This window comes from Wyeomyia smithii, chromosome 1, assembly GCF_029784165.1.
Source record: "Wyeomyia smithii strain HCP4-BCI-WySm-NY-G18 chromosome 1, ASM2978416v1, whole genome shotgun sequence".
In the NCBI taxonomy this organism is placed as follows: domain Eukaryota; kingdom Metazoa; phylum Arthropoda; class Insecta; order Diptera; family Culicidae; genus Wyeomyia; species Wyeomyia smithii.
Window position 1 is genome coordinate 59,921,088 of NC_073694.1, and position 72,089 is coordinate 59,993,176.

Genomic DNA, 72,089 nt, shown 5'->3' on the forward strand with positions numbered 1-72,089 from the left:
GCTTATGTATCATGTATCTAGGATCACTGGTGACCGCCGACAATAACACCAGTAAAAGGATCCAGTAAATTTCGATGAAAATATTATAATGATTATTGCCTATTTGACATACGGCTCAGGGGAAACTTCTAAAGTTAGATTGTCCGTAAACAGAATGAACATATGGTCGGCGTTAAGTCAGACCGGACCAAGTGATAGTTTATTCATTTCAAGAAAAACGAATTTGAAGTTTGTCACTCTGTGAATTTTTAAATATTCTGCGCAATATTAATGTTATTAGTTACAATTACTCTTTAACTGTATTATGTGATGTGACATTTAAAAAAGTTCAACAAAGACAGGTTTGTAATTGACTAAATGTACTTGGTCTATTCTAAATGGAATCGAGAGAAGAATCTTCAGTGATTTTGTCCATTCCCAGCATAACATTGCACGGGTAAGTCCCATGCCAGACATGCAATGTGGCTTGGAGCCATTTGTGTGTCATTTCAGGAGCCAATTCTAAAGTATTCCACATTAAACCCTCGGTTACCCAAGAAGCGGTTAAGTCTCAGAAGGATGACTTCCATTTTCCTTTTCGAGATAACAGCAGATCTCAACGTTTTCTGCAATTTTAAGTTATTTGGCATCGTAGCAAATGTTCTATTTGCCCTATTTCGTGTACTTATCCGTGGTAGATTTTCGAGGGTCAAAATATCATAACTTTGAGTGCTTCATATCAAAAATCATATCAACAAGACTGGCAACTCTGATCCCATATACTACTAGCGTCAAATCAAATAGCACACTTCATTTGTTGGAAGGTGGAAGCTTATTGACGGATTTCATCCCAAATCGTCTCAAGGATTGGCAGCACCCTCTCCGATTGGTTGAAACTTTCTGGGTGTGAAGACATCACCTAATTAAGCATCTCTGCATACTTACTTTTTCCAAAATTAGTCTAGACTGTCTTCTGAAAAGGGCGAAACTTTTTCTGCCGATTATTTGTAAATCAATATAATTCAAAAACGGTAAATTCTACAAAAAAGTGTTCTATGAGTAACTTTTAGGAAATTGTCTGAATTTTTATAAAAAAATATGGAAAAAATTATATATCAAGTCCTACACTGAAAAAATGCAATTTAAACATAAAATATCGATTTTAAATAAATGGTCATCTCCGAATTGGCTAAAATTTTTTTTGATGACAGACAAGACAACATTGTTGGCTACATTTCATTCATACATCGCAACTTGAGCACATTAAAGGAAAAAAGTTATTCTCAAAAATAAAAAAATATAATGCAAACTAAAACTAAGCTATATTATTTTTTCAGTGTAAAACAGTCTGATAGAATTAAATACTTGTTATGTTTTGATTATTTTAGTTTTAAACTATTTAAAGCAAGTAAAACTCAATTAAATTTCTTTTTGAGCGTCTTAGCAGAATGGAATTGAATATTGAGAATGGGTTATGTTTCCATTTAATTATACTACAAAAAAATCGAATACCCTCTAATCGAATACCGTCCGCAGATACGTATTTCGGCTGCTACATGCAACCATCATCAGTGCTTATGTGGACTGTTCACATAAGCACTAGGACAGTCCACATAAGCACTGATGATGGTTGCATGTAGCAGCCGAAATACGTATCTGCGGACGATATTCGATTAGAGGGTATTCGATTTTTTGTATTAGAATTAAATGGAAACATAACCTATTCTCAATATTTAAAACTCAATGCCTAATTTCAATATATTATGTTTATGCATGTACCTAAAGTTCATTGTATTATAGATGTGAATGCTTCTCACATCTTATGAACCTACCTGATAAATTTACCTATGAAAATGGTGTTAATGTGGAAGGAAAAATCGTTTTTTTTACTTTATAATTCAAATGTTTTATTTTCTAACATAATCACTTAGCATCTATTTCTTACCGCTACTAAAGACAGTAAATATTTTTGGGTAACCTTCTGAAGTAGAATATATTTTAACTGCTATTTGATTATTGCTTAAAGGTACAAAACTATGAAATTTCTGTGTTCTAGGTATAGGTTTTACTTGACTGAATAGTTCTTCTAGTTCCTCTGACATTTTTGTGTACTGTTCTTTGCATATGTAGCTGAAATTTAATTTAGTTATACATTTGTCTGTTTGTTGAACTGCCCAGTCGTAAAGTTTTCTTGGAGTTTTAATAGTATTGTTGATTCTTGCGGACCTTCACTTGTTGATGGTTGTGGTTCTTCGAAATCTTGCGTTGCTTCGTATTCATCTTTTCGGTTTTTTTTTGTGGAACACTTCTGCTATGCGATATTACAGCTTGACAAGAAACACAAATGAGCATCGATTCATCCAGTTGGTGGTCATAACCCATGGACCGTATTTTTTGACGTAGGACTTCGTCTTTGTTTTCTATACTAGATTACATTTTGTGAAATTGAAAATGAAACTGGCAAATGTTGCGTCAGATTTCAAACGGTTATAGCAAGCGAACGACTTAATGCACTTAGTCATTTATATGTCGGTGGATAGATAAAATGTGTAACAATTGTTTGATATAATGTTTAACATTGTTGCTTCACTACTTAGTGGTGTAAATAGGTGAAAAGTTTCAAGGTCAAGCTTTCCCATACATTACCCTCGCTATTGCCCTGCTGCCGAGCACAGATAACAATAACATGGACGGAATAAATTCCACTGCCTACATATTCTGACTCAACGATGTGTTTTGTTTCGCCTTCCACGCAAAAATCTACGCTTAACTCGACTCAAAAGAATGCGTGTAGAAAATTCAACTTCATTCTTATTCGTCACAAGGTAGCGAGCGGAGTATGGCTGTTAGAGGTTCGTGACATTAGGAAACGAAAGCTGCGTACAAGTCAACTTTCAGGCATTGCGGAATACCTTACCTGCACGATATTTTGCTGGCACAGCTTATGGAGGGCACAGCGGAGTGCAAATTTATTGTGTGCGACCAAACAAAATATTCGATGCTACCGGTGGTCTGATCATCAGCGTTCTGTAGCATACATTTCTAGTTGTGAAATATGGAATCAGTTCCTCCCAGAACTATGAATGCTTGAAAATAAGAGTTATGAGCCTATGAACAGTTCATCACAGCAAGATATAACCCTCATTTTAAGAAATTTCACTGCTAAATTTGGTGATTTTCCGGTTCAATTCTTTATACCCAGTCGAACACCGTTATCGGTCCACTATCGATAACGCAGATTAGTTAATCAATCAGAAACACAAATTTTCTTTTGGTGCTCATGACAATAATTCAGTAGTATGGAAGGTGTTCTGTTTCGTTTCTCTATCTCGAATCTGCGTCGCTCCGCCTTCATTGCGAAAATCTACGATCAACTCGATACAAAAGACTGCGTGTAGAATATTTATCATTCATTTTATTCACTTCATTCTTGTTCTCAACACGATAGCAAGTGGAGCCGTTATACCTGTATGAGATATACGGTGTATAACAGGCGTAGTGAAATATGTTAAACAAGAGTTGAAATCAATATTTATTTTTGTCCCACGTCACCATTTCATACAACCCGTAGGGCTGTATACCTTGTAGTATTCTATTGTCGTTGAAGATAAAATGCTTGAACCCTTACGGCTGCACTTCTTATTGCCAACAGCTGCACAGCATTTTTAATATTTCAGCCGTGATATATCCTTTTGATCCATGACAACAAAACTTATTCGAACTTCTTTTCACAATTGCTATAAGTTGATTGAGTAGCGTTGTTATTTTATCAACTTTCAAACAGGTTCGTAACGTGCATACATATCACAACAGATACAATAGGTAAAAGGTAGGTACGTAGAATGAACATATATTCTGCAGGTAGAATTAACATGTATTGTAGCAGTCAAAACACCAGCAGCAGCACTCCTCTAGGGAGAAAATTACCTACCGCGTTTGGGTTACCTATGTTATACAGCGGCCACGTGCTTCACGCAGGATTTTGCTTCCAGAGTCAAAAACAACACTCAAACACTGGTTCTACTATTACCTAATTTTTTGACATTACACATTTACACAACATAACAAGTATTTCATTCTATCAAGGTGTTTTACACTGAAAAAATAATATACCTTGGTTTTAATTTGCATTTTCATTTTTTATTTTAGAGAATAACTTTTTTTCCTTAAATATGCTCAAGTTGCAATGTATGAACGAAATGTAGCCAACAATGTTTAGCCAATTCGGAGATGACCATTTTCTTTAAATCGATGTTTAGTGTTTAAATTGCATTTTTTTTCAGTGTAGGACTTGATATATAATTTTTTCCATATTTTTTTATGAAAATTCAGACAATTTCCTAAAAGTTACTTATAGAACACCTTTCAGAAGACAGTCTAGACTAATTTTGGAAAAAGTAAGTATGCAGCGATGCTTAATAAGGTGATGTCTTCACACCCAAAAAGTTTCAACCAATTCGGAGAGGGTGCTGCCAACCACGGGTTCATTTGGCGCGAAATCCGTCTATTATGAAAGTGGTGGTAATTACATCGCACAGTGGGGCGACTCCATACAAAGGCTGGCTAAACAAAAAAAAGTGTCGATAAATCCGACAAAAACTTGGTATTTACATATTTTGGGGCGCGAACACGAATTTGGCATCCATCTTTAATTTGGGGCCGTCCATAAAGCACGAAATCCAATTTTTAATATTTTTTTAGCAGTTTTTTCCTTTTTTATAAAATTATATGATCTTTGACCACAAGTAGTGCCACCGGGCGTCCTCTCCATTGAAAAAAAAAAACAAATACGTAATTTATGGCCGACCCCTGGAACTAAACAAATTTTGCCCTAATATATATATATTTTTAATAAACTAAAACAACATAAGTAATACAAACTAATTACAAATTGAAAAAAAAACATCATCAGCATCATCATCTTACGCAGTGATCGCTTAAATCTCGTGTTGAATTGTTTCCAGAAAATTTGAAGTTCATCAATCAGTTTAGCGAATTTCATGATCATAAATTGAAAAGGGCTGAATGTTTTTAATATTGTTTCAAATTTGCAGAAAGTGATTAAGCTTGACATAATTCAAATTTCATAAAGATTTGTTTACTGTATCCTTGTTTAACACTTATTTTATAACTTTTCATTGATAAATTTTGTGGTTTTTGGCCAAATTTTGTTAGCCTTGCTGCTCAGGGGTTGGGAGGAAATATGACGGATGGGGGGGGGGGGGGGTGAATGTAAGCCTCAAGCTGCTTCTATACCAACCACGCAACTCTTATTCTTGCGAGCAGGAACTAAGGGAAATTGAACCACCTAGCGGACCTCGACCATGGTGGAAAGCTTTGCCAAACATGTACTTGGTAACTATTACTTGCTCAAAAGCTTCTGTTCAGAGCACCTTCTCGTTAAATCAGTAGCGACGAGGGGTGGAAACTTCTTTCGAGTAACGAATACCGGACTAAGTGGCGGGTGTAAATTGGTGTGGATTATAAAACTTGCGTACATACATTTAACTTATAATTTATTCATCACGATTGATACAATATTGTTCTTAACCTAGGTTTACTTGCGCTTTTCTGCCTGTGTAACTCTCATTGTACTTCCCAATTTTCCGCGGGTCGACCTCAACTTTTACATACAATAAATTTTTACTGAAATGACCTTTTCTTTAGGTTTTCACACAATTAACTTTTAAATTGTGCCTTTTGTTGTTTCACACAATTAGCTTTTATATCCTGACTTTTCCTTTTTTACTTTTCTTCTTAATTTACACGGATTCACACCCTTCCTTTTCGTTTCGTCTTTTAGAATAAAACTGATTTCGCGCGCACTTCTAACTTCGCTACGGTTTAACGTAAAAAGAGCGTTCACAGCTTTAGCTGAGCCTTATAAACCCTCTCAGGTTTCCCGCATTTTGACGTATTTATCTCTCTTGGGAACACTTCCCGGTCGTTACTTAGGATGGCCCGAAACCCTTGTGGCAAAATCTGCCAAAGTGCATCTGCTCGCAGACCGGCATGAGCGACCCCTCCGTCCCAGACGCGAAGCGTCAGACTTGAAGGGATATCACCCATACAGAGTGGAGTAGTCGTGGTTGTAAAGAAAAGCTTACCTCCGTGAGTGACCCCTCCGTCCAAGACCCAAATCGCCAGACTTGGAGTGATATCACTCACTTAGGGGGCTTTTTTGCAGAGTCGTACTAAGGGGGTGAAAGGTATATCTCAGCAGCGTTAGCTTTTATTATTGTTGGCAGAGTCAACACTTTGGATTTGGAACCAAGGGTTACAATTTATATTTTATCCTTACGGATTGAGTACGATATCATAAATTTTCATCAATGGGGTATCATGGTTATGAATTAAATTAATCCTGGATGAAATTTCAACTTCAAAAATAAAACTAAAAAAATCTGCTATAGCTTTCTTCACTAAAGTGACAATTTGCGCAGTTTTGCGCTACAGCGGACAGTATACATTTGAAAGCTTGAAAACGAACGCTAAAATAACAAGGCTTTTTTCATGAATTTTTCTAAAGGACATTTGATATGTAAGGTATATAAATAATATGTATATCGTTGGATTAAGCAACTCTTGGAGAAAAAAAACTTGTAGAAAAAAAAAATTATTGCTACTTTTTTTACAAAATGGCGCAGAAATGGTGCAGAAATTGCGGTAAACCGCTTTTTTCTAAAGTTCTTCCGCGGCGAGCAGTATAAGTCGTGCCCAACTCCACCTATAACCAAAACAATTTTTTTTTTTATTATCTACATAAGTATCACTAGTGAAGTACACATGATTATATTTTTGATATTTTTGTTGTTGTTATGATTGATTATGATTGATTGAAAATCGTGTGTACTTCACTAGCTAATCTAATGAAAAAACTAAGTTAAAATTTCAAGTCAATCGGATGAAAACTTTTTCAGTTTCGCCGATTTTGAAAACATGGTTTTGAGAAAAAACGCTTTTAAAGTTTCAAAATGCTATATTTCTGAAGAATCGCAATAATAAAAGCTCCTAATAATTTTTAACCTTCAGTCAGCTATCCCTGTGCCGTAAAGTTGTCTTTCCTGGGCTTTATCTTACTCTTCTTCCTTTTTTATCTGATCTAAGGCTGCACCTACCCTCTTTCGCGGTATCAGACAAGCGATGCTCAGTGACTTTGACGCGGTTGGCGTCCGATCCCACGCAAAACTCAAATTTGTCACTCATATTTAAGTACTTTTGAGTTTAACCAAAAACATCATATCAAGAAGACTGGGAACTCTGCCTGAAATTGAACGACAGTTTTGAATGCGCAGTCTTTCGAGTGAAAGTGGAACTGACGCATGCTAGTGTGTGTGCTGGCGATGCGAATGCAAGCCGAACGCACAGGTTGGACCACCACATACGCCCACTCTGTCGTCGCAGCGATGCAAACTTCCACTTTTAACAGATGGAGTGCGCTGTTTGATTTGACGCTTGTCATTTGTATGGGATCGATTCAGAGATGCCAGTCTTCTTGATATGATGTTTTTGGTTTAACTCACAGTTCAAAGTATCAGAAAACTCAAATAAAGAATGTACACAACGAGAACGGCTGATCGACTAAACAAATGGAAATTGTGAGTAAACACGTGTTGTAGAGACGCTGTAACGGTTCAAACTTGATGCAGCGACCTCTATACTTCAAATTTGAAACACGATACCGATCATAGGTAACTTCTACTAGTTTACAAAGACTCGAAATTAAAAACAAAAACGAGCATCGTCAAAATAAACGAAAAATATAGATGATTTAAACGAATTTTGAGTTTAGATCAGTATTTGGGCGATGTAGATTATGATTCTAGGATAGTTTTAGCATGATTTAGGCCAATAAAAAAAATGACAACAAACCATTTTTCTGGTGGAGCAGAAGTAGTGGTGCCTATTTTAATCAGTCGAAGATAACAGGCCTTAAACTCCTAAATTTTGATCAATATCGACAATTTCAATGATGGAAACGAAAACTCTGATTAACTAACTGTCTTACGAATATAAGAAATACCATTAATCACAAAGAAATCTGTGAACAAACATCATTCGGAACAAATCGACCTTTATTGCAGCCATTCAGGAGCCATTTCGGGTGCTGAAAAAAAAATGCCTGCAAAACAGATGGAAACTAGTTAAAATAGGATCGGGGTGATTGGAATAGTGTCCCTCGATTGGTAACTTTAATTGATTATTGTTGAAGTTTGCTAACTTAGTTTTACAATCTAAAAACAAGTTCTGACAGAGAAAAAGATATAGAACAGATTGATACACTTCTGTTTGAATTTCGCCCAACACATTTCGAGTATTTCGTCTCAATACACAAGCGGTTCATAAAGATGCTTAGGGCTTGCACACTTTGACCAAGCGTCAAATATTTGTCACTTTTTGACAGATAAAAATTTGGTCAAAGATAATTGTTTGTCACTCTCCAATTTTTACATGTGGCAAACACGGGCAAACAACCAAATAAATTTGACCATTATATCAGATGTTCAAATATTTGACTATTGGTCAAAGAGTGTAATACAGGCTTTATAATATATTACCTACCCTATTTCATCGTTTATGGTGTTGTTTTGCGAACTTCTTGTAATGGATGTAACACACTTGCACAGCAATGCAGTAGTTTTAAAATGCTGCATTCCGTCAGCAACGCAGTGAACTGTCTTCAATTACACAAACAAGAAAAAAACAAGCAACGTTACAAAGATACAAAATAAAGTTTTTACTCGCAAACAATGTTTCGAAAAAATGGCAATGCAACTTCGAGGCGCACAGTGTTGAAGCTGAACAAAGCTTCTCTCTCGTACACCACTGTGTTCTTCCTTCGCGCAGCTGGCTGAATAGTAGTCTCTTTTCTCTCTTTCGTCGTTCTGTTCGTCGCTCTTTCGCTCGCCTGATAACGCTGCGCTTGGTCTCCCGTTCGTATCTTCTTAGCTGCGAGTGTGTTCACATCTCCACAGAAAATAAAAACCACTTGATTACATGATAATTTTGTTATTAAATTACAAATCTAGGATGAACTTAATAGAGAGTGTAAAAGAAATATTTTAGTCTTCGCAGGGTCACCGCTCTTGCTCATGTTCAACATTTTACAAATGAGGTTCGTCGTCCATAGTGTGTTGTTCCATTCATCTCCTTTCGGTTGGGCTTGCATACTTCCAGGCTGGGGTGTGGAGGGCGACTTTTTTTGTCTGTCAACTGTTTGACGGATAGACAGGCTTGTTCTGTAAACTTTGATTTACGATGAAAACCTTATGTTAACAGTTCGGGAGTGGTCGTTTTACCTACATAGAATGGCTTAGCCATGTGATCTAAGAAGGCGTCTTGGTGGTGATTCGGATGATTTCCACGGCCCTTCATTTAAGCGGCAGCTTCTTCTTCCTGTAAAGTAAATCGCGTCGTTCCAAGCCGCCGGAATGTATGAAAAAGTAAACTGAGATGGTTATTCCCCCCAGGGGGCTTTCGGAGAGCTACATTCACACAGAACACAACATTCAGGTATTTTTTTAGTTCACAGAATGATTTTTACTCTTTTTTTCTTGCTTTCCAAAATACACGTTTTGAAAAAGTAGTTAAAATACGTAAAAATAGAAGACTTGTTGAGTGACAACAAAGTGTTAACACTAGCTTTTGTTTGTTTCTCTAGTGACACCTGAAAGGAGAGGCTTCGATTTTTTTTTCTTGGGGTCAAGGAGATGATCAATAGGGATAAATGGAACCTTAAAGGTAAAACATAAACTTTAGCGCTTCATTTCACTGGTTTGATTACGTTGTTGGCAAATATATATATTTAGTTTTTTTAATGATGAAAATAATAAGAAACAGACAGAGACAGTTGGATGGGGTGTACAACACGGTTGAAATTTTATGCCTCGGCATCAACCGCTTCGGCCGTCTCTTCTTTTACCTTGGCGTCGCCCTTCTTGGACCAATCGGGTTTCTTCTGCTCGCGTGAGTCATGGTGCGGGTTGCGTGGCAATAGAAAATTGGGAGAAAAATAGTTGTGCATTAGAACTCGACCGTACTATTTTTAAGCATTGTGGAGGCATGAAAGTGCTAACTTGGGTACGACAGAATAAGCTGCGAAGGTAAGTTGGAAATGGGTGTTGGACTAGAAGCGGTGCTTAACTCGCATACACTACCTGTGGCTGTGCACGGTTTGAGTACATTTTTTGCGACACACAGTTGGAACTTTTTGCGTGGATTTGCAATGGCAATGGTTTAATTGGAAATATTTGGAAAAAGGGGGTTACGAGGAATTCACCTCAACGTACAACTCGATCAAATGAATACCATCATTACCTATGCATTGCTTTCGATATTCTATTATATTTTAGGGAATTTTTAACTGCTGGACAACAAAACTCGCTTTCTTTTATTGTTTTTACGTTTAAATAATTTTCATAAAACGATTCTTTTTATTCGCAGTGAGTTTCTGGCTTTGCACAGTTGATAAATTACTGATTATGGTTTTGCAGCAAATCGTGAGCTTGCGCTTATACGGCTGGATATTAACAGTAAAAATGGTCAAAACTGATAAATAGACGTAGAGGTTTCTAGTTAATTTTAAATATACACAAAGATAACTAAAAAAAAAGTGAGTTTGTTTCCTCTCGCTCTACTTCTTCTGCCAGTCAGCCTTCTCCGATTTTTTAGCCTGCGGAGTAAGAAGAAAACACAGTGTCGGAAGACATGAGGTTAATGCTAGTTGCTGACCATCAAGCTTCGGTCATGCCCCCCGTCATAACAAGGACACTGTCGTGTATCGTCAAAAATCATCACGTTGATAACACAGGCCCCTTTGCGCTGACTGCGGGTGCAAAAACCTAACCTCACTGCTTCAAAACTGGTGTTGCAGTAGGCGTTTAAAATAGCTGACGTAAAAAAGTCGAACGTCAAACCTACGACACTGATCAAAGTTTGCAGTTCGTTTTCGTACTTAAAAATCAAACCCAAAACAAAAATCTGGGATACATTGCATCGTTCCTGCGTTTCAAAAAATAAAAGCGAATGTTTGCGAAATCCTAATAATACACGTACCTCCTTGTCTTCCTCTTCCAGGGTGAATTCCTTCTTTTTGACAACCTTGAGCTGGTTGCGGAAGTTGAATTCTGCAGCCTTCTTCTGCAGCTTGGCGAATTTGTTCTCGTATTTGGAGACCTTCTTTAGCGTTGGCTTGACGCTGGTTAGGTGATTAGAAGAAGAAAATAGGTAGTGTAAATGTATTAGATAAATATGAGCTAGGGAGATCTAATGGAGGGAAATAGAAACACTTACAATTTACCGCGAAGGTCGTTGACTTGGGCGTTGAGGTCGGAAATCTAGGAGCCACCGAAGTTTGTTTGAGTACGAGGCAAAAAGAGGGGGCGAAAGAAAAACTCGGATTAGTTCGATACGATCGAGCGAAGGGGGCGCTGTCTTAAAATCAAGTAATACAGGGAAAATAGTTCGAAATTTACAGTTAGTGCTAGAAAATACAGGGTCGGAAATGTACAAAGTTAACAGGTGAGATTTTACTATGCATTCAGAACAAAAAATTAAAGTAGTTTTCGTAAAGTACAGTCAACCATTGCTTGTTGTGAGAGCATTAGAAGATAGTGAACAATCTAAACAAAACTTTGGTTAGCGGTGGTGTTAATTGTGTTGACGTGTCCAGTGAGAGCGTGTGGGTGAAAGCTGGCAGTTTGCCGGTCAAACTCATGCCGGAGAAGAGAATCGGCTCTTGCGATTGAAGCTATGGGTTTGTTTCGAGCGATTCCTCTTTCCGGGGGAAATAACATTTAACGAGTGTTGTTGAATTGCAGAGCGTTCACTCTCTGTGTGTGTATGTTGCTGTGACTGATCAAACTAACGTGAGGATAAACGAAAAAATACAAAACATCTACTACAGTCGGTTGATTTCTGTTGGACATTGAATTATTTTGCTTATTAGATCACAGATGAACATGACAGTACACGGCCCGCGCGAGTACAGGATACAGAGTACACATAGTAACTGATTAAGCATTCAGGTAGTCAGAATTGTTGATTCCGTAACACGACACAAGACTTACGACAATCAGGCTTCTTTCCGCGACAGACATGTTTGACAGATTCTACTTGATTAGCACGAGTCCTAGGGTATGTCTAATGAAAACAGTACATTGTTTTTTCGCTTTTGAATGGATTTAGAATTTCTGTTGTTTCACTCTAGGTTTCGCAAATCCCGGAAAGATGCGAAGGATATTTTGGTTTTGGTGGTTTAGTGAAATTAAAAAAAATCATCAAACAATTGTGACAGAACAGAATGAGAGACAATCTTGTGAAGGTACTGCACAGTATGGCACATAAAGTATACCTAATTTTTGATTTTATATTGAATTCAATTCATGTAATACTAAGAAAGAGAGAGAAGGAGGGTGGCTGAAACTTTGTTTTAGACCAAGCATAATATTTAATTGATGTCAAATAACACATAATAACATTTGGTATGACGGCACCAAAACACTGGTTAGTACACTGTAAAATAAACTAAAAAGAGAAACCACAAAACAACGTGCAATACTGGACTATTAAATAGTAGTAGTTGTTGTTCTGGCACATGATTTTTTCGATCAAAGGATTTGTTCCAGTTGATAAGCAAAATTAAAACAAAAACAAAATAAAAGAAACAGGAGTTAGCTGATACCCATAAAAACAGAGGGATTCTATCGAAAAACTTAAAATTTCTCTGGCAACATTGCGGTAACAGAATTTCATATGTTTGACAACTGCTGAGAGACGGTTCGTTATATACGTACACATCGGTTTAGACAGGTAAGACGAGAAACAAACAAATACACATCGAACGAAAATGAACAATAAACAGAGCAATTCCAACATTGTGCCATACTGTATCTACTGATTCCAATTCTTCTGTCAGTTTTTCCTTCCTCCAAATAGCAATTAATCGAACACATGTTTCTTGGCTCGGGTATGAATATCAAAACACCACCAACAGGACACACGCGCGGGCAAGTGTTCATAAAATGATTTTTGACAGTTGTAGTATTGTATTTTTACGTTTCTCCTGACGTCACTCGGAAGGAGTGCTGGTTGCATTTTGCGGCGAAAAGTACAGGAAAAAAGGTTGCACAGAAACACACACACGAAAAGTTGGGTGTGTTGTTACGGCAATGTTGCCGGATGTACTTAGCGGAGAGCTTGCTACAGTTTTTAGCTTTAGTTTTTTTCCAGTGTGTGAAGAGTTATCGCTGTATGGAAACTATTTTTCTGAGTGTATGATATTTTACGATCGAACTGATGCGAGACGTGGCTAGTTGCCATCGCGAGTGCAAATCTCATGGATTATGTGGTTTATTTGTTATAAAGGGATAGAATAGTATACCATGCGGTTAGTGACGAGTGCAAAATATAGGCCAAAATTTGGTTGAAGCAGAGGTAGAACTTGCATACATGGCTGAGCCATGCAAGACATGGCTTGCTATATAGCATTTTTGGAGAAGATTGCGCTTAGTTGCCAACACCAGAAGTACTATTTGCTACTATCACTGCTAACACTAATCCTACTAGCAATATTTTTTTACGGCCAGTTAGATGCTATCATTCACACACTTTGTCTGTTTGAATGATTGTTGTTTCTGAAGCATGCTTCATATCATTCCATGGTCTAAGGCAATTAGGACAATTGCAAACTGAGTTCTGGTAGCCATGAAATGATAAGTTCCAGTTTTGAGAGAAGCCGGTATTCATCGCAGAATGAAACACTATCTACACTGAGAAAATTAAAACGGCAGTGGTGTGTTAGTAACCAAATGATATGTTGCAATCATGTGTTTTTATTTGACATTATTTATAAACGATTTCTGCTTAGTTTCGAACGAAGAATGTCAAAAAGGGTAGTTTTGTTGTTTTTTTTTTATTGGTGGAATGGTTGCTGACAGCAAAACAAAGGTGACCAATACTCAATTGGAAACGCGAGACAAACTTGACAGTTAGTTCTGGGATCAGTCCTGAACATCGCCACTTTTTTCGAACCTTACTCAGGCCCGATACTTATTTATCTTACATCGTTTAAGCAATGCCTGCGAAGGAACGAAGGACAAAGCTGCCATTTCAGGACGATCCACGGGCAGGACTAGTGTGTATGTGTATATATGTATACAAACACCAAACCAAAAACCGATTGGTCAGTAATTAGTGATCAATCGAGAGCGATATATATATAGAGAGAGCGAGAGAGAGACAAAAGGGACCGTTCGAATGAAAAGTGACCCTTTCCGGGTTGCTCTGAATTCTAGAGCGAAGGAAAACATCATTATAACCCGGTCATTTCGATCCAAATAGGCGGCCCTGAGGCGGAGTCCTAGACATGATCGACCCAGCTGGACCGGAATGAGCTATGCGAAACGAGTCAACCGGGCGTCATTTATCAAATTGAGCGTGCCACAAATGTGACACAAACGAAAAAGGGCTATTCCGAGTTTCGCTCTCGATCTTGCAGGTTTTAGTGAAACGTAAACAAAACAAGTAAAAATTTATTATTTTGCTGTCTGGATTTTGCTAGCAGCGGCTTTCCAAACCCTCTAGGTAGGTATGTTGCTGTTTTTTTATTGTTTTAAATTTGGTTTGGTTTGAAATGGAACTTTTTTTGGTTTCGAAAACGAACAAATATTAAACGAAAAGAAAAATAAAACGAACAAGAAAATATGATCGGAAAACAACTTCAAAATAAATAATTATTTATATGTTCGGCAGTACCTCCCAATCTCTTTTCCGGACTTCGAATTCCAGATCCCATTTTTGGCCTTCACATGTATACATACGGTTGTAATATTCTTTAACTATGTCTTTCAACACGTCTGCGAATGGGAAAACGAATGTGCAACACGGTCATTTATTAGGAGCAACGAAACAGATTAGACGATGTGATACAGTAAAAAAAATAGAAAGAGAGGACTTAAAGAACGATGGAAGAAGTTGCGCTAATCTAAGTGCTCGGAAGGTTTCGTTTGTTGCTGCTGAATATTGTTGATCAAGAGAGATAGTATTTTGTACACTTTTAGTAGAAAAATGACGATTTTTGCGGTAGTTTTTTTTTTTTGCTATATTCTGAATCTGAGAGTATGAGCCATGAGTCTGCGATACGAAATGACGATTCTTAGGTAGTTGGATGCCTTTTTTTTCTCTGATAAACTTACTTTAACCGATTCTGTTGGTTTTTCGTCAATTATTTATGCTTTTTCAACGCTGCGCGAATCGCGAACTTTAGCGATCAAAATCTAAGACTAAAGGTGTAGTTGAGCTGTATTTTGTATTTTTTTGTTCTCGTTTAGCTATGTTTTAGAGTGGTTAATACCAAAAACAAGGGATGGGGGCATAGCAAAACAAAATCTGCTTGTTTCTGGATGGGTTTATTTTTCAGTGTAAATGCCGATTATGCGCTGTAAGTTTTGTTGGTTTGTAACTAATGGGTTCAAGAAAAAAATCACTATAAAAAACTCGGGTTTATTGTAGCGGTAAGATTCAAATCAGTGTATGTTTTTTTTTCTGTGTATGTTGATTTGCAAACTCGTAAATTTTGACATTTTCCATGAAATCCATTTTACCTCAAACTGTTTCATTTTTTCCGTTCTTTCTAAATCATACTTGTCACCTTCCAAACCAGATATTCTTTTCCAATATTCGCGACAAAGAGTCTGTAGCTCAGCTATTAAATATAAATACATTGATTTGCGATATTATTCGGTATATTGCAGGCAAAAATCGTCGAATTTTTGGTGACATTGGTTAGATCAATTGATTGGCGATGATATTTTGTTCAGGAATGTAGTCGTCTATCGAGGGTCTAGTTTTTTTCTACTACTCTACAAAAGATGGCGCGACAACTGGTTAGTAAAATCGAACTAACAGCTATTGGGTCGTGGTTCATCTCGGGCGGATTGCTTCTAAATTGTGTGTTCATGTGTGTGGTGTATGTATGATACTTTGAACATATGTTTATACAATAAATTACGACGGGTCTTCTCAGTGTAAAAAGTGTGCTTAATGTGTTTAGACACAAACGAAGCTGGTTCAGTTCAATTCTGCTCATAAATTGGCATTGCTAAAGACTAAAAAAACTCGTAGCGAGGTCTGGAGTGTGATTAAAGAAGCTGTAACTTGGTCAATTTAGTTCCAGCAACACAGAGACAGAGACTAAAGAAGTCAGCAAATCGACAGGAGGCGGGAGAGAAAAAACATAGAGGAGAAAACTGCGTTAAACGCGTGGAAAAGCGGCGACGCTGCGGCAAGCGCGGCGGAAGTAGTCAATTTGTAATACACGTTTTTTTTTGTTTTTAAAGGCTTCGTAACACTCTTCTCTAACGGCGGTGGTGGCGGCGGCGTTGGCGTGAAAGCGTGTTGCTACAGGCGTCACGCTTTTTGTTTGTTCTTAGCAAAACGATCGCTTTCAAAAGGCGTTACACAAAAACAAAAATTTGATCCTTGCCTCGAGATCCTTTCGAGCAACTTCATACTCATAATCAATCTTTTCACCTTCCAGGGTACAAATTCTTTTGTGGTATTCTTTGCATATGTGCTTCAAACTTGCTACAAAAACAAATTAGAAATTTTGACAGCAGCTTTAGACAGATCCGAATTTCGGCAGTTTGATACACTTCTAGAAGCCTTACGCTGCAGGCATGATTGTGGGGAGGAGGGGAAGCGGCTCTGTTTAGGCCCTGCCTAAGATCCAAACTTGCATTCGAACAGACAAAACAAAACGTCCCAAAATTATCACTTCCTGTTGCTCTATCTTATCGGCAAAACTGGAGTTTAGTAACAACAATAAAAACACAACATCAAAAAACAAAATAAAAACAATAGTGCGCATTCAAACAGTCATCGGTTCCAATTTTTGACGTTCAATCCTTTGTGCACACCTAGCGAATCGACGAGCCTGGCAATAGTAATGGTCAAAAATGTATTTTGAACAACAAAATTATTGCGTCTCAAAAAAACAAATTCGATAGAACATTTATCACATCAAGTAACGTTAAAGAGAGAGTAAAAAAACATGAATAGTTTATTTGGTGCTGGCTGATTTTTTTGGTAAACAAACAAAAACAAAACGATCGAAAACATTGTCTTGTTGGTTGGGTGAGAGGATTAAAGAAATCAAGCTCAAAAAAGTATCACAGTGATAAAGAGATTAACTGGAGAATTAACAAAAATCAATAGAGAGTGGTGAAAGGGAGAGAAATAGAACAGAGTACGAGGGGTTGGTTCGTAGCACTAGTACAGACAGAGAATTGGTTCCGGTAGGTTCGAGTTGTGTAGTATTTTTTTTTTGTTTCGATTTGTTTGTTTATATTGTACCTCGAAATCTTTCCTCTTCACTACATATTCAAGATCAAACTTCTCCTCTTCCAGGGCATTAATTCTTGCGTGATAGTCGCGGAGAACTCTTCTGATTTGCTCTGAGTGGTGGTGGTTGGCGGTGGGGGGAATGACGCGGAGGGTAATGTAGAAAGTGTCAGTTTTTATTTGATGTGTGCATTTTTTTTCTGTGGCATGAATGGATGGAAATGGTGATTCGATGGGCATGAGCTTGAGGTGGTGTACAATGACAGGTGGTTGGCTGATATGGTGGTGAGTTTTTTTTTCGTTTCTGGTGAAGGTGAAATAGACACGATGTTGTTGGTTCGGATCCCGTCTGACCGCTTGTGTGGTGACGGAAACCGGAACCGGAAAAGTGGTTCAGCGAGAGCAGTCTAGTGAATCGTCTCAAAATGGGCAACATAACAGACAATACCTTCGTTGGCATCTTCGATGTTCTTTGCCTTGCCGCATCGTTCCTCAATGATGCGCCTACGTTCCGCTGCTTTACGCTCCTGTTCCTTCTTCAGTTCTTCGGCGGCTTTCTTACGCAACAACAGCTGTCGGAGAAGGGGGAGAGGTGTCAATCAGTGGTTCGAATGGAAGAGTCAATTGTAGTGCAAAACTTACCCTCAGTTTCTTCTTTCTTTCTGGAGTCATGAAACCTTTCTTGGCTTTCTTTGCTTTCGAGGCCTCCTCCATACGCTTGCGCACCTCAGCACGCTTGCGCTCGATTTCGGCCTGTTTGGCCTTCTTTGCTTCATCATCAGCCATGGTTGTTTTTGGTGGTGGCGGTGTTGGTTAGGAGCTAAGTCTGGGAAGAATTTGAGAAGCTGTTTAGTGGGTTAAAAATAAATTGTTGGTAATATAACAAACTCGCTGCTGCTGTGCCTGCTTCTGCATAGAACCATTGAACTTTTAGAATCAAATATATTTTTTATGAGCGTATGTATATGTATTTCGGAAGGTGCTGAATTGCCGTCAGTGTTCTAGCTTCCGAAAATTAGAAACATTTGGCTAGGAGGATGTGTTTCATTTGAACCTTGTGCAATTTTCAGTTTTTGTTTCCAATAATTCTTTTTATTTCATTATGTGCAATTTCTATAACCACCAGCTGAAATGAACATGACATGATGTTTGACTTATTCAACAGAATTCATCATCAAATAAAGCATAAATCATCATACTATTTTTCTGGCGAACTTGAAAAAGAATAAAAAACAACTATAATTTTTGAGGCCATCCACATTGGACAGATTTTTAACGATGTTGACCCCCCTCCTCCGTGGACAACTGCCAACATAAATTCTAAAAATTTTGTATGGACCGTGGACACTACGCAGACCCCCCCCCCCCTTCCAAAGCTGTCCACGTGGATTGTGGATAGCCCCTTTTTATAATATTTTACCACAGATAACAAACATCCAAGCTAGAACAAGAAACTCCATAAATCGCGTGTAAGATATCAAATTCCTTCTTTGGAATACTAACGACATCTTTCTGCAACTTGCGACTTTGACCACTTTAGTGATGGCAGCGTCAAAGCTGCCACACGCATGAAAATTCTCACAGATTATAGAATCGCTGTTTTGCAACGATATAACACTGATTTTGTGAGGTTAGCGTATTTTTTTTTTTCAAATCAACACTAGAACAATCAAATTTATCGTAAATATAAACTGGGATTGAATGAAATTGTCGATTATATACAAATCAAGACTGCTCAAAATTTCTACTTCATAAAACGGGTACCCTAATTGCGATAATATCGATAAGAGCTGGAAAACTATCGATTTTATTAAATCATTTACTACTAAGTGTTCTTAGCGCCACCACACTGCGTATTGCGACATGCTAGAAAACCGTTGCATCTTTTCACACATGAAGCGAAATTAGGGATCATTCAAATAATACATAACGCTCTAGGGGGTGGGGGGGTATTCGGCGGAGCGTTATATTGCATGTGGCAAACATGTAAAATTGCGTTACATGGGGGTGGGTGGGTATTGAAAATTGCCAAATTCCGCGTTATGTAATATTTGAATGGTTCCTTAGCATGGATGTTTTCTGTGGATTTATTTTACAAGTGCATAACCTCACACCATGGAGCGCTCCATTAGATAAGAAGATCAACAACTGACAGATATCTTATGAACATTATATTCAAGAAGCTTGATCTTGACTGGGAACGCAAGAAATCCTTGAAACGTCAATTGGAACAAGCTTAAGGGACATCTAGTTCACTCACAGATTTCATCCAAAAGAATATGTATAGTATATTGTCAAAGTGAATAGCGTTGCGGGAAGAATGAACTACTAGATGACATAGAACAGACCCCAGTGTCATCCAAAGCATATTGCCAGCAACTTCTATCCTCACCCCCATGTGGTACCGCTTGGGGTACGGGCGACTAACAGAAGATCGGTAAACCTATGAGAACTTGGTCTTATGCTGTCAGGTAAGGATGACTTGTTTTCCTTGGAGTACAGTTTATCTGAGCGTCTGTTACTCATGTTAGGTGTGGCTTAAACAGTGAATGATTCTGAACGTACGACGGAACTAAGAAGTGTTGTTATAGCCAGCTATACCCAAAACGGTGGCCTCGTCGAGAAACTTGGCACTGGCAGCCCTAGAAACGCTGCATGCTTTCCCTAAAGAACCCTAAAGAAATGGATACGAGCTGAAAAAATCGGCAACGACCAAGGCGACGAAACAAGGGCGACGATTGAAACTTCGGTACATTAAACTGTAGATCGCTGAACGCTCCGGGTGGTGACCAGATTCTACTGGTACCTCGCCTTTTCGACATCGTTGCGTTCTAGGAACTTTGTTGATGCAGTTCACAGTTCTAACAGAGCGGTGGCACTACCAACGAGCTGAATACCGGCTTTATAGAGATGGTAGGATGCACAGTCAAGTGACAGGCGATCAGCGACAGGTTGTCGAGAAAGTAGAGTTTGACGCGCAGCTGGAGAAACTTTTCGACAGCTACTCGCGCCATTTGATTGTGATGCTACCGCACAATCTGGACACCGATGCGAACGACAACGACCAGCATTGCGTTCAGCTTCACGAGCACTGGTAGCCCGAAGTGCGTTGTTTCCTCGCAAAGACATCCACAAAACTACTTGAAGATTTTCTGACCAACGTACAGCAAACCAAACTGACCATGTTCTTATCGATGGCCGTTTCTTTTCCCAGATATTACTAACGTACGCATCAATTGCAGTGCGGATATCGACTTGGACCACTTTGTATCACGCACGGCGGCTCAACATAAAGCAGCTCCGTAACTCCAAAACTGAGAAGGAATACGCGTATCAGCTCTAAGTGGAGCTACCCACGCATCGCCTTTCGAGGACCAGCTGGTGCTGAGGGACTCTAACAACGACACTAGGAGTGAAGGCATCGATCGGCAGCAACGACTGGTATGACGGATAATGCAAAGCAGCGGCGAATGAGAAGCACCAGACCTAGGCAATGTATATGGGCAACTCAACAAGGGAGAACAGAGCCAAGTACAAAACAGCACGGAACGACATGACCACGATTCTCATGGATCGTAGAGCTCTAGCAGCTCTTTCGTGCCAACGGAACGTGAAAATTCTATGAGAAGGTGAACCAGTCTTGCAGAACCTGCAAGCTGACTTTCTCGCGAATTCCAGTGAGGTGATCAACAGGTGAAAGCAGCACTTCAGTGGATACCTAAATGGCGATACAGCAAGCAGAAGCGGAGCAAAAAGTGACCTTGTACCAGCCCCCAATGTACATACAGGATGTTGTGAGTTCAAGAAGCTAAAGAACAACAAAGTCGCCGACAAAACAGACTGCCGAGCGAGGTCTTCGCGTGTGGTAGGGAAGTGATAGCCACCATTCCAAGCAGCTCGTTTGCCAAATTTAGGAGGAGGAAAAACTATCAGATTAGTGGAGATGGAGGAAGTAGTCTGCGCCATCTACAAAAAGGTCGACAAGCTGGAGTGTCGCAACGAACCCCGACATGTCGCTTATCAATGCCGCCTACTAAATACATTTCCAGGTCTTATCCCATCGTCCATCACCTTCAACCAGGAGGTTTGTAGATTGTAGGTGTAGGTATGTAGCTGGCTTAATAGAAGCAGGCGCAACCGCGGGTTAAATCTTTTCAATCCGACAGATCTTACAGAAATGTCACAGATACAATGGGCCCACTCATCACATCTTCATGAACATCATCACATCATCAAGGCGATACAGTCTATATAGAACAGCTATGGCAGTCAATGCACGATAACAGCTACCATGGCGCAAGTGATGTGCTTCGTTCGTGACTTTCTTGTTTACTGTTCAACATGGATCCGAAGGCCAGGTATCGGCAAGAGGGGCACAATTTCCACATAGTCGTTTCAGCTTCTGGGGCCTACGCCCAACTGAAAACCGAAGCCAGATGAATCGGACTGCGGAAAAATGTGTCGAAACCTGAATACATGCGAGCGAGAGGCTCCGAGGAGAATAGCACAGCATAACCTTAAGGTAGGCGACGAGTGTATTTGGGGTCACTGGTGACCACCGACAACACCTCCAGCAACACGATCAAGAGACCAGAGACGCATCCAGGCTGGAAATAGGGCCTACTAGAATCCCTGATCAGTGCGATATTCTTCTACGAAATAAAAAGAACAACGCTTCTCGCGGATGGCCTGAACGCCCTAGAAGTTTTAAAATGGAAGCCATTGCGGTCTATTTAAGTACAAGAGAACCCGATTAATAAGCTACATTCCAGCACACCGGAAGTTGAGGAGCACATCTTGCACGAGCTGAGACGCCAGAAATCCTGGCGACAAACAGCTTAAAACCGAGTCCAATAACGACTACTTCTTGACATAGCTCTTTGGGTCGGATCTCAATTTGAAAGCTATGTATCTTGTATGTCGTTCGTCTTTGTTGAATCCAGTCATTCTGGTATCACCGGAAGCAACCGCGCAAGCTGGTTGAACGACTGTATAATGCGTACCATCGGTGCCGAGTGTACCTATAGGAATAGACTCCACACGGAGTACTTAGCCTCTTATCCAGCCACTGTTATTCCGATCTCCACACTGTGCCAGCTGGGATACGAGTAACCATGGGAAGATCGAGTAACCAACCTCGGTGGGAACTTTATCGTATGCTGACAGGGAAGGAGGACTCTTTTGAGTTCCCGAGAGCCTGTCCTTCATGTTAGGAGCGGCTCAAAACGGCGTCTGTATTCCAGGTTAGGGGCGGCTGATTACCGACTCACAAGCCGCCATCGTAAAACACTCACAAGTACATGAGCTGGAAGCAGCTTTCATAGTGATGGGTGAGATGCGGAAACAGGTGATTGGGTAGCCCTCGAATGTTCCGGTTGAGAATAATTACGTAACGCAAAAAATCCAATTTTTGGGCCCCCACCCCCCATTTGTAAGGAAACGTAACGCCAACGCCTACCCTCCCATAAAAATCACGCAACACTGTAGAAGAGTTTGTTTAATTAAAAAGCTAGTTTTTGGAAAGTCTCTCCAGAGATTTTTTGTTACATGACGTTGATCTTAAATCCCCACCTCCCCTATGTAACAAATCGTAACGCTAAAGAATACCCCCTCCCTCCTATGAGCATTACGTAATTTATGGATGTCGCCTAAGGCTTATCGACTCTGCCGCCTCCAAAAACATGGCCGTGTGTAGTACCTGCTTTCAGCACAACCTCCAACACAAGTACACCTGGAGGTCACCGCACAGACAGAAACACAGATCGACCACGTTCTGATTGACTGTCCACAATAGATCAAAGATGGTCGCAGTGTTTCAGTCTTCTACAAGGGATTGACTGTCGGCACTTCTTAGACATCATCGACGCCAGATTCTATAGGAGCGCTAACGTCGACTCTGACCACTACCTGGTGATGGTTAAGATGCGCACAAAACACCCCGTTGTTAGCAACATTCGGTACCGACGCCCGCCCCGGTTAGATTACGCACGACTGAAGCAGCCTAGCGTCGCCGAAAACTACGAGCATACGCTCGAAGCTGCGCTGCAAGAAGAAGCTGGAGCTGAAGTAAGCTCCTCTCGAGGTCTGTTGGGACACCATCAAAACAGTCATCGACAGTAGTGCAGAACGCCATCGGGCATGTGAGACAAACCCATTATAATGAGCAGTTCGACGACGAATGTAGGAGGGTGAAGGATGAGGAGAACGACGTGCAGGTGGCTAAGGTGCGCAGTGCCACTCATCAGAATGTAGAGAGACACAGAGAGAAGAAGATGCAGGAAAATTTAAATCTTCCGGGAGAAAAAACACCCTGGAGGAAAAGAAGTATGCAGAGCTGGAACAGCTGCATCATTCTCAGGAAACCCTAAAGTTCTACCAGAAGATCCAAGATAGTAGTATTCTGACGCACGATCGTGAGGTGACCGAAAGGTGGAGGCAGCATTTCGACGAACACCTGAATGGCGCCCAGACAGATGACCATGGCGGCGGAGAAAGCGATCCCGTCGGTGCGACAAACGTAGAAGAAGTGTCAGCCCCAACGTTAGGCGAAGTTAAGAATGCCATCAAGCAGCTGAAAAACATAAAATCGGCTGGGAAGGATGGCCTAGGAGCGGAGCTTTTGAAGATGGACCCGGAAAAGCTGGCCACCTGTTTGCACCGGCTGATTGCAAGAGATTGGGATATATAAGAGCTACAGGTAAGGCGGAAGGGTAGGGTTATCTGCCCTATCTATGAGAAAGGCGACAAATTGAACTGTGGGAACTATCGTACGATAACCATCGTGAATGCCGCCTACAAAGTGCTATTTCAAATCATTTTTAGCCGACTCTCACCGCTAGTCAACAGATTTATGGGAAGTTATCAGGCCGGCTCCTTGGGAGGACGGTCTATGACGGACCAAATCTTCACCATATGGCAGAGACTAAAGAAATGCCATGAACATCGAACCCCCACGCACCATCGACTTCAAAGACGCGTATGACACTATCGACCGACAGGAGCCATGGAAGGTCATGGATTAGACTGATGAAGGCTACGGTGAATGGGACGCAGTGATGTGTGCGGATTGCGGGTGGATTGTCAGGTCCATTTGAATCTCTCAGGGGGCTTCGACAGGGTCATGGTCTTTCCTGCCTGCTATTCAACATTGCGCTACGGAGTGTAATGAATCGAGCGGACATCAACACGCGGGGTACAAAATTCAACAAATCCAGTCAATTTGTTTGCGCTGTTGATGACACGGACATTGTCGGCAGAACAGCTGCGACGGTGGCAGAACAGTACGCCAGACTAAGACGGGAACCAATAAGAATTGGGTTGCATGTAGATACGTCTAAAACCAAGTATATGCTAGCCGGTGGAACCTTAGCCGACCTACAACGCCTAGGCAGTAGCATTGCGATCGACGGTGATAAATTGGAAGATAGTGTTTGCCTCGAATTCAGTAGGATGAAGACGACCAATCGGGCAAGACGGGTAGACCAGGTGGGAGCAAGATCTGGTGGAGAGTACACGGCGTCCCAGGGATTGGAGAGCGGTAGCCAATGACCGAGTGAATTGAAGAAACTTTGTGAATCAGACCATGTCATTATTAAGGAATGCCAAATAAATGAATAAATAATAAACCGTGCAGATGTATTAGCAAAATATAGAATCAATTGAAGAATGATGGATCAAGCTAAGTTTAATCTGATTATTAATAACTTACAAGTTTTTTTTTTTTTTTTTTTTGAAAAGAAGTAAGTATTCACGTAGATGGTGCTGGTTGATGTGTCAATAATTGTTGTAACAAGCTGAACCTCTGTGACCACTATAAGATCTACTGTAGTATGCCTCAACAAACTTTGTAACAGGATTATTCCACAAGAAACAATATCAGAATGATCTTACATGTTTCATATATGAACAGTGGTTATCAAAATTTGTTTGGTAATAGCAATATTTTTATAGCATTACGTCTTTACAAGGATCTAAACTAGATTCGAATGTTTACAAGATTTAAGAAAAAACAATAAATAACAATAAAAACCAAGCATGATGGCATGTATTATGTGATAGGTGTTAAGACCAAATAAACCAGAAAAAAACTTTCGTGTGAAACTTGTAGAAATAGGTTGAGAAGCTGGTCGCATTTCAAAGCTTTTTGCTTCATCCTGTCTGTGAAAAACGCAATGTTATTCCGTGTGCATGAAATGACACTCATTCGCATATAAAGCTGCTCCACCTGCATCTGAGTCAAGCGCGCTGTTTTTTAAATGTCATTTCTTCCACAATGTTCACGCTCGTAAATAATAACTCATGAACTGAGCAACTCTTACTCATTTTCGAACGATGTTCGTAGACGTCAAAAAATGAGTACAAGACCTTTATGCTTTTGAGTAACTTTCACTCGCTTTTTGGGATCTTTTCATATAATTTCTTTCTGAGGAACGTCGCCTATAACGACGCCCATTTTGGATGTGATTTTGATGTGCTTCAGTTTGCAACATATTTTTTAATTGTGTACGCCACAGAAGGCATTATAATTGTTAATTTGTATCACCATTATTTATTAATTTGTATCATTATTATTTATGATTATGAGGTGTCGTTCATTGGTCATGCCAGATTATATCCAGTAATGAAGCTGAGCTGTACCCAAAAAATGAGTAATATCGTACGCAAATTTTCAGTAATAATGACTCATTTTCAAAGACGCCTAGTGTTACTCAGTTTTGAATATTTGTGGAGTTACTCAGTTTCAGAGTTGTTCCACATTTTACGAAAATGCGTCAAATGTTACTCATTTTAGAGTTATTACTTACGAGCGTGTTCAACTTTGTGGTTATGAAAACGTTCAGTATGACCATTGGTAATAAAAAATCATAACGGGAATAATGTTATACAGGTGTCAATTTAGTGAAAAAAATAAATTAAAGATTTATTGATCCATCGTAGATTGTTCACTTTATTTTTCAATGGGACACCTAAAAAATGTCAAATGGCAAGAGATGTCGCTTTTTCAGTGGTAGTTAAATTGAAATTTCTCCGAGTATTTTGCTAATTGACCAAGAAAACAGTTATAAAATGCCTTTTATACATCTTATTGTAATTTTCTAGCACTCAGTTTCATTAAATGCAATCTACAGTCGTCGTTCGCTGATTGCATCATGTTTACATTGCAGTTATCGAATGCCGTTCGATTTTTAATGAAATAGTGGCAAAAAAAGCAGAAAACTAGGCAAAAATAGGCAAGCTTTTTGATTAATCAATTTGATATTCATATTTACGCATCATAATTTATTACGTTTTAGTAACTACTTTACATAACCAATATGTAGGCGAAGATAAATGATCACTACAGAAGATCATTTTAAGAGACGTTTCTGATCTCAATTCATGAATGAAATTTTGACAGAAAGCTCGGAACCTGCTGACATTGATGTTGCTTTTACTTGCGTTATGTCAGATAACGCAAGTAAAAGCAACATCAATGTCAGCAGGATCCGTGACACCTATCAGTTCCTAAAATGGTCTATTTAACGCTAGGTCACAAAATATTGTTTGTGATCTACTATGCACTCACTGAGTAGTGAAACTAACCAAACAATGCACAAGGAATATATTTTTTCTCTTATAATAATTACGGAAAGTGAACCACATAAGATGATGATTTTGCTTCATTGATTAAGGGGTTATATACCTTTTTAGCTTTCAAAAAACCGGAATTTTTTTTATTGCATTATCTTCAAATACAACATCTTGAGAACATTTTCACAAATTTTCATAAAGATCTGAGCAAAAGGAAGAAAGTTAGAGCGATTTGCAGGGCGCCTCGCCACGGCCGTATAAGCTAAACTTGAAACTTTACACGCGATTATCTCGGAATAAAGTTTTCCGAAAAATGAATTTGCCGTGATCCTGATTGCGGGAAAACTACTGAACCGATTTCTTTCGTCTTTTTATTTAAATTTTCGTTATTAAATTCGCCGATCCTTGAACGATCGCTTTTTGAAACATACAGTTACATTTTACCGCAAAAAAAAATTTGAATGCAATTTTTAGCGCTCAAAACGTGCATTTTTTGGGAAAAACGTTCCCGTTTGCACTGAAAACAAAATGCTCATGAAAGCGATCGTTCAAGGACACGGCACACTTCTAAACTAATGAAATAATATGAGTTTTTTGATTAAGGTTGACCCGCTGAGTCACTATCAGGATCACCGCAAGCCTCTGCAAAAAATAGCGTTTCGGGGAAACGGCTCCAGTAATAATTGGTATATCTCAAAATCAAACGTATTTTTCTGTTGTTGATAAACTGTAATTTCAGAAAAATACCACTTTGATGCAATGAAAATGGTGCTATGCACTTGAAAATAAATTCAAACTTCCCTCATTTTTTTCGACCAAAAAGGTATATAACCCCTTAATAGTGGAGATCTATAATCTCCCACCTAGAATGAAGAGACAACAAGTAAACGAAATCGAAATGAAAAAGTCCTTTTGAAATGTTTCTAGATATTTAACAATTATCATTTTCGAATGCATTCAGAATCCCCCCGGGAGATTTGTCACTTCAATGTCAAATATGACTTTGACTTCAGATTTGACGGATTGCGGTCCGATAACTGCAAAGTTGTTGCAGTTATCGGTCTTGCAGTTAAAAAGCGTTGCAGTTAAAAGACTTGCAGTCATCGAACGGCGACTGTATTTCAATTATAAACCATGGTTTTCCTATATAACTTCATTGTGTTCTACTACCATTCTTCCATTTTTTAGGCCTCAAATGGAATCAATAAAATTTTGTTTTGGCTTTTCGTCATCAGTTCTCAACATTTCAATATCACGATGAACCACTTTAATACTCACAGCCAAGTGACGAAAACTAGTTCTGATGTGAATGCAAAATCGATAGTTTCTACAATTTTTAATAGATGACAATAAACAAACAGTTGCGCTCCTGGTGTAATTTAGTAGCAGAAATTAGCGGCAGGGTCCGAGTATCACTGAGATTCTTACTTCACTTTACATTATTTCTGAACATTTTTTTTCTTAGAAGAATCTCAGTTTTACTGATTGAAGTTTTGATTGTGAGTACATACAAGACTGAGCACCATTTACTTTTCTCGGAGAGAAAACAAACAAGCGTAAAAAATCAATACGGAATATTGAAGACGTGTTCTAATGCTCTGTTTTTTCGTTCACGTTTTGAGAAATGTTCAAGGTTAATACTCAATGAAAAATTATAAATGCCTTTTCAGTGTGTACACAAAGTATTTATTTTGGCAACACAGCTACAGCTGATTAATGCCAAAACAAGTGCAAATTCCTAGAGTATGGGTTGGATTAATTTTGCGCGTAAAAGTATTTGAATCGTACAAAAATTTGGAGAAAGTTATTCTTCTCTAGAGCAAAGGAAAGGAACCAGTGGACCGTAAAAAAAAGGTTTTAGCTGTATTGAGGCACACTCAAAAATTGTGAAAAATATCATAAATGTAGCGTCTGTTCTCTATGCTAAGGCCACTTTAACATTGCTCTGACCCAATTTTTGAAAGGCATCTCGAAAGGATGGTAGAGAATCTAATCCGTCAGAGATTGTCCAAAAGTTCGAGGATCCTTTGGAAATAAGCATTACTGCGTACATTATTATCGTGTATTCTTAACAAAAATAGGTGTCTACCTTAAAAACTGAAAAGTCCTTATAGTGAAATCCTTGGTCAATCTCACCCAAATTTTGCAAGATAATTTTCTCGAAAATCATTAAAACTACTCGCGTGAAACTATGATCGATGGTTTGCGCCACTGACGTGTGCATAGACTAGAAATTCAAGCGCTATTTATCAGATGTAAGCTGAGAGTTTTTCACTCGAAAAAGTAAAATGAAAAGAAACCTAACCTCAAAAATGTATGGAAAAGTCCACCGTCCAGTTTCACCTTTAGAGCTAAATTGATACAAAAATAAGCATTGATAGCACAGAACAGATACGGCAAATGACGAAGATGAGATGCTGAGATGCTTATAGTATTTGTATTAGCACAAAAAAAAAAATTAGAATGATATTGTAATCCTGGAAAAACTAAAATAGTAGGTTGCAGAAGATGAAAAACATTCAAACAAAAAATTAAAATCGGTTCTTTAAGAAATCATCTGTAACATTTGCCTTGGATCAAACTTCGTGAAAGTCTTGGCTATTCTCTCATTACAAATAGAATTATTAGGACTCATTCCGATGTCATTTTCTTCTTCACAGTTAAACGCCTTTGTTGTTCACAATATGGTTGAAACGTGACAGGATATCTAAATAGTTCAAGACCAAACAATGTGTTTTTGATCCCAAATTTATCGATACAGCAGAAAGAGTAAAATATTTCCATTTTTAGTCAGATTCCACTGAATAATCACTATGAACCAGTTTCTAGCAATCAAAATTGTTTGCTACTGAGACATTCTTAAGCAACCGAAGATAAGCCTCATTTACAACCAACCATGCGTGCCTCACACGGAATCTAAAAATTTTTCCATGCCATCACTCTTTGGTCTGACTGGGTGAGTCATTTCTTTTCCTGGAGTGACACTGAAAAAAATCCACCAACCGTGCTGTCATACACACATACACACTCACATTCGCACCCGCCCCTGTGCGAACCGGTTCGCCATTGTGTGAGCTAATAAGAGAGCTGTATTGGTAGAATTTACGACCTAACCCAGAAAACGAAGAAAAATCCAATCTTTTTTTAACGATTTTCGCTTTCCACCGGCGCCCACACGCACTCGGTTGCCCCATGCTCCGTCCCGAGCGTAGCGTTCGGCGCAGTTTACGGCAACTTGTCGTGATCGGCTTAGGTGGAAAACCGAACAAACAAGTGGGTGCCGTGTGCGCGCGTTGCTGCGTACTGGTCTCTCGAGTCGTGTGGGCGGCCAGGTTCGACTTTTCCACCCGCCTTGTCATCTGGGTCTCTGACAGCGCGCGTGTTACTGCTACTGCATTTGGTGAAACAATCAAACGGTAAAATGTGGCAACCAATTCTAAAATTATTCGCCATCGCCGTCCGTACAGAAAAGTCCCGCGACTGAGCTGCCTTTACCGCATCAACGGTTAGCTACAAGTGTGCGCACACACTTTTTGCTCTCTCTCTCTGCACAGACGCTACAGACGGGGCGAAATTTTCTTCGAGTCTAGAGCAAAATTTTATTTTTACACACTCTACCCAACAGTAACGGTCCGATGGTTTTCCCATGCTCACGGCCTACTACTGCTGTTGTTGTTGCTAGCAAGTTGTTCTTGTACACTTTTCGGTTGGGGGTGCTATTTTTGAAAATAAATATCTTTCGTACACCGTAACACAGTTCAATGTAGTTGTGGCTACTGTTTCACACTGCACACGAACACACATGGTTAGAAAATATTTGCAGGTTGAGTCATTGGTATGCGGATAGCTGATATGTTGCCCAATAATAGATTGGGTTCTGGGTCTGTTCTCCACATTTTTCACAAGCAGCGCCATTGTTCTGTCACTAGCACTGATCACTAGCCAAATCATGCTTTCCGGTAATTATGGTAACGATCGGGCACCACACTGTATGTCTAAAAAACGATTCACAGTTTCTTTCCGGTTTTCAACCCATTACGAGTGTGATGTAATTCACTTTGTTCGAACTCGTTTTGCACTGCAATCGTTATTAATTCCTTTTATGGTAGCAATCCGTGTAACCACTGTTAAACACGTTTCGATCACTTTCGATCAGCAACAAAGGGCAACTTTTCAAAGATAATAGCATAGAAGCAACAGCAGCATCGACGATCAGGATCAGGATCCAGAAATCAGGAGCAAACTCACCTCAAAACTACAGAAAAAAAGGAAGAGTGAATCACAAGCGCTCAGACCTCGGAAAGAATACTGATCAATCCGAAGAATAAAGGCTGACTATTTTCACTGCAACAATTTTTGGCCCGTTCACAGGGGCTGTCGTGAAAGTCGTGAGTGCAAAACATACACTCGCACACACACACTCTCACATACCTCCAAGCATAGAATTTTCAAAGACCACCCGATCGTACGGTTGCCTGTCTGTGTGTAGGCCTCCTACGTGAAAAATTTGCTGCTCCATCCCACTCACTCCTGTCAAACGCTAGAGCGCACACACAGCCCAGTAGCGTGCGTGCGCTAGCCAAAAGGGGAACCCCACCGCAGTGTCCCAAAAATAACCACACGCCGATGAATGAAATCATCCGTAGTCTACGGTGCAACTGCGGTTGAATGCTCGGAATCTGCCCGTTTGGGGAGCGCGAGCGGTTGCGAATCGACAAAGTTTTCAAGTAAAGGTGATTCCTCTAAGCAAGTCCATCTGTTGACACTGGACGCCACTGGCTAAAGTCGTACCAATTTGATGCGTTGTTCGTAAACTGCGTTTGGCGGCCAGGATTAAATCTCTCTACCCACCACATTAAAAGCCAACTCCACCTGAGAACGTTATTTTTCGAAAACCCCCCTTCCGTACTCACAACGAAATTGGCCACCAGATATTCAGTGAGGCAATCTTCCCTTCAAAAAAGCAGCTTTCCACAGATGCCGCGCGCACGAAAACTTGTTTATTCAATACCCGCATTCAAAACTGAGCGATTTTAGTCTAAAAATACGGTTTTTCTGACTCGAAAGACCACCGCACTATAAATAACGGCCGTGCTCCGCTAGTCCGTGTCCGAGATGCTGATCGTAGATTTGTTAATAATTCCACCATCCGCTCGCTCGCACCGCATGCATGCGGGGGACGAGCATTTTTACTACATTTTTTCAAGCTGATCCGCGCTCCGATCGGATTTCGCTTCTATGTGCTCCTATTCTGGTGTTTAAGTACTTTTACTCTAATCGAGATCTCGACCCTAAATAAGTGAGCGCAAAACAGCAGAGGCCTGAACCCCGCACACATATTAATATCCGGCGGCGACAGGGCGAAAAGACTGCTGCAATTCGCTCCGATATTAGCCTCCCACGCGGACCCGCCCGCCAAGTGGTGTCCGAAAAATTTATGTGACACCGTGCGTCTCCTTGTCGGGAGGCCTGCGAAATGTCCACAGCATTAATCTCTCAATAGGGTCGATTGACTGTCGGCTCTAATGCCTTCTTCGCCTCTTGGAGTCGGATAAAATTAGATTGTCGTTTTGCAAAAGTGACTGGTGTTATTTTATTCTGGCTAAATCCGCCACGGAGAATTAATATCGCCCGGTAGCGAAACATGCAAAATCAATTCGGCTCGGTAGAAGTTCTCTCAAGTGTTTATAAAATGGATCGCAGTGAATGTGTAATTAACCGTCCGTTACGCGGATCAATGTGATCGCATGGTACATTGTTAACATGGTTCGGATTTGTAAAAGACCGGGCGGTACCATTTGGGTTCAGAATTAAAACTGTAAATTGATATCTCAATACTATTGAACCATAATTGGTGCGAAATGAGGATCGACTAGAAAGAATTTCACTCTGGTGAGGGAGAAAAGGGCCGATGAAATCTATTAGTTTTATTGTCCTGTATAATCGTTTGTAGAATGTGGAACTAAAATTAGAAACAAACAGTTTTATTGGGATGAAACTTGGGATTTGTTTTTGACCAATAAAATAAGTTTTTTGATTAATGTATATATATAAGTGAACTATGTGTCTTAAATGCTTATAAACAGTATCATAGAGGAAATATATTTAGAGACTTAAAAAATTGTGAATAAAAAAAAAAATAAAACACATCTAATGATTTGTTCTCAACGAGAAATGGAAATATTTTGACTATGAGTGACGATCTCTGATTTACAACAACTCTTGGAAATTACATTCTCAAGTGTATTTCGGAGGTATTTTATAAACTCTTCAGTTATTATCAATTAATATTTAAATTTAAATTCATCATTATTATATGTTCGTTGTGTTGTGCATTCCAGACCGTGCAAAATGTAGCAGCTGTGTTTAATTTCCACGAGCACACAAATCATTCAACCAGATATTTAGAAATTGTGGGCACAAAATCTCTCCCCTCCCAGTTGGTTTCGAAGTACAATGCTGATCTAACAAGCCAGTCGTCTTAAGTTCGAGTCTCGGCTCGGGAGAGACTGTTAGTGTCAGTAGCATCTTAGCGCTAGCCCCGCAATTGTAGCGCTAGCCCCGCAATTGGCTGCGAAGTCTGTGTATATTAAACAGAAGGTCGAGTTCCGAATCGGAATGTAGCACCAACGCTTTGCTTTGCATTGGGCACAAAATTAATGGATATGTCTATGTTATGAGAACTGTAGTATATCTTGAAAGAGAATGATTTAAATATACGCAAAGACTTGATCGACCATTTTGGATTTCAATGAAACTTTGCAAACTGAAACTAAGTAAGCTCTTTCAGACATTTTTAGGACTAAGAGTTAAGCGTTATTTTATCAGCACTTGCTTACCTGACTCCTCCAGAGGCGAAAAAATGAAAATTCCTCTACCTGCCATTTCGCAAGTTCTAAACCGAATTTAATCAAACCTTTTTCAAAAGATCACAAATTTATCATAGCTTTTGGGACAGTAGGGGACATTTCGAAATTCCCGTTTGTTTCGGATTTATCGAGGGAAACCGTGAGGTAAGTTCCCTTCCAGAGACACAGGCTAGAGTAAAAACGGTAGCGAAACCTTGCTTGCGACATATCAAACTAATAACACTATTGGCGATCGGTATTTGGCCGAGAAAAAATGTTATTTACAAACAGCGTTGCAGTAAACGTAAACTGCGGCACATAGCAAGTCAGTTCCGTTTGCCTTTTCAGCAAGCCGAGAAAAACGCGTTTTATATAATATCATACCATTGTTTTTTATGAGAGGGGACAATATGTTTGGATGTTTTTCCGAAGTTTTTTAGAACAAAGTTGCTGAGTTCATTCATTGTTACGATACTATGCATAGCTACCATTATTGCTTATTACTCAATTTTGGTGATTTTGTTCACGTCGACGAGGTTCCGACCTATGTTATGGTTCTTGGCGTAATCTTTAGCTTGAGGGATGTCATGCCCCCGTATTTCTTCAATCAAGGACTAAAGCTAACAGCCGCTGTATGCTTGAATGTTCTGCAGGTTGCTGCTGGCCGTCATTCTATCTTCTCACAATGCCAAGAAATCACAGAATTGTGTAGGGGTCTCCGTCCCATAAAACCTGGCAGGCCTTTCAGTACGTTCCGAGTCCATTGCCTGGTGGGAATCAGGCAGGAGTAGGATCAGATGGTTGTTTCTGACTTGCGCCGGTCGGTGAAGTCATAGTTGCCCCTAAGGCGCTAAGACTGCTTACCCTAGCCATGACCTCACTGCTTCGGCATAGACCACCATGGGACCACATAGGCGACTACTCCACCATGGACAAGGATAGCAGCTGGAAGGGGGACCCAAATAACTTAAAGATGAATCCATCAAAAACAAAAGAAACGGGTGCGGAGGGATTACCAAATCGCTTCGCACGAGGTGGCATCTAGCGGTCTCCGCAGAAGAAGGAGGAGACGGATGCGGCGAAGCCTGAAGGTGGAAAAACAGCGAATCCGTCCGTGTTTACACCAGACACTTCGGTAGACGGTCACTTGCTAGTCAAGGCCGTCGTAAGATGCATGGACAAGCGGCCAAGAGTGGCACAATCGACTCCATAATCGAGTTCTCGGCGAATTGGCGGAATATGGCTGGCGACCTGTAGCAGAGCCGGCGAGATGATACTTGAGCAACGGAAGGACGCCAAGAACAAGGGGTTACCTACAAAACGGTAGCCGAAAAGGTCCTAGGGAAGTAGGTGCAAGTGAGGGGGGCACTTACTTCAGAGGTGACTCTCTAGCTTCAAAACCTGGATGAAATCACCGAGGGGTGCGACATTGCACAAGCCCTCAAAGCAAAGTGCGGGGTGAAGGTGGCTAAGACTACCGTCGGCTGACGCTAAACTGGCCCTGAAAGAAAGCAAGTTGAAGGTCGGCTGGTCTGTATGCCCTATGAGCATACTACAGTAACCGGACATTTGCTTCGATTCTTTGAGGGAGGACAGAAGTGCTGAACCTGCAAGGGGCTCGATAGGAGCCAGTTGTGCAGGCGATGTGGAGGTGCAGGCCATAAAGCGAAGGACTGTGGCTTTGCTTTTGCTTTTACCCATGCTGAGCAACCTAAGCTGAACAGCTAAAGCCCTTTGTCTCCCCGGGACCGCCGTTAGGCATTACTTCAGGGAGAGGGCCCGTCGTGCTTTTCGCACTTACCTCCATGGGTAGCAGAGCAGCCTATACAGGCCAGTTAGTTAACCGTTAACTAACTGGGGCACGTCGATGGTTTCCCGTCGATTGGTGCCCTGCAAAATACTAACGATCTGTGATGCTGCCGTGATGACCGCATCCCAGATTTCCCTATTTTCGCACATCCTACGCACTATATTCTCTGGCGTGGTGTCCATCCCACTTATTGCCAGCATTTCGTACCGTACCCGCTCGAAGCGCGGACATGTGAAGAACACATGCTCTGCGCTTTCTTCCGCACCCGTACAAGCGGGGCACGTAGGGGACTCGGCGTACCCGAACCTATGCAGGTACTGCCTAAAGCAGCCATGGCCTGACAGGATCTGTGTCAGATGGAAGGTTACTTCCCCATGGTGCCTATTAATCCAGCCTGCTAACTCTGGAATGAGTCGGTGTGTCCATCTACCTTTTGTAGTGTTGGACCACTCCCGCTGCCACCTGGCCATTGAGGATGACCGTATGGTGTTGCGAATACCCCTCGTGTCGCGTTGGTCGAAGCATTCAACATCCTCTTTGACGATGATGCTGATGGTCATCATGCCAGCCAGGACGCAAACCGCCTCGTACGACACTGTTCGGTATGCGCACGCGACCCTTAGGCACATTAGCCTGTACGTACTCTCGAGTTTGCCGCGATGGCACGAGGTACTCAATACCTTGGACCACACTGGTCCTCCATACCGGAGTATGGACGTGGTCACGCTAGCAAGGACTTTGCGCCTGCTGCTACGAACCGCTGAGCTGTTTGCCATCATGCGAGACAGCGCTGCCACAGCCATGGAAGCTTTCTTGCAGGTATAATCGACGTGGCTCCCGAACGTGAGCTTGTCGTCGATCATAACCCCCAGAAGATTCAACGAGCGTTTTGAGGCGATAGTGCATGTACCGGCACTAATCGATGCCTCCTGCTCAGACTTTCTGTTATTTACAACAATAACTTCAGTCTTATGGTGCGCTAGCTCCAGTTTCCTGGAGTGCATCCAGTCTTCCACTACGCGTATTGATAGCGCGGCCTTTAACTCTACCTCTCTAATAGACTCGCCATAGACCTCAAGAGTTATGTCATCGGCGAAGCCCACGATCACCACCCCTGGAGGGAGTGTTAGTTTTAACACGCCGTCATACATAGCGTTCCACAGTACCGGACCCAGGATGGAACCTTGCGGCACACCTGCGGTAACCGGAACGCGTTTCTGACCCTCGTTTGTGTTATACACTAGCACTCGATTCTGGAAGTAGTTGCCTAGAATTTCGTACAGCGACGTCGGCACTCTGAGACTCTGTAGCGCTAGGGCTATGGAGTCCCAGCTGGCACTGTTAAACGCGTTCTTCACGTCAAGCGTGACGATCGCGCAGTAACGAATGCCCCTCCTCTTGCGTTGGATTGCAACCTCAGCCGTTCTGGTGACGGAGAGAATTGCATCCACCGTGGACCTACCTTTTCGAAAACCGAACTGGTTGCTTGATAGACCGTTTTCACTTTCTGTATATTTCACCAGTCTATTGAGGATTACCCTCTCAAGCACCTTGCCCGCCGTGTCCAGCAGGCAGATTGGTCTGTATGCCGATGGGTCACCTGGTGGTTTCCCAACCCTTGGCAACAGCACCAGCCTCTGGCGCTTCCACACGTCCGGGAAGAGGCAGTCGTCAAGGCATTTCTGCATGACCGCCCTGAACAACCCGGGGGCTTCTTTGATTGCCGTCTTGATGGCCAAGTTCGGGATTCCGTCTGGTCCTGGAGCCTTGCCTACCTTCAGGGAGTTTGCGATCTCGATTAATTCATCTTCCGTCACCCTTACCGCATCGTCAGCCTCTGCACGGCTGCCGTCACTCACGGTAGGTGGTGACTCGTAAGCCGGAGGCCAGGGACTTGGTTCGTGGCTTGGGAAGAGGCCCTGAATGATCGTTTCTAGCATCGCTGGTGATTGTTCGGCCGGGGCTAGCGCACCTCTAGTCTTGGTCATAACGATCCTGTAGGCGTCACCCCACGGGTTCGAATTGGCACTGGCGCAGAGTCGTTCGAAACAGGCTCGTTTGCTGGCTCTGATTGCGCTCTTAAGCGTTGCCTTAGCGGATCTGAATGCGACACCGCGTTCCGCTCTTTGCTCGTCGGAACGTGCGCGTTGCATCCTCCGTCTTGCACGGAGGCATGCATTGCGCAGGCCTGCTATCGTATCGCTCCACCAGTATGTCGGTGGCCTACCCTCTCTAGGCGGACGAGACCTAGGCATCGTGGCGTCGCACGCCCATGACAACATCGAATTTAGATGGTCCACATCCGGGAGCAGTTCACCCCCTTCGTGCTTCCATCTAATTGCCTGCCCAAAAACATCTGCATCAAAATGCAATGTTTTCCAGCCGTAGAAGGATGGAATATTGGCCCTACTCGCTGCTTGCTTCCGCACGCCTACCTCATAGCGGATCGATTGGTGATCGCTATTCGTGTAGCTGTCGTCTACCCTCCAGTTCGTGATCAGTTCCGGGCTGCAGAACGTCACATCGATAATCGATTCGGCACCGTTTCTACTGTAGGTGCATTTTGTACCAATGTTAGCCAAGTCTAAGTTGAGCTTTGCCAAAGCTTCCAACAAGACCTGGCCCCTCTGGTTCGTACAGCGACTCCCCCACTCGACAGCCCAAGCGTTGAAGTCACCCGCAACCACCAACGGCCGTAGGCCCGTCAGTTCCACGGTTGCTTGATCGACCATCTGCGCGAACGTTTCGGTAGACCAACTTGGCGGAGCATAGCAACTGCAGTAGAATACTCCATCCACTTTGGCAATAACGTACCCCTCTCTGGAGGTCGACACAATCTCCTGAACCGGGGACCTGCCTGTCGTGCATATGGCCGTCTTCCCAGACTTGTCCGATACCCAGTTACCGTTTCCGGTTGTGATACGGTATGGGTCCGAGACGATGGCCACGTCCGACAACGACTCAGCAGCCGCTTGGTGTAGCAGCTGCTGCGCCGCATAGCAGTGGTTCAGGTTTAACTGTATCACCCTCAGGCCTGCGGCTTAGTAGCCGGCCGTGCAGCCGGGCACTTGGGGCCTCCCATGGCGTGTTTGGCGTCCCGTTTACCGGTACATACCAGACACTTGGGAGGTGCACCGCAGTCCCGTGCCTTGTGGCCTGCGCCACCGCAGCGGCGGCATAGATTGGACCTGTCGGGCCCTTTGCACGACCAGGATTTATGCCCCCGCTCAAAGCACCTGAAGCAAACGTCGGGCTGTTGGAAGGTGCCCAGCGGGCAGACCGACCAACCCACCTTTAACGTGGCCTTCTTCAGGGCCTTGTTACCCTCCGTTAGTGGAAGCTTTATGGTAGCAACCTGGGTGCCGGCCGGGCCCCTGCGGAGACGAACTGCCTCTGCGGTCACTACCACTCCACACTCACGTTCGAAGGCTTGTGCTATGTCACACCCTTCGGTGGTCTCGTCCAGGTTTTTAAGCTGGAGAGTCACTTCAGGAGTGAGGGCTCGGATTTTAACCTCCTCGCCTAGCACTTCCTGGGCCGTCTTTTTATAGGCACAGCCCTTGCCCTTCGCCTCTTTGCGGAGTTCGAGGATCATCTCGCCGGTGCGTGACCGACGAATTGTCCTGACGTCCGTGCCGAGGTCTTTGAGCTTGGGTTCGCCTCTCATGGCCTTCAAGACTTCGGCGTACTTAGACGCGTCGGTCTTGAAAATGAGGGCGTCACCCTTGCTCCGCCTACTCGCCCCTTGCGGCTTCTTATTGCGGTCGCCGCGCTTCGCGCGTCGTTCCCGCTTCTGCCGCTTCTTATTCACCACGGTGGTCCAATCCGTGGCAACGCCGTTTGCCGGTTCGCCGTTTGCTGGTTCTTTGCTCGGCTGGACCGACGAGCCAGCTTCATGGCTGTCACCGAACAACCGCCTTCGTTGCGTCCTGGGGGCCGTTTCCCCCGGAGAGCCCCTCGCACGTTTGCCAGTCGGTTCGGTTGAACAGACTTCGGCAAACGATGCTGCAGCTGTTTGTGTGTATTTAGACACAGATGCAGCACTCCCTTTTTAGGCTGGTTGAGCCTCGCCTCTAGCGCAAGTGCCTTGCTTTCGGCATCGTTAGCCCGTTTAAGGGCTTGCGAAAGCTCGAACTTCGCGCTGCAAACGTTCATACGTAGCAACAGAAGACATTGTTTCAGGTCTTTCGAAATGTTGCTACGTTCGTCCGTGAACTTGAGTATTTCATCAAGTTGTACGGACACCGCCTCCACGCTTGGGAACTTGTTCATGTGGCTTTCTACCGCAGAGAGTAGCATAGCCCCAGATATCTGTTCCCGCTCCTTTGCGGTTTTAGGTGTTTCCACCTTACCACCAGTCTTCGCCGTTCCGGTTGGTGCTGGCTTAGGCGTGCCTGCCTTTGCCCCAACTCGGAATTCCCCCGTCGGTGTCGCAAAAGGTGTACCAACCTGTGCGCCCCCTTTACCGGTCTCGGCCAGTCTCGGTGGAGACCGGGCGATGCCCCGCCTGGCAAACGGGTTTACTAACCCGTCCGCCCCATCCACTACCTTCGCCTCTTCGTCGATTTTAATGGTAAACATTTTGGTTAAAAGGGTCCCCCTTCCAGCCGCTATCCTTGGTCATGGTGGAGTGGTCGCCTATATGGTCCCATGGTGGCCTATGCCGGAGCAGTGAGGTCATGGCTAGTGAAGGTCGCCATAGCCCCTTATGAGCAGCTATGACGCCTCCCGACCGGCGTAAGTCAGAAAAGGGCATCTGATCCCACTCCTGCCTGATTCCCATCAGGCAATGATCGCGGAACGTACTGGAAGGCCTGCCAGGTTTTACGGGACGGAGACCCCTGCAGCCGTATGCCACCTCGCCGTTTCAAGCCGTTGTCACACGACTTTACTAAGGGAGCTCGGTGCAGGTGCCAGCCCAACGTCATGGTATAAAATCGTATTCCATCTCAAAAACCTAAAAACACAGCGACCAGTACACCATAATTGGGATCTTACTGGTATCAGCCCCAATAGGCAGGTTAGTGCATTTGGATGATGGGAGCGGCACTACTCGCTCCGTCGAAGCTGCTTACGGGTGGCCGTGGCTTTTACGGGGAATCGACTGCCCAATGCCCGAAACCCCACCACTCCCTAGGCAAGCTCCCGCTGCCGGTCCAGGACTAATTGATGTTATCACACACCTATTGGTGGTCACGCACGTGTGCATGGCCTCGACGGTCGCCAGGCGTCGACCCGTGGTGGCCTGCAGCTCGGCCAAAGGACTGTGGGGAGTCTTCCAAGTGTATGGTATGTTCCGGGAAACGGGACGCCAAGCACTTGATGGGAGGCTCCAGATGCCCAGCCGGTAAGCCGGCTGCGAAACCACGGGCGTAAGGGTGAGGCAACTGAACCTGAACCATTGCTTCGCGGCCCAGCAGCAGCTACTCCAAGCAGCCACTGAGTCGTTGTCGGACATCACCATCATATCGGACCCCTACAGCATCCCTCCCGGAAACGGTAACTGGGTTGCGGATAGGTCCAGTATGGTGGCCATATGTACGACGAGCAAGTTCCCGGTTCAAGAGGTTGACAACAATGAGAGGTGGCAAGCGACAGGTAGAGCCAACACTTCGACCGTCCGCGGGTGGAAGACATTGCACTTCGATACCGAGGTATCCGAAGAGGCGCGAGAGGAGCAGCTCCGCCCGACTGCTGACCTACTAGTTGCCATGCTATCGCGGGCGTGTGACGCCACCATGCCTAGAACTCGCCAACCTAGGAATGGGATATTCTTAGGTATGGTGGGCCAGTGTGGTCTAAAGCGCTAGGTACTAACAGTTGCCGCTGTAAACTCTGAATGTAGCCTGTAGGTACTGTAGGTACTGTGCCTGAGAGTTGCGAGTTCGTATCGTATGGTGTCATACGATGCGATCTGTATCTTGTCCGGCATGATGGCTATCAGCATCGCCACCAAGGAGGACAGAGAGTGTTTCGACCAACGTGACACGAGGGCCATACGAGGTACCAGAAGGTCATCCCGATGCTCCGCTGGCAGCGGGAATGGTCTAACTCCACAAAGGGCAGATGGACGCACCGACTTATACCGTAGATAACCGGCTGGATCGGGAGGCGCCATGGTGAAGTGAACTTCCACCTGACACAGATCCTGTCAGGCCACGGTTACTTCAGGCAATATCTGCACAGGTTCGGACACGCGGGATCTCCCATGTGTCCCGAGTGCGTGGAGGAGGAGGAGACTGCTGAGCATGTCTTCTTCGTATGCCCCCGTTTCGTAAGAGCGAGAAGCGACATGATGGCTGTGAGCAGGCCTGGCACTACTCCGGACAATCTAGTCCGGAGGATGTGCGACAACCCGGACATCTGGAGCGCCGTCTGTGCGGCCACCTCACAGATTGTCCTGGAGCTGTAACGTGTGTTGCGGGTCAACCACTAACACGCCAGTGGTAGCTGAACATCTGTCTCTAGGTAGTTAGCTAGGAGGTTATAAGAGTAAAGAGGATGCATCACGCACAAAAGCCACCCCCCGACGTAATACTTAACCGTTGTTTCGGGAAGACCAGGGCTGAAGACTGGAGGGATTTTAGTGGGTCGAGACAGGTATTAGTAGGTGTTTGGGGGAGTGTAACTACCCTGAGTTCTCTTCACAGGTGTATGTTCGCAGATTTCCTCGCCACCTTACAAAAAACACCAGAGTTAGGTCCGTATAATGATACTTACAGGATCGTACAGGCCAAGACCAAATGCTTGTTGGCGCCTGCAGAACGATCACTAGCGATGCTGGAGTATATCATCGAGGAACACTTTACACGTCACTAGCCCAGTCCTTGGCTTCCGGCAGTCGAGTCTCACGTCCGACGTTCCAGTATCTCAAACACAGACCGGGGATGGTCAACTTACTTGCAGAACATCCAATCCGTTAGCGACGACAGCCACGTAGAGGTCGAATAAGAGGTAAGAGTTGCGAATGACGAACTCATCGTGATCGCCAACACTCTAAAATTGAGCAAAGCACCGGGAATCCCTAACCTGCTAATCAGGCTGGCGATGAAAACGGCCCCCAGGATGTTCCGGGCAGTTATGCAGAGGTGTCTGGATACCTGTTTCTTCCCGGAGAGGTGGAAGCGACAGAGATTAACCTTACTGTCGAAGGCCGGAAAACCGCAATGGGACCCATCGACATATAGGCCTATCTGCCTGGGTGTAAACGGCCTAGCAAGAAACCAGGTCGGTTTCCGGAAGGGTAGGTCCACGCTGGGTGCTATTCTCTCCGTCACCAGCGCGAGAGAGCTATTACTGAATCGTCACGGCGTGAAGAATGCGTTCGATAACGCCAGTTGGGACTCCATAGCGCTTGGAGCATCCAACTACCGTTGTCGCTGTACAAATTTTATTACTTCAATTCACTAACTTCTAGAATCGAGTTCTTGTTTACAACACGCAGGAGGATCAGAAGTGCGTCCCAATCACCGCAGGAGTGCCGCGAGGTTCTATCCTGGGCCCAGTGTTGTGGAATATCATGAAGGACGGTGTAGGGGTTGTGATCGTCAGCTTCGCAGACGCCATAATGCTAAAAGTCCACAGCGGATCCATCGAGGGGGTCGAGTTGACGGTCGCGCACTGTATACACAAGGTCGAAGACTGGATGCGCTCCAGGAAACTGGAGCTAGCGCATCATAAGGCGAAGGTCACGGATGTGAAAAACTATAAATCGGAGCAAAAGGCGGTTGTCAGAGTCGGAGGCTGCACCATCACCTCAAAGCGATCTCTGAAACTCTTGGGGGTTATGGTCGAAGACAAGCTCACATTTAAAAACCACGTCGACTATGTCCGTAGGAGGGCCTCATCGGCTATTGCAGCACTATCTTGTAAAATGTCCAACAGCTTAGCGGTATATGGTAGTAAGCGAAGACTTCTTGCCAGCATGGTTTCGTCCATACTTAGGTATGGTGGGCGGTGGCTGAAGCTGCCTCTGAGATTGTCCTGAAGGTGCAGCGTACGGGGTGGGACAACCACCAACACTCCAGTGGTAGCTAACTTTCTGTCTCTAGGTAATTAGCTAGAAGGTTATAAGAGTATGGGCATCAAATGGTGAGTTGACAACCTGGAAGGAGCGTCAAACATAGCTTCGGCCCTCACAAGTTCCTATCTCACACCTCTACGAGTCATATGATTACACTAGATTGCCGGTTGAAACATGGATACAACTGGTTGGTGTTGCCTGGGCAATGTTGTCATCCGACAATAGCTAAGTGAGAAGGTGCGACGCGATCATTGGCGCGTTAACCATATTCCGGCGGTAGAGGAAATGCTTCGCCAACCCGAGCGTCTGTTCACCAAGATGGTGCGGCTCAAAACAGCGTCTGATCTCCATGTTAGGAGCGGCTGATCAACGTCCTGGTGGCAGCGTGGGACTCTAAACAGAGCTGACACGCTGGTCCCCCGGCGAGACAGGGGGTTGGGGAAGGCCCAACGAGCCGCCCCGGAAAACAACATGTTACAAACAACGTAAGAGATAATACGGATCGGAACAATCGGCATGGATCTAGGCAACGAAATAAGGACTACGATTGGAAACTTGGGACATGGAACTGCAAATCGCTCTGCTTTCCAGGATGCGACAGGATAATATATGACGAGCTACATCCACGCAACTTCGAAGTCGTAGCGCTGCAGGAACTTTGTTGGACAGGACAGAAGGTATGGAAAAGCGGGCACCGGGCGGCTACTTTCTACCAGAGTTGTGGTACCACCAGCGAGCTGGGAACCGGCTTCATAGTACTGGGTAAGATGTGCCAACGCGTGATAGGGTGGCAGCAGATCAACGCAAGGATGTGCAAGTTGAGGATAAAGGGCCGGTTCTTCAACTACAGCATCATCAACGCGCACTGCCCACACGAAGGAAGACCCGACGACGAGAAGGAAGCGTTCTACGCGCAGCTGAAGCAGGTCTACGATAGCTGCCCGCGACGGGACGTGAAGATCGTTATTTGGGACTTGAATCCTAAGGTAGGACGGGAGGCAATGTACAGACCGGTAATCGGACCAGATAGCCTGCATTCCGTGTCTAATGATAACGGCCATCGGTGCGTAAACTTTGCGGCCTCCCGTGGTATGGTAGTCCGAACTACCTTCTTCCCCCGCAAAGGTATCCACAAATCCACCTGGAGATCATCCGACCAACAGACAGAGAACCAAATCGACCACGTTCCAATCGACGGCAGGTTCTTCTCCGACAACATCAACGTTAGATTCGGACCACTACCTAGTAGCTGTGTGCATGCGCTCAAAACTATCGACGGTGTATAACACCCGCCAAAGTCGAACGCCGCGACCAAATATTGAGCAACTGCGGGACGCCGAGGCTGCACAGGAATAGGCGCAGCAGCTGGAGGCAGTGCTACCTACGGAAGAGCAGCTTGGCGCAGCTACCCTTGAAGATGGCTGGAAAAGCAACCGATCCGCCATAGGTAGCACTGCAGTAGCGCTACTAGACCTGTGCGCCGACCATATCACCAGCGGCGGCGGCGTAGAAAACATTTTACCTCGGCGGCGATCGGCGTGCCGGCGTGACGCCGTTAGCTTTTATCAGCGGCGGCGGCGGCGGCGTGTATCGGCGTGACACTAATTACCACTTATAAAATGTTGCCCATAATGTGTGCTTTTGTACTCTCATGTTCGATTTTTTTTAATTGAACGTTCATAAATCAAAATGTATGCGTCAGAGTTGTAAGAATGTCAAAAATAGAAATAAAATTGGTATGATATCAAGTAAACAAACAATTGAATAACCAGAAAATAATAAACCAAGCCGAGAAAGTATAAACAAGTGTAGATCCCAAAAAAAAATCATCTACGAGCCCACAACAAAAAATTACATGTAATACTGTTCCCAGAGACGTTCAATTTAGGAAAAAAGATAGAAAAAGATTTTGATATTTTGATTTCGATTAACCGTAGACCTTCTTTGGGAAAATTCGATAAATCTTACGTTAGAGAGTCGTTTTTAACTTTCATATATTTTGTTGGGTAACCCATGGAATAACTGAAAAAATGGGAAACTCTTTTCAATCGAAAAGAGTTCTTCGGTAAACACCACAGTTTCTTCATTTCCTATTGCGACTTTTGGGATAAAACTGACCAGAGGTGAAGCATTAAGTTTTCCTCGGGTAATTGTGATTGTGATGCGGTGTTGGTAGGAGCAACGAGGTTTCGTTAAGACTCCACCCTCTTGACAAAATAAGTCTTTTTTATAATTAAACTGTTCTGAGTAATATTAATCCTCTCCAGGGAATTGTAATTGGCGGTATGGGCACGAAGAACGAAGTTTCGATAAGGTTCCTTCATCTTGACATAATGGCCAGAGGGGAACGTTAGGTGTAGTCTCACTCCTGGGAATTGTAATTTGGCAATATTGGTAGAATAGTAAGAGACTCGTTATAGTAGAGCAGTAAGCCTGAAACGAAAGGGTAAACTCTGTCACACAAGCACGGATATAAATGAAAAGCGTACATTTACTGCCAATAATATGAAGTGCGGAATACAGAAAACACCTGGCCAATGTCACAATAGATCAAATGTCTCTGGTCGCAGCGATGAGTCCGCACAGAGGAAAAAAAAAATAAAAATTAACGAGAAATCAGCAAAAAATATAGTCGTGCTTGAAAATGTTGACGAAAAAACTATCTACAAAAATGTCTGTTTCAGCGCAATATGATGAACTATTTAATTTGCGCAAAATTTTCAGTGAATTCCCGCATTTTGATCTCCAAAAAAAACTTTGTGTTCTAAAGAAAATTACCAAATAATAAATGAAAAAACACTAGTCATTTTTCATAAATTTTTTGAACATTTTAAGAGTGCTCATACGTTTGCATAAAAATAAGAAATACATTAGCATAAAAAATAAAAATAAATGCTATGATAACTGAAACAATTTTCTCGAAGCAAACTGACGAAGCAAATCACTGCACAGCACGGGCGAGAATGCTGCAACACCGCACACTGGGCCAGAAATGGAATCTAGCGGAACGAAATTAATAGCGCTCTTAGGGTTTGACCAATCGGTTTCCGATCTTCTACAAAGTTTCTTGGTATAGTTGGGCCTCATTTTGGATGTTTGAATTGGTTCGGAATTTAGCCGCAAAGGTGGCTTTGCGATGCCAACTTCTTTCCCTTAAACGCTAGAGTTTTGTAGTATTCGTCAAAGTTGTAGATCTCTAAATTCCATGATACTTTACAGGATATACAAAATTTCTAACTCTTCAAGTTTCAGAGATCTACGAGTTTTTATAAATTTTGTCTGAATTTCACGTTTTATTGTGATAATTTTATGAGTTCACCCGAATTAATTTCTTACAAATTTTTTCTCGATAGAAATTGAATAATTACGTCGTTTTCATCCGAGTACAGAAGTTTCTGAAGTACTTAATGAAAATAATGCACAAAATTTGAAAAAAATACATAATTTTGTGAAGTAGATATCTCAGCGGGTAGCAAGTATTAGCAAACCATGATTTTTGCTATTGGTCCAGCACTTTGATACTCTATCCAACCTATGTGCAGTCTTCAGCAAAGTTTCTCAGTGTAATAAGAACTTCAACTTGACACTCAGTTTAGTTCGCGATTTGGCCGCAGAGATGGCGGTACGACACCAACTTTTTATTCTTACACGCTAGAGCTTTGCAGTTTCCGACAAAGTTTTAGATTAGAAAATTTTATGTAACTTTGTAGAAGAAACAAAATTTCTGTCTCTTAAATTTTTTCTGAAACTGACGAGTTTTTGAAGAATTTGTTTGAGTTTCACGTTTTTTGTAATAGTTTTGTGATTCGAAACATTAAAATCACCAAAGAATATGCAATTTTCTGAATCAGCGTACGTTTTCGGTTGAAGTATGCGTCGAGTTTTCGTTATTAAAGCTAGGCTTATTGAGAGTAGATCCGTTGCTATTGAATCATAGGTTACTTTGCTTGTTTCGTATCCAAATACAATAGCAACGACGTATGCGAAAAACGTGCACGCTCTTTCAATAAGCCTAGCTTAACTAACAAAAATTCGACGCATACTTAAACCGAAAACGTATGCTGATTAAGAAAATTGCATGTTTTTTGGTGATTTTAATGTTTCGAATCACAAAACTATTACAAAAAACGTGAAACTCAAACAAATTCTTCAAAAACTCGTGAATTTCCAAAAAAAATTAAGAGACAGAAATTTTGTTTCTTCTACAAAGTTACATAAAATTTTCTAATCTAAAACTTTGTCGAAAACTGCAAAGCTCTAGCGTGTAAGAATAAAAAGTTGGTGTCGTAGCGCCATCTCTGCGGTCAAATCGCGAACTAAACTGAGTGTCAAGTTGAAGTTCTCATTACACTGAGAAACTTTGCTGAAGACTGCACATAGGTTGGATAGAGTATCTATGTGCTGGACCGTGTATTTCTTGCAATGAATACATAGCAATTGTATTTTTATATGAAACCTATGGTTATGTTCAAACTGAAATATCACAAAACACCAAAAACACTTCTTTAAAATTTTCAGAAAATAAAGATTTTTTGATGGACAATTTTTAGAAAAAATCATGGTTTGCTAATACTTGCTACCCGCTGAGATATCTACTTCACAAAATTATGTATTTTTTCCAAAGTTTGTGCATTATTTCCACTTAAGTACTTCAGAAACTTCTGTACTCGGATGAAAACGACTTAGTTATTCAATTTCTATCGAGAAAAAATTTGTAAGAAATTAATTCGGGTGAACTCATAAAATTATCACATAAAAACGTGAAATTCAGAAAAGTTTCAAAAAAACTCGTAGATCTCTGAAACTTGAAGAGTTAGAAATTTTGTATATTCTGTAAAGTTTCATGGAATTCAGAGATCTACAACTTTGACGAATACTGCAAAACTCTAGCGTTTAAGGGAAAGAAGTTGGCATCGTAACGCCACCTTTGCGGCTAAATTCCGAACCAATTCAAACATCCAAAATGACGCCCTAACTATACCAAGAAAGTTTGTAGAAGATCGGAAACCGATTGGTCAAACCCTAAGAGCGCTATTAATTTCGTTTCGCTAGATTCCATTTCTGGCCCATTTCTGGCCCAGTGTGCACCGTCTGGCTAGATTCCATTTCTGGCCCAGTGTGCACCGTACGAGAGCGAACGTGGAACGATACCGACAGGCACGGAACAGCCAAAACTCAGTCCTCCGAAGGAAGAAGCGCCAGCAAGAGGACCGAGATCGCGTAGCGATGGAAGAGCTGTACCAAGCTAACGACACTCGGAAGTTCTACGAAAAGCTGAACAGATCCCGCAAAGGCTTTGTGCCGCAAGCCAATATGTGCAGGAGCTTGGACGGCAACCTCCTAACAGACGAGTGTCAGGTGATCGAAAGGTGGAGGCAGCACTTCGACGAGCATCTGAACGGCGATGCAGTAGAGCGCGAGGACGGTATGGCAATTGATCTTGGTGCACGAGCAGAAGACATCAGAATTCCAGCACCCGATCTTCTGGAGGTGGAGGAGGAGATTGGTCAGCTGATCTTGGTGTACGAGCAGAAGACATCAGAATTCCAGCCCCCGATCTTCTGGAGGTGGAGGAGCAGATTGGTCGGCTGAAAAACAATAAAGCTGCTGGAGTGGACCAACTTCCCAGCGAGCTATTGAAATACGGTGGAGAAACACTGGCTAGAGCCGTGCACTGGGTCATTGTCAAGGTTTGGGAGGAAGAACGAGTACCGGATGAGTGGATCATCTACAAAAAGGGCGACAAACTGGAGTGCTGCAATTACCGGGCAATCACTCTGTTGAACGCCGCCTACAAGGTACTCTCCCAGATACTTTGCCGTCGACTATCACCATTTGCGTAGCAGTTCGTGGGGCACTACCAGGCGGGATTTATGGGTGCCCGCGCCACCACGGATCAGATATTCGCGGTTCGGCAGGTTATGCAGAAATGCCGCGAATATAACGTGCCCACACATCATTTGTTCATCGATTTTAAATCGGCTTACGACACAATCGATCGGGACAAGCTATGGCAAATTATGCACGACTAGGGATTTCCGGACAAACTGACGCGGTTGGTCAAAGCGACGATGGATCGAGTGATGTGTGTAGTTCGAGTTTCGGGGGCACTCTCGAGCCCCTTCGAAACCCGAAGAGGTCTAAAGCAAGGTGATGGTCTCTCGTGTCTACTGTTTAACATTGCCTTGGAAGGTGTCATTAGAAGAGCGGGGATTAACACGAGTGGCACGATATTCCAAAAGTCATTTCAACTGTTTGGTTCCGCCGACGATATTGACATTGTGGCTCAGACCTTTGTGAAGATGGCGGATACGTACATCGGACTAAAGGCTGAAGCCAAACGGATTGGACTGGTCATCAATGCATCGAAGAGGAAGTACATGAAAGGGAGGGGTTCACGAGAGGACAGTGCTAACCTCCTACCTCGAGTTCAAATTGGTGGTGATGAAATCGAGGTGGTTGTTGAGTTCGTGTATCTGGGCTCACTGGTAACTGCCGACAACGATACCAGCAGAGAAATTCACCGACGCATTATGGCAGGAAATCGTGCATACTTTGGTCTCCGGAGGACGCTCCGATCGAGTAGAATTCGTCGCCGCACCAAGTTAACCATCTACAAAACGCTGATCAGACCGATATTCCTCTACGGGCATGAGACATGGACTATGCTTGTGGAGGACCAACGCGCCCTTGCGATCTTCGAGCGGAAGGTGTTGCGTACCATATTCGGTGGACTGCAGATGGAAAACGGAGTGTGGAGAAAGCGAATGAACCACGAACCGCAGGAGCTGCTTGGGGAGCCATCTATCGTCCACACCGCTAACATAGGCAGGTTGCGGTGGGCTGGGCATGTTGTAAGGATGTCAGACGACAGCCCGGTAAAGATGGTTCTTGAAACCAATCCGTCAGGGACGAGACGGAGAGGTGCACAGCGGGCAAGGTGGATCGATCAGGTGGAAGACGACCTACGGACCCTACGGAGACTGCAGAGCTGGCGAACTGCAGCCATGGACCGAGTGGAATGGAGACGACTCTTACGTACAGCAAAGGCCACACCACGGTTTGGGACTGTTTGGTAAGGTAAGGTAAGTTATAAGAGTAAAGAGGGTGCATCAAGCATAAAAACGTCCCAGGAAGATAAGGACTGGAGATTATGGGGGTTTTAGCGGGTCTAGCACAGGACGAGTAGGTGCCTGGTGGAGTGAAACTACTCCAGCATCACTCACCTGGTTTCATCCCCACATCCTGAATCCTCTTCTCAAGTGTCCGTTTGCATTGTCATAGAATTCAAATAATTTCAAATGCAGTTAATTTCATCAAGCAGAATACCAATCCTATTTCAATAGTTATTTAAAATAATAGGACCTATTCTTTTAGTAGAAAGCTTACAACGCTACATACTGATAAATAAAATCCGGAGAAGGCCAAAACAGAATAATCGAATAATCGAATAATCGAGAACAAACAGAAACGCTCCAAATCGCCAAAATACCCGACTAAAGGCCAGAAAAGGCTAAAAATAAAATCTGATCACCGATGTCTGAATCTACCTGTCTCTTCTTTGATTCCAGATGGTGCTTTCAAGTTTTATTTTTTTGTATTTTTTCTTCAAATGATCCGTTAAATTTCTTCCCATTCTCGCGGCGATGTTTCAAATCGAAGCGGGTTTATTTTATCACGATTTGCAACATTTTCAACCATTTTCAATTATTTCACGTTACAGCACGGATGTTTTCATGATGTTGACAAAGAGAGTGAAAAATTAGGATTTAATAAATCATCAAATAAAAACGAGTTATTTTCTTTTCCTAGAAAAACGAACATTAAATTGGACAGTGAATTCGCGAAAGCCGTACTGCAGCTGTGCTGACGTCACTGTTTCAAACTCGATGTGCTGAGTAAACGCACCCACCTGCAGTCGCCTGCCGCCCTCGGGTGCCAACGAAGGCAAGAAAACAAACCCCAGGTCCAGGCATACTTCGCCATACTCGCACCACAGTTCAGGCTTCGGCCAGGCAACGTAACAATATGTGATTTACCTGCTGGTAGAAGAAAAATCTTCAAACTGCGGAGAGAGAAACAAGCTGCGAAAACAAGCAAAACGATCACCAACCGATTTAGGTCAAAAATGGGGAAAAGGAGCTAAAAAAACTCCACTGCTCCTCCACCCCCGGTGACATGTCGGACAAATCAATCAAATCTGTTTATCTTCTAAAGTCGAAGACTCGGTTTTACGTCGTTGGCAAAAAATCCATGGGTGGGAAACTTCCAAAGACAAATTTGATTTTTTCCCCGAAAGCGCTAGTTGCGATTTTTTTTTTGTTCGTGGCCATACTCATCAACTTTGCACTCCCCAGCGTTGGTTGGCGCTTATTTAATATCCCGCCCGTCTTTCCCGTTGCTGGCAACGGGTTTCGAAGGCGGTCGGCACGAGGATGCAGCGAGCGTTGATTGCGATGACGTCATTCATTAAAACCACTTTTTCCTTATCGGTGGCACTTGTTTTTGTATATTCTACCATTTTATAAATACTTTTGTATTTGAAACATATGTTAAAATCTACAGAAACGGCAAGGTTTATGACTCAGGTTTCACCCGCAATCGACCACAAAAAATTTCGAAATAAGGCACATCAAACCATCCGATATAGGTCAACGTTCCGTCCTACATGCACCTATGGTGCAGCTTCCCGAGATCGTCTGTTCCCTTCCTGCATTGTTGCACCTGCCCTCCACCGATCAGGATGCAGGAGAAGAAAATGGGAAGGGCGACGATCGGACAGGATGAAGCAAATGTGATTCACAAATTCCGCAGCTGAAGCCCCCGTCCTGGCAGTGTGCACTCTCGCTCCGGTACCCATTGAGGACCACAAATATGGGGGAAAAGAGCGCGTACCGTCGGTTCCCGCTGCCATCATTTCGTGCTAACAGATCCTTTTCAATGGGACAGGCAGCAAAGTCCGTGTGAAACCCGAGCCACGTGCTTCAACGAAACGAGCAAAGGAAGCCATGAATGGTACTCCACATCCTTTTCTCATCAACGAGGCTGGAACGAACGGCGGTGTCCTTTTCATTCACGCATCGTATCTCTCTTTCAGTGTTTCGCTCTCCCTCTTGCATCACACTCTACCTGCCGCCAGTTGCATTCGTGAATGCTTATTCATAAAATCCGCACCACGATTTCTCACAATGAACGTTCATCCAGACTACTTTATCGGTGTTAGTGAGTTCCACAGTGATGTCCTTCCGATACACATTGTGCCTGTCCGTTCGGTGGTAGTGGTGTGAGTTCCTACGGCTCCTGCACCGTCACAGAGGAACTATTTTACACGAACGTGCGGCGCACATAGACATGCAACAACGTACCCAATTACAACGGAGTTCTATTTTTAGACTATCACCAGGCCCCCTCTCCTGACCACTCGGCGACAACGGGGCCAGTATTCTAACGACAGGCAACTTGGGCAGCACGGGATGCGAGTCGCCGAGTCCGACAGTGGCTAGCAATAGCGAAAAACTTTGTTTATTGATCGTACTTGACATGCGACTATCCGTGTCTATATGTGTGCCAACCTGTGCTCGTTTCCATTGCGAAAGGACGAGTTGGCCGTTCGTCAGAGCTTTGGTGAACCATTTATTTTTTCCGACTTCTCGCAGCGAGCTTTTGGTTAAGCAAACTTATTAACGACAGCCGAAATAAGTTGTTAAAATTCTATCTCAATGGATTTCAACTCAGCAAAAGACTTTCTCCAAAAAGAAGAAGATATCAAGGTGATTATTCGAACTGGTTCATGTGATGAAGCCGAAATAAATTTGAGCTCACGTCAGCGAAACTTATTTTTGGTCCAAGAGAATGAATTTTTGAAACCAATCAGCAAACGTGGAGCTAATAGGAGAATGTTCATTGTTTGAGAGTCACACAGAAACGACAATTATCTAACAATTATGCTCAGTTTATCACTCGGCTTCCATTTCTTTTTAATTGATTTGAATTTTGAATCTACTTTTAAATATTTATATTAGAAATACATACCTTAATATACCTGAACGGCAAAGGACAAAATTATGTCTATCACAAATGATTTCCATTTTCCTTCGTTCCAAATAATCCTCAAGTCCTTTCTACGTGAATGATAATGTGAAATTTGAATTTTTGTGAGCTCAGGCTAAAAAGCAACAGTTTAATTAATATTTGCATTCGTTTTTACCGATATGTTTTTCGAACTACTATTTATTGGATTAGTTTAGGAGTAAAGCAGAAATTGTAAGTAGTAATCGAATTACGCATTTGTGAAAAGATAAGTGAAAATTAGATATAGTAAAATTGTATGGGACCATATTTTCTTCAAATTTTTCAACATTTTCAAATTTTCTTTCAATTTGCAACAAATTTTCAATGGCTCCATCTCATTTAGTATTAATCGATAAATGTCTCTATATCACTTGCAATAATAATGAGGAGTAAAAGCTAGATATTCCTTACGATTGTTTTTTTTAAATAAAAAACCATAAAACAGTATCTCAAAAGGTGTCTATTCCATTCTAACTTCTATTCTGCACATAACTTCAACAAAACTAAGATACCTTGTTTGATATGTGGGAATGCCTCAACGAAGACGGTTGTAAATTTGACTAAAGCAGCAATTCGAACTCCATCCTCGTGTCTGTCAGCACGAATAGAATTTTGTTCTCCTCCAGCCGCATAGCTGCATTATGCAACACGCGACAGCGTGAATAAACTTTTGCGTAACTGATAATGCGCTGCATCTTCTGCTATCTGCTTCCATCCGACAGGAAAAAAAGTTTACCGGTGAAATGTACGAATAGAAGAGTACCGCTGCAATCTTAGACGACGAGAGACCTGTGGCTCTCTGCTCCAGTGGTACTGTAGCTTCTACCAGCATTTTTTCTTTCAAGATATCAGTTTTTATTATGTTTCAACAGCAGGTTTAGGAATAATTCAAGAATGGGGGTTGTTTCAAACTTTTCGGGAAACTTTTACCTTCGAGACATCATATTAGTCTAAGCTCATGGAAGCAAAAATAAATTGACCTATTGGGACGGGAATACTCTGTCAATTTTTTTTTTCGATATTGATACAGAGAATATCACATGGAACGGTTGATGTCCATTCACGTCGTCTGTGCTAGGAATGCTTGCATGTAATTGGTTCATTGTTCGCGTAAATTTGTCATTGAAACTTTTTATCAATTATACCGCTTTGCAATGAAATTAGAGTGAAAACTAGCATATCACAAAATTGTTCTACATTTTACCTATCCAATCACATATTGATTATTGTTATCCATCAAGTGGTTATGCTGTTATTAACGTTTAAAATCTGACGCAACATTTGCCAGTTTCATTTGAAGTTTTACAGAATGCATCCCTGTATAGTAAACAAAGACGTAGTCCCACGTCAAAATGCAAAAGAAATACGGATTGTCATCAGTTGTTGTGACACCCGCGATGCACCTCCCAGGAATAGGCCAAAGATTGGTCACCAAAATACTGTGGAGTGGATGCAAAAGCGCGGCTATGATCATTGGCGCCATAATTTAAACAAGGTCAATGTACTAGGACGGGTAGGAATGAACCTGACAAGCATTCTCCTGTAACTTGCGAAATTTCCCTCACCTAAGGGAGCCAACTCTGAGGCAGTCCAACTAACCCATATGGGGCAGAGTCGCAAATCGACCACGAGCGTCCTTGAGCATGTGGAATGACACCGATGGAATGAGTGGTTCAACGAAGAGTGAACATTAGTATGTTATGTCAAGCTACCCGTTAGGACGTGGAGCGATATAGACAGACGAGAAGAGAGTAAAACCAACTATTCCTTGAAATAGAAGCGCCATCAGGAAGAGGAGGAGTACTAGAACAGCTGAATCACTTTCTACTAACTTACTTACTTTTCTAGTAAAACATGCCTCAGGATTTCACTACAATGTTACGCCAACGCTTCGGTGCATGGCAGCTTGTCTCCAGTTTTGTGAGCGACCCACACTTCCAAGATTATGCTCCACTTGATCCAAGCACCTAGCTCGTTGTGCGACTCTACGTCTTCTACCAACCGGGTTCGCGACGAACACCCTTTTTTCCGGGATTGTTGGCCGGCATTCTCACAACATGACCCATCCAACTTTAGCGACTTTTTGGATACTGTTCTCGCAGTAGAACTGCGACAGCTCGTTGTTCATTCTTTGCCTTCATACGCCAATCAACAGGCGTAGGCGCGCCTTTCAGCTACGATTTGTCTGCGGATTTCTCTGATGCAATTGTTGTTCGACGTTACCAATGATCTGAGGTACACAAATTCATCAACAACCTTCCTGATCTTCGACGTATTCACCTTCAATCCAACATTTTCAGTTCACGCTTAGAACGTTCTTCAGACAAGGTCTACGTCATCAGTGAAGCAGATGAACTGATTGCATTTATTGAAGATCGTACCCCGCATGTTGAAGGTCGAAGGTTTCATAACACCATCAAGCGCAATGTTGAACAGGAAGCAGGAAAGACTGTCACCCTGTCAAAGTCCCTTGCGTGTTTCAAACGGGCTTGATGCCCGAAATCTTCACACAACACTAAACACCATCTAGGTATCCCTCATCATTAAATTGTTCCTCCTACCGTCTTTATCCGCTGTCTCTGCGCCTTTCATGTATTCATTGTAGTGCTGCTTCCACCTGTTGATCCCCTCACGTCCATCCGTCAAGATTCCTGCACCCCTATGCCGAAACATTTCAGCTCGCGGCACAGAGCCTGCGTGGTTAGTAAATACGTTTAGTTTTTTGAAGAAACTTCTTGTTTTTTGAGAACGATACTTCTCCATTTTGTTTGCTGCGGTGAAGCACACATAAAATAGCAATTATACAGAGAACGCATTATCTGTTTCCGAGTCTTGTACTTCTGAAAATTCGAAGTGGTGGCTCGAAGTAGTGACCCGGATTCTTCTTAATCTCTTTCAGGCGGCGCTTTCTGTCCTGAAAAATATTTGTCGTTTCTGTATGCATCGACTCACGTCAATGCTCGCGATTCTCGTCTAGAATCGTTTGTAACTCTTTGTCGAACCAGCCGTTACGTCAATTCTCATCGGTCGGTGGCTCTAGCATTTGGTTCCGCTCTCGTTTCTCCATTTTGATGGCAGTAGTACCATGTTTATGATCACTACCACAAAACCGGCTACCACAGAATAGTGCTTGTACCTAGGGTAGCCAAACGCGTGTTATACCAATTGTTTTTGCGGTCTTCCTCAACAATTTGCGACAGCCCGGATAGGACATTACTTACTTTACATTAGTGGCGACAGGTCGTTAATGACCCGCTGCCGAATCCAGAATCCGTCTCCACATCACTCGTTCTTGGGCTAGTCTTCTTTAATTGCCCCTAACACCTGCCGATTGGGCGTCCTCCTCCACATCACACATCCAACGAGTACGTGGTCCACCACGGAGTTACCGACCTCTGTCGGGCTCTCTGCTGAATATTATCTTCGCCGGTCGCTTCTCCGACACTTGGCTCACGGGGCCAGCCCCCTGTAGTCTGCCGTGTTTTATCAGCTTGATGATATCCACATGTTAGTACGCTTGGTGCACCTCGTGGTTCATGCGCCTGCGCCACACACCATTCTCCAAATTTCTAACAAGTATAGAACGCAGGATCCTACAATCAAAGACTCCAAGTGCTCGCCGGTGGGCCTCCTTTATCAACCAACACTCGTGGCCGTAGAGTACCACCGGGAGGATCAGTGTCCTGTAGAGCGCAATTTTAGTGCGAACATGCATGCTGCGGGATCTCAGCTGGCTACGTAAACCGTAAAAGGTCCTGTTTGCGGCTGCTATCCTTCTCTTCATTTCGCGTCACACATCACGAGAGTACCAAGGTACACAAATTTGTCGACTACTTCATAAATGTCCACGTCTATCAAAATCTCTGTACCAAGACTCGACAAACTTCCCCGCTCTCTACCATGTACTTTGTTTTGGCAGAGTTAATGGTCAGTCCAATTCTCGCTACTTCCCTTTTGAAAGGCACGAATGCCTCTTCCACTGATCTGCGGTTAATACCGACGATATCAATATAATCCGCAAAGCTAAGGAGCATATGAGACTTCCAACAATGGAACCGCTCCGTTGCACGCCAGATCTCCGTACTGCACCCTCCAAGGCAATATGAAGAGCACAACCTGTACTAGTTGGCATAAAATAGACCCCAGCGTGGTCCAGAGCATACTGCCCAGCAACTCATATCCCTACCTCCACGTGGTACCGACTGGGGTATGAGCAACCGAGGGAAGATCGGTGAACCGGTGGGAATTTGGTCGTATGCTGACAGGGAAGGGGGAGCTGTTCTCCTAGGAGGGCAGCTTGCCTGAGCGTCTGTTCTCCATGTTAGGGGCGCACAGAGGGACGAAATCAAAAATAGTAGGACATTGGTGTTTGTGTCGAAACTCATGGTTTTAGCGTTTCGATGTCTTCTAGAAAGTTTCTCAGTTTTATGAGTACTTTATTTGGATGACAAATTTTTTTGTTTAAGAGGGGTGTACGCCGAAATAAAAAAATTAACTTTTTTATTTCATGATAAACTAGGTAACGTTCTTCCGACACATTGTAGAACTAGCTATTTCGAGCAAGTTTGTAGAGCATTGAAAAATTCTATCTCTTAACCTAACAAATTTATAAGGTATAGAAATAAAGCACCCCCTTAAAATGTGTTTTGGCGTAATAACGCTCTTATCTCAATTTTTCCGTTGTTCAAGTGTTCTACAAACCTCAAACTAAGAATAATTGTCACATTTTTTTAGAAGAAAGTATATCGCTACCTCTTAATTTGGAGGAGTTATGTCTGTTTTTGCAATTTTTTGACACAATCTTCAAGAGAACATATCTTGCGGAAAGGCAGTTATTGGCAGCTACCTTCAGTTTCATTTTATTCGGATACTTTGATTGATAGTAATTTTTTGGATTGGATTTGGATTGATAGTAATTTTTCGGAAATTAAGTTGCAACTTTTTTGGAATTTGATTATTTTTTAATCAACTTTTTTTTAAATCGGACAATCGGTGCCCGTAAATAAGTAAGCCATGGACGTTTGGTGATTTGACAGGTGCTTGGAAATTTAGGCGTAGTGTTGAAATGTGTAACTTTAGGAAATCCGAGTTGTTTGACGTCTGGTTTAAGTCAGATTCGCGTGTGCGAAGTGAAAATGTTATGAAATATGTTCAGAGCAAGATAGGTGGAGAAAAATTAAATTCAAAGCGAAAGCAAGCCAAGCTTCATTGCGATCTGCGAACACAGCATAAGTCCGTATGGAAAACAGCCATTTTTGTTACGGATTGTAACATAACTTGACGGTAACCTGCTTTCGCTTTGAATCTATTTTGCTCTGAACATATTTCCTAACATTTTCATTTCGCACTCGCGAATCCGACTTAAACCAGACGTCAAACAACTCGGATTTCCTAAAGTTACACATTTCAACACTACGCTTAAATTTCCAAGCACCTGTCAAATCACCAAACGTCCATGGCTCACTTATTTACGGGCACCGATTGTCCGATTGAAAAAAAGTTGATTAAAAAATAATCAAATTCCAAAAAAGTTGCAACTTAATTTCCGAAAAATTGCTATCAATCCCCTTCGATTCCAGTACGATATATATACACAATTGGAGGGAATAAGTATCCGAATAAAATGAAACTGAAAGTAGCTGCCAATAACTGCCTTTCCGCAAGATATGTTCTCATGAAAATTGTGTCAAAAAATTGCAAAAACAGACATAACTCCTCCAAATTAAGAGATAGCGATACACTTTTTTCTAAAAAAATGTGACAATTATTCTTAGTTTGAGGTTTGTAGAACACTTGAACAACGGCAAAATTAAGATAAGAGCGTTATCACGCAAAAACACATTTTAAGGGGGTGCTTTTCTTTTATACCTTATAAATTTGTTAGGTTAAGAGATAGAATTTTCTAATACTCTACAAACTTGCTCAAAATAGCTAGTTCTACAATGTGTTGGAAAAAAGTTACGTAGTTTATCAAGAAATAAAAAAGTTATTTTTTTTATTTCGGCGTACACCCCCCTTAAACAAAAAATTTTACCATCCAAATAAAGAACTCATAAAACTGAGAAACTTTCTAGAAGACATCGAAACGCTAAAATCATGCGTTTCGTCACGAACACCAATGTCCTACTATTTTTGACTTCGTCCCACTGTGGGGCGGCTTAAACAGCGTCTGAATCGTAGCGACAGCTGAGTTATGAAATGTGGTGTTTCGCCAGCTACATCCAAGACGGCAGCCCCGTCGCGAGACTAGGCATCGCAACCCAAGTAAGGTAGCATGCCGAAACAATACGACTACGAACATTCCGGATAGGACATTGCTGATGAACAAAACCAGTATCGTGCCAGATTTCTTTGAAGCGGAAATGATTTCAAAACGCATTCCCATGTTCTTGAAGACGCGAATGAGCCAGAGGCCGTTTTCGTTGATTGGCCGGTGTGCGCTAAACTTTCAAATAAACGGTCTGAATTCCTCCTCCTGGCCAACTTGAGCGTTGACATCTCCGATAACGATGTTGACATCATGTTTTACGCAGCTCCTTATCGTCCTCTGATCCTCAACTTGCACATTCTGTTGTTGATTGACCACCTTCCAATCACGCGCTTCTGCATTTTACCCATCACAATGAAAGCTGTGCCCAGCTCGTGTGTGTTGCCGCAGCTCTGGTAAATGAAGTAACCATCTCAGTACGTATGCGCTGATACTCCCTTCCAGCATATCTCCAGCTGCGCTACAACGACACAAGTTCCGCAAGTTCTCAAAAAGTTGGAAAAAATGCGGGTACTTCCCAAAAAAATAGAAGAATTGCAGTTTCATGACCCTAGTGTAGTAATAAAGACGATTCCCCGAATAAAATTGATATTCAAACACTTTCTTTTGAATTGAAGAGTTATTTCTCTAACACAAACACCAGAAAGGAAGTGCAAATGGTTGCAAATATAAATTCTCTGATATAAATACGACATCGATTGAGCTGTGAATTCATTCCGGTTTCGAACGTCGGCAAGGACAAGGAGCCCTACCAGCTATAAATACGACAGCGATTGAGCTCTCATACTCATTCCGCTTTTGAACGTTGGCGAGGACAGTTGGTGGCAACAAGGAACCCCATCAGTAATACGAATCAGTGGCAACCCTTCCAGCAATACGAATAAGTGGCATCTAGGAGTCCCCAGCAATATGGAGCATCCACAAATCGTCATGGCCGTCGATCGCAACAAGGAGCGATAGAATCAAAAAGTAGGAGACAGAAAAAGATTACCCCATGCACGTGGGCTAATAACGGCCTGTCAGCATCTACAAAATATAAAACGATAACATCAAAGGATAAACAAATCATCGAAAATCTCGACAATGGCGCAGTCGGTAATAAGAATCAATATTCAGATAAAAGTAGTGCAAAAAAAGAAAAAGAGAACGATATTAAAAGTCTACGAGGAAGCTCAAAGAAGAGTTGTTGAAAATCAAAGCCGAGTTAGAAAGAATTCGAATGGAGAATGAAGATTTGTGCCGCAGTTTGACCGCCATGAGTCCGAAGAGTGACTTTGGACAAACGAAATCGAGCACGATGCGTGAGGAACCGACTAACGAAAAGAGACTCTATGTATTAATGGCAATGAATAAAATGACAATGGGTTGCCTCAGTATCCCAGAACGTACACCGGAAGCAGGTGACACAGAGGTCAGTAAAAGAGCCTTTGATCATTGAAAGAAGGTCTTGAACTCCTCAATGAACCGTATTCAAGTAACGAGGGAATCGACTTTATTACTACACCTATGTCTTTTCGTGAGACATTACACCATCTAATAACAACACTACGTACCTGTAAAGTGCTTTTCCTTAGGACAAAGGTTCTAGCATTCAACAACCAATGTAAAATTATTTGATCAAATTATTATTTTAATGATTCGAACGATTTCTATATTTACTCAAAGCGGGTCGAAATGCACCTTCAGAAGATAAACAAAACGCTTGCAGTGTAACCAATATCACGCCAATTTTTGTCATCGTATATTTTCTAGTTTTGTTAGATGTTATGTCCAGATAATGTTGAAACCATTCGAAAACAATTTTAATATTCATGCGAAAGATACAACTCATTTTGAAAGGTTAAGTATTATTTTTTGTCATCAATTTATAATCAATTGAAACTGCCACTGATACCTAAAAACGATCGTTGATCTAGTTGCACTGCGCATAACAATACATTTGCGCATGCGCTGTTTAGCAGTTGTCATAGCTTGTTGATATATTTTGCCACTTCCTTCTATCAAGTAGGCTTGCTTTCATGCAGTTAAGTAATAATTCATATAGTATCGGTAAATGTTCTATAGCAGCCTTCAATTTTTGCGCTTTTCTGATAATAGAGATGTCATGAAATAGGTAACGTCAACTATTCTATAACATTTTGTATTACTTGGGCACTTAGCTATTGTCGGATGACAACATTTCGCATGATACACCAACCAGCTGTGTCCATCTGTGAACTGACAGATTATATTACTCGTGGAGGTGTGAGATAGGAACTTGTGAGGACCGGAGTTGAGTTTGACGCTCCTTCCAGGTTGTAAACTCACCATTTGAATCACTCTCATGAGACGCAAATTTCTATCAGACACTCAACGCACAGAGTTTATGCCGCAAGACGCAATGTACCAAGGTAAGTTTGAGAGATGGAAGGCGGAAGCAGCTTTTCGATGAACACAGCAAGAGGATCACAACGGCGAAGGAAAAGACATCATCATGCAGCAGATATTCGGACGTGCCACCTCTAACGATAGACGAAGTCAGGGATGTCATCATGCGGCAGAAGAACAACAAATCGGCCGGCTAATATGGAGCTGGAGCTTATCAAGATAAGCCCGGACAAATTGACCGAGTACCTGCAGCGACTGATTGTCAAGATTCAGGTCACCAAACAGATGCCGGAGGAGTGGGAGGATGAGGTTGTCTTTACTATCTAAAAAGGTTTCAAACTGGACTGTGAGAGCTATCGTGCGATCACCATCCTGAATACCGTCTACAAAGTCTTTTCTTAAGTCAAGCCTGTCAAGTCAAGTCTGTCGCCACTAGTAAAAAGACTCATGAGAAGTTATCAAGTTGGCTCCGTAGAAGGCCGGTCTCCAATAGTTCTTATCTATTCGCATGTGATACAATTGACATGTATACCCTACGGGCATGAGACGTAGACACTGCGCTACGAGGAATTGCGAACACTCAGAATTTACGAACGACGGGTGTTAAAAACCATCTTCTGCGACGTGCAGGAGGGCATTTTGTTGGCGAATCCAGTATCTCGAAGGTCAAGGTCATACACTGGGTATGTTGCACAATTGCCAGACAACTTACCTGCAAAACTGGTATTCACTGAAAACCCGAATCAGACCAAGTGGAGCAAGATTTGTCATTGGATGCCCTTGAATTTGAGGACATGCGGCCGAATTCGTTGGAAGAGTTTTGTTCAATAGGCTATACCTTACTGAAGTCAAAAAAGTAAGTAACCTACAGTTAGTATGTTTTTTTCTTTTTATCCAGAACAAGAGCTCGTGGCTCGTGCTGTTCTGTTCATTTGACACAGGCTTAGCAGCTAACTGTTAGTGTACAGGACAATTGCGGGAGTAACGCTACAGATTCTATTGCCAATAACAGCCTTCTCCCGAGTCAAAACTCTGGCTTGTTAGTCCAGCATTGTACGTCGAGATCAGCTTGGAGACAATTAGCCTGATGGTAATAACAGATGTCTTCACAAACCAGAAAAATGTAAATGCATCCTCATTGAAATTTTGATTAAGCAAACTTAATCGGGCTTCGATTTGGTCTATCTATAAATCTACTATATCTATAGTCGGCTGTTCCCTGATGAATGCTATCAATCAATCGACTGATCCAGTCAAATTTAGTAGGTTCAGTTTAATTTACATAAAAATCGAGTAATTGTCATGATGAGCTTCCATTAGCGTCCGTGCAACAAACGGCCGATAAGTAGGCAACAAAATCGGTTCCATCCATGAAATCGAATGCAATTGTTTATTTCAAATCAATATAAAACTAAGTTTCCGCAAAACAAAATTCGGAACTTTATCAGGAGGCGAAAAATGGTTTAGGATAGACGGTGTGACTTAAGCAGGTATTAGACGAAGCGAATATTTGCTATTTTTGGTATGAATTTTATTTGCACAAAAAAATGTCTAAGTCTAAGCCACACCTTCCGTTCTTGTTCATTTTTTGCATCCTCGTAAAATCAAATACATCGCTGCTTCACTAAACCAAAAATGTAGGTAAGTAAAACAAAAAATGTAACTAGCTCGTGAAGTAAATTTGGAACTGTTCATTGTTTTAAGATGGTGCTTGAGCTGTGGGATTTAGCATTGCTTAAGAACCAAGGTAAAACCGAAAAGATCAACTACTCGATTTGGGAATCTAAGTAAAAAAATTGCAACTTTGGCAGCACATATACGTAGTATCATCTCCCATTTGGATAAGCCATCGCTCGACTGGTTGCGGCATCAGACGCTGTACATATTCCCGCTGCTCCCAATCGTTTGTCTTCCATCACCACCAGCCCATCCTTTCCAGCCCACCCTCTAGCAGCTCGGTACTACTGTGAGAACGACTCGTGTCCCACTCTTCGGCTTTTCCGACGGGAGCTGCGGGAGAAAGACGGCAGTGCGCCGCTGAAACAGTCATTGACGTCATCAGGATCAAGCGGGAATGAGTTGTGCCGTGCCTGTGCGAGGTTTTCCGTAAACTTTACGACCGTCCAGGATGTATGTGACCGTGCGCGTGTGTCTGTGTGTGTGTAAGAGAGTGTGTGTTCGCATACTTGTTACCGAGAAAAGGAACGATAAGGAATGAGGGAAGGCTTTCCCGAATACCGCCGCTCTAGCAGAAAAAAAAACAGCAGCAAACAAGTACGGATTTTCGTGTTCACATCGAAACTGGGTCATCTTGCCGTTGTCGCTAGTTTTTTTCACGTGGGTAGAAGGTGTGAGAGTGAAATGGCATACGGTGGAAGGCGGAAGCAACCCTCTGTGAGAGGTCACTACACGTTTGCTGGCGCATGGTGCGAAATTGGGGGTTTGCCGCCCGACCACACCTGCGTGTACACACCTTCTGCTGTGGCTGTGGTGTAGAGGTGCTTTGGTTTTCAGCAGAAAAAAAAAACTCTTCCTGATTACTTCAGTGGCATGGGTTGAAGATAACCCAACAAATAGCATTTGCGCTAGTAACGTGATACAGCCTGTGAAACCCGCTAAAATCACGATGAGCTAAACTGAAAACTTTGCCGAATGATGAAAAATAATTGGCCTTTTACATTAGAATGCCAACATGTTCGTTCGATAAGCGAAAAATGGAAGATATCAATAAAAATAAGAACACAAAACTAACAAACAAACGCCAGTCGCCTTCAAAACAAGGACAGCCCGAATCAGCAACCGCATCAAAGAGGACGACGACGTTCGCAGGCACAGCAGCAGTTCCTCTTTCCGTTCTACTGCCACAGTCTAAAAATAGCACAACATGGGAGTTGCTCCCGCGCTATCTACTGACGTCAGCAAGTCGGGTGCCGGGAAATGTTGGACTGGGAACAACGGTAATGTTGTTGGGGGTTGTAGTGGTGGTAGTGCCGCAATGGTGGAGGGAGTAAACCGAAGGTCATTGTCTTCTTGCGAGTTGTTTGCTGGCAGCAGCTAGTCGTCGTCGTTGTCGTTACTCGTTACCCCTGCCGACGACGGCTCGTACCTAATTTCAATTTTTATGAACGGAAAATTTTCCAAGGCTACTGCGGATGAACTCGCACCGGAGACCAGCAGCTTGGAGTTTAGGCCTTGGGTTCGGCTGAATGAGTTTTTGCGGAATGGAAATGGATCGGGATAGAATTTTGCTGCGTAGAGAAATGTGAATGAATTGGTGGTTCAGATTATGGAAATTTCCATCAATGATTTAAATTTACTACGCAAAAGCTTGATGCTGTTTGTTATGGCACGAAGTGAAGCTGAACTCCGTGAAATGGCCGTAAGCAATCGAGTTTAAACCCGCTTGTGCTGGTTCAGGAGTGGCGTTCAACTTCAGCTAAGAAATGATTTTCAGGAGCTTGAACGCCTCACCGATGCTGATTGGGCCGGAAACGCGAGCGATCGAAAGTCAAACTCAAGCTACATTTTTCAACTCGGTGGCGGCTCGATCTCATGGAGTTGCTCCCATTACAATACATACATCATGACCCTAGAATCATACCTTCTAACTTTAGAATACTTTGCGCGATGAGGAGGAGTGATGGCAGCACTGCAACCCAGTGCAATGTGACATATTGCATCACGCTTAGTATACAAGTGTAAACAAACCGTCAATGAAGAATAACTTCTATCCATTGCCTTGAGTTAACCGCAACCGTGTTTTATTTTACTCTGCTATTTGCCAATACGTTTACATTATTAAGCATTACCCAAAAGTCAGTGAGGATAGTAATTTAAACAGGTACTTGCATTTTTTGCGCTTGCAGGTTTCGTTTTGAAGAATTTAGACAGCCAACTGTTAAACGAGCATTTTGATAAAAGTAAAGATTGACGAGCTTATGGTTTTGAGAGCTGCTGAAGTTTTCTATCTGCTTTAGATATTTCTAAAAATGACCAGAGGAACGTTTGTGAAGTCTCTACAGAAAATTGTCTTTGCACAGTACAACAGTAAGCTTAAAACGGAAGGGTAGAAACACACACACACAAGCATGGATAAGAATGACAAGCATGTCGCTTACTCTCGATAGCAATATTGCCAATCACCATTAATGGTTTTACATGAAAAATTTTTGTTCGACGAAATGATGCCTTTTAAAACTAATGCTCTTATAATTTTATTCTTTGAGACTTTTAACTAGTAGAGTTGAAGAGATTGGATAGGTACCATCAGTACTTCGTATACTTGCAGGCATGGAATATACCTCCTCGTGCTACTAGCCGGGATACGAGCAACCAAGTGAAGATCATAGTAATTAACTCGTGGTGTGACCTTGGTCTTAAGCTGACAGGGAATCTGGATTTCCCTTCGTAGGGAAACCTAGCCTTTCTGAGCGTATGTTTCCCAGGTCACGGTGAATCACCGCAACGTCTGACCCGGAGCAGGCAGTTAAATTATTGTTTTTTTTAACAATATATCCAAGATGACAGCCCAATTACGAAACCCGGTCGCGTCGTCCTAGTAGGCAACTGGGCAATATGCAGGATCGCGTGATCAACTGGAAGCCGATCAATGAGAAGATATGTTTGTTGGAAATTAAAGATCGTGTCTTCAACTACACTATACTCAACGTGGAGTGCCCACTTGAAAGTAGATCTGACGACGAGAAGGAATCGTCTTATGCTCAATTGTAGCTAACACTACGATAGCTACTTGCTATGTGCCTAGGTTTGTAGGGAAGTTAGGCCTCACAGCCTATACATCAACACGAACGACAACGGCCAACGATGTATCAATTCGCAGCTTCCCGAGACACTGTAATAAAAAGTACCTTTCTCCCCCTGCCCTCCGAACTACGAACTATGTACGTTGACCACCTTCTCATCGATGGCCAGTTAATCTTAGACATTACAAACATTCGCTCCTCCTGATTGAGAACTGAAGAAACAGAGGGTCCAAAGACTCTGGGGAGCAGGATGGTTGTAACAGCTCTTAACCATGGTTTTTGCGTAAAAATCTAATGGTATCCTTGGTTTGCCTAGCGAGAATGAAGAGAGTCCGACCGACAGTCTTCCCGACCCGAAGGTAGGAAAGATAGCTCGGGGACTTCCTAAGGAGTGAACAGCTACCACTTGCATGATGCAATCCAGCGATAAACAAGGAAGGTTCTGCCGGAAATAATAGAAGAGATGGTCGTTACCTCCGCTCACTTCCCGGGAACGTAGACAACATACCGCCATCTGAAGTCGCAGCGGTTGTGTGGTATTGCTGGAGCAGCAACAAGCCACTCATCGTCGACTATTTTATTTCACCATTCTTTTCGGGAAGGGGAAAAGCCACAGTTACCATAGGCATAAAAACCCCTCATATAAATGTAATACAATGTATCCTTGAACTAATTCACAATTAAATTATTTTTATGCATATTTAGAGTTTCCCTATTTATGCGGTTGTGTTCAAAGATGATAGACCCATGGCAGTCAAAATTGACTGATATTTGAGTCTTCCAATTATAATCATTTTGCATTCAAGAGCCTTAGAGACTAGAAAATATTTTGAAAAACGTATTGCTTTAGAATGTATTTAAATCTAGGTAGTGGATAAACGCATTTTATGTTTATTGGAAGATTTTTGAAGTTAACTACGGCTGTACAGATGCAGCCCAGCCGAATCTTAATAGAATCAGGATCGTTCGATGTCAATGGACTTTAAAGCATGGGTTTATTCTCAGACTCCCCATTAGCCCGTCGAGCGACAAATACTTCTTGTCAAAACTAAATCCCTCCTACAATGAAGCTGGTCAAAGGGCCATTCAGTTGAAACCTCTCCAGGGAATTGTGATTAGCGATAATTTTGTCCGGAGGCAACGAGGCTTGGAATAGTAAGCGTAAAAATGGAAGGTCATACACACAAGCACGAATTTTAATATTCATATCACTTACTTTCAATAGTGATATTGCTAATAATAGAAATGCGGAATACAACAAACACACGGGCGATATCACAAATGATCAATGTTTCTGTTCCCAGTGATGAGTCCACACAGTAGAAAAAGTCAAAAACGGGCATGTCTATGATGAACTCAGTTTATCAGAGCATAGACACATCAGATTTCACGTCGAAGCTACTCCTTTTAGACAAAAAACTCTTCAAAAATCCAAAAAAAAACTGGAACTCTTTTAAGGAACATTTGGTATCTTGAAAGCATCATGTCATGAAAATATTCGAACTCCCGTCCTTTTACATTAAATTACTCTCAGCAACCTTCGTCTGGAAGCTAGACACCTGTTCATCAGGGCTAAAATCACGTACAACTGGAAGGTCTATTGAGCATTTCTCACGAAATAAAACGCTTGGATCCGCAAAGCTAAAAGGAGGTCCAGAGTTCGATTCTGTGAAGACATTCAGACTTTGCAACGCGACTCAAAATCGATGTCCAAAAATCATACGAATGTTCTTGGGCAATTGGAAAAGGAAGATTTTAGTCTGACTAAAAGCAAAGCCATGGTGTTACATCCCGTATCGGAGCTCGACCTTCTGTTTATTATGATACAAAGACTTCGCAGCCAACTGTTTAGTGTACAGGACAATTGCGGGGCTAGCGCTATGATCCTACTGACACTAACAGTCTCTCCCGAGCCGAGACTTGAACCTACGACGACTGGCTTGTTAGGCCAGTGCTCAGGCCGCACTCTAAGTAGATAAAGAACCTCGGATCCAGACGCATGATTCCTCAGTGCTCACTCGTCAACTGTTCACGGAGGCTTCCACCAATTGGGCACTAAACTCTTTTCTTTTGAGCCAATGAAGTCAACGGATAGCATTCTACCAATATTTCTGCAAGCAAGCGTTACCTTAGGACATATCCCGGACAGCTGACGGAACGTTAAGGTGGTGTTATTATCCTAAGTCTAGCAAAAAAGACAAAACATTTAGACCTGTATGTCTGACGTTAACTCTTCTCAAGTTGATGAAGAAAATTACGGATAACTACATTCACAGCGAGTTTCTGAAGGACTTAATCCAGCATAAACATCAATATGCATATCAACAGGGTAAATCTACTGAAACTGCTCTACATCGATTAGTAACAAAGATAGTCAAGTCTCTCAAATACGTAGCAACAACGGTCTACGCTTTTCTTGATATTGAGGGAGCTTTCGCTCAATTGTTTTGGTAAATTTTCTGTAGTTATTACGAAAAAAAAAACAGAAGGATAGCTGTGCAAAGCCAAGATCCCAAGGTTGACATAAAACCACATACGGCTGTTTGTTATAACTATGCATTGCTGTATTCGAGAGTGCTCGCAAATATGGTGACCCTGAAAAGATTGAAAACAGTGTCTAGGGTTGACTTTTTGCTTCTGTGTATCGTTTCTATTACGAAAATACTCATATTTCGTGGTATTTGGTTATTTTAGGTTGGTTTATAGCAGCCTCCTCAGCTGGTCTCGAGGTACGATGCTGGCCTAACAAGCCAGTCGTCGTAGGTTCGAGTCTCGACTCGGGAGAGACTGTTAGTGTCAGTAGGATCGTAGCGCTAGCCCCGCAATTGCCCTGTACACTTAACGGTGGGCTGCGAAGTCTGTGTATAGTAAACAAAAGGTCAAGTTCCGAATCGGAATGTAGCACCAAGGCTTTGCTTTATAGCTACCGGAAGTCGCCACTTTGAATTTCAAAACAGTATCTGGAGTCGATTTTCGACTTCTCGGCATCACTTTGGTTCCGAAAAAACACACATTTGAGGGGATATTCGGCCATTTTGGGCTGTTTTTCAGAAACCAGAAGTTTCTACCTTGGCTTCTGTGCATCATTCAAATCATTTTGACATTTATTTCTATGTCCCTCCCTCTTTCTGAAGGAGGGGTTCAAAACCATAATAGAACTACTTACACTCCAATTTTTAGTTCCACTTCCTCTGTTAACTCTTGTGTTATGCAGAACTTTGTGTTTAGTTAGTATGGGAGCTTTAGAAGAGTAAGGTAGGTATGTCAAACCATCATAGAAACATTCCTCGTACCCAAAACCCTCGCAGTTTTAATTTACAGTCGAATCCCTCTATTACAACAATTTATATAGCGACAAATCTCTCTATTGCGACATTCATAATGATCTTATCTGCTCTACATTAATAAAAAATATTCGTTTTATTGCAACATTTCTCTATAACGATGGTCCCTTGCGATGTCGCTGTAAAGCGATTCAACTGTAGCTTCATTGGCTTAATTATTTCGAACCGTCATAAAAACTTATCCCGGCCTCGAAAATCCCTACATACAAACTTTCTGTCGATCGGTTCAGTAATTTAATAAATTAAATGGTTGGTAATGACTTGGCAAGTCAACTGTGGAGGTAACAGCCATTAAAGAAGTACGTTGGACAACAACAGGAGTATGTAAATTCCTGGTGGTAAATACGTGCGCGAGAATTTCTTTAAAGTAACACATCTACTGCAGTAGTGGTGACCAACGGGAACGGGGCGTTGGCTCCGAGCTACTAGAGAAGTAAAGGTGGAGTTGCACGTATTGAGGATAGACGCAGATTTTTCAAATACAGTCAACGTTTACGCGCCGAAGAGGTAAAGGAGGTGTAACGGGTGTTAAATAAAAAATGAGAATTTTTTCAATACCTTTCAGTAACTCAAATACAGAGCGTAAAATTTTCTTTCTCCAAGAAAATTGCTCTTTGGGCTCCCTAGAAACAGCAGGCGTGTTTGGTTTTGCTAGTTTGAATTTAGTCAAAGCAAAGATGGCGTCGAAACAGCACGTGCTCCGCGAACGCATTGTACGGTTCTACGAAACGCATTTCCAGCAAGGAAAAAAGTTCACGGTGACACATTTTAAGGAAGAAAATGTACCTGTCAGTACGGTATATCGTATCCTAGGTTCCCTGAACGTAGAGCGGAAGGTCGGAAGTGGTCGTCCGGTGACGATAATGACGAAGCAGAGGAAGACATCGTTAAAGAAGCTGTTTGACAACAAGGACGCAACCAGCCTGCGTGACGCCGGTCGGAAATATGGCTGCTCCCACGCATTGATCCATCGGACCCTCAAGATGGAAGGAATCGTCTGCAGGAAGAAGACGAGGTCGCCGGAGTACACGGAGGAGCAGATTGAGACGGTTAAAACACAGTGTCGGTGGATGACCAAAAAATACCGCGGGACGTCTTTCGTTCTAGACGACGAATGCTATTTTCCGCTGTCCAAAACGCATATTCCAGGAAATGATAATTACTACTCCAGCGACAAGTCATCCACACCGCCTGAAGTGAAATACAAGTTCAAGCACAAGTTTGAAAAAAAGGTTATGTTGTACATCGCCGGATGACCAAAAAATACCGCGGGACGTCTTTCGTTCTAGACGACGAAAGCTATTTTCCGCTGTCCAAAACGCATATTCCAGGAAATGATAATTACTACTCCAGCGACAAGTCATCCACAACGCCTGAAGTGAAATACAAGTTCAAGCACAAGTTTGAAAAAAAGGTTATGTTGTACATCGCCATTTCCGACCGGGGCATTTCAAAGCCTTGGTTTAAGCCGATCGGTCTGGCAATCAACCAACAAATCTATCAAGAAGAGTGCCTCGATAAAATCCTGCTGCCGTTCCTGAACGATCATCACGCGGATGGGAAGTACGTCTTCTGGCCAGACAAGGCAACTTCCCATTACACCAAGAAGACGCTGGCGTATCTTGAGGAGAAAAAGATACCGTTCGTGCCGAAAGATCGTAACCCAACAAACTTGCCCCAGTGCCGCCCAATAGAGGAATTCTTTG

The 72,089-nt window shown here is 42.6% G+C and overlaps 1 protein-coding gene across 12 annotated transcripts; it reads right to left on the reverse strand.

Annotated features, from left to right (window-relative positions):
• Positions 1 to 8,692: 8,692 nt before the first annotated feature.
• On the reverse strand, positions 8,693 to 31,298 carry LOC129719026 (troponin I). 12 transcript variants are annotated; one of them, XM_055670355.1, is made up of 9 exons: positions 31,138 to 31,297; positions 17,962 to 18,145; positions 17,768 to 17,891; positions 14,734 to 14,834; positions 11,272 to 11,315; positions 11,035 to 11,176; positions 9,902 to 9,937; positions 9,283 to 9,375; positions 8,693 to 9,218 (listed from the first exon to the last, which is right to left on the reverse strand). In XM_055670355.1, the coding sequence occupies exons 2-8, from the start codon at positions 18,103 to 18,105 to the stop codon at positions 9,355 to 9,357; spliced, it is 612 nt and encodes a 203-aa protein (XP_055526330.1). In that variant the 5' UTR covers positions 18,106 to 18,145; positions 31,138 to 31,297; the 3' UTR covers positions 8,693 to 9,218; positions 9,283 to 9,354. The 12 variants fall into 12 exon arrangements, with proteins under 12 accessions (XP_055526330.1, XP_055526328.1, XP_055526327.1 ...); XM_055670353.1 differs by having other exon boundaries at positions 8,693 to 9,225; XM_055670352.1 differs by having other exon boundaries at positions 9,279 to 9,375.
• Positions 31,299 to 72,089: the final 40,791 nt, after the last annotated feature.

Excerpts from the sequence above, each read along its gene's own strand:
- LOC129719026 (XM_055670349.1), bottom strand. The coding sequence starts at position 18,105 with ATGGCTGATGATGAAGCAAAGAAGGCCAAACAGGCCGAAATCGAGCGC. Across the intron at positions 15,683-17,767 it reads CATCGAAGATGCCAACGAAG|CTGAGCTACAGACTCTTTGT; the intron begins GTATTGTCTGTT and ends TATATTTAATAG. Across the intron at positions 9,938-11,034 it reads TGGAAGAGGAAGACAAGGAG|AAGAAACCCGATTGGTCCAA; the intron begins GTACGTGTATTA and ends TCACGCGAGCAG.